Source organism: Sapajus apella, unplaced genomic scaffold (assembly GCF_009761245.1).
Source record: "Sapajus apella isolate SASKATOON/1434 unplaced genomic scaffold, GSC_monkey_1.0 scaffold69, whole genome shotgun sequence".
Taxonomy (NCBI): domain Eukaryota; kingdom Metazoa; phylum Chordata; class Mammalia; order Primates; family Cebidae; genus Sapajus; species Sapajus apella.
This window is the reverse complement of record NW_022437009.1, coordinates 634,137-706,023: the sequence shown is the minus strand read 5'-3', so window position 1 is coordinate 706,023 and position 71,887 is coordinate 634,137. Positions and strand designations below refer to the sequence as shown.

The following is a 71,887-nucleotide window of genomic DNA, read 5'->3' as shown; positions in this document are numbered from 1 at the left end:
AAAAAAATAGCCAGGTGTAGTTGTATGCACCTGTAGTTCTAGCTACTCAAGAGGTTGAGGTAAGAGGATCGCTTGAGCCCAGGAGGTCCAGGCTGCAGTGAGCCATGATCACAACCCTGCACTCCAGCCTGGGTGACAGAGCAAGAACTTGTCTCAAAAAAAAAGAAAAAAGTGCACAAATATAGACCCCAATTCTGCTTTCATCTCCTGCCCCGACGAGTGGTTCCCACCCGCCCCACATGGTTAACAGCGGTTAATTCTGGGGAATGAGATTTGAGGATAAAGATTTCCCTATTCTCACCCCTGTGGTATGAGACTTCATTACAAGTGTATTCTCAGTGAAAATCAGTTCTTGAAAAGGTGAAAACAAATCGTACTCTTTTTATGCATAAAGCCCAGAAAAAAGAACATAAACAGACACACAGCATATCTGTGGTATTGAAAGTTCAGAGGTGTAGGCCTGGCACAGTGGCTCACACCTGTAATCCTAGCACTTTGGGAGGCTGAGGTGGGAAGATCACTTGAGGCCAGGAGTTCGAGACTAGCCTGGACAACACAGCAAGACCCAATCTCTAGAAAGAATAAAAATTAAACAATTATCCAGGCATGGCAGTGTGCACCTATAGCCCAGCTTTGGTGGCTGAGGCGGGAGAATTGCTTGAGCCTGGGAGTTGGAAGCCGCAGTGAGCTGAGATGGCGCTACTGCACTCCAGCTTGAATGACAGAGCAAAAAGATCCTGTCTCTAAGATAAAAACAAACAGAAACTCCATTATATAATAATACTACCTGAGGCCAGGTGCAGTGGCTCATGCCTGTAATCCTAGCACTTTGGGAGGCTGAGGCAGGCTGTCTCCTAAAGGCAGAAGTTCAAGACCAGCCTGGCCAACATGGTAAAATCCCATATCTACTAAAAATACAAAAATTAGCTGGGCATGGTGTTGGTTAAAAATACCTTTTTAGTAGACAGGGTCTCACCACATGCAGCCTGGTCTTGAACTCCTGAGCTCAGGTGATTCTCCTGCCTTGGCCTCGCAAAGCGCCAGCATTACAGGCATGAGCCACCGCACCTGGCCTAAACCCTGGTTTTTATGCACCTGCTTGGATGTTGCCTTTAGGCTGTGTCTGAACTCCTGTGTCACAAACCAAAGCTGGGCTGTGGCAGCCTCCCCAGTAGCTGGGATTACAGGCGCCACCACCATGCTTGGCTGATTTTTTGTATTTTAAGTAGAGATGGGGTTTTACTATGTTGGCCAGGCTAGTCTTGAATTCCTGAGCTCAGGTAATCTGCCCGCCTCAGCCTCCCAAAGTGCTGGGATTACAGGCGTGAGCCACCGTGCCTAGCTGCTATCTTAGCATTCTTATGGTAGCAGTTTTGAGGTAGTGGTCCCCCCAGAGAGGGTCTTGGGGACCAGCCCCTGGGTGTCCCTGGACCACACTTTGAGAACTCCACTACACAGGTATTCTCTCCACTTGACAGAAGAGAAAATGAGACCCCAGGCAGTAATAAACCTGCCCGAGTCTGCAAAGGTGAAAGTACAGCTGAAGTATGATACAAAAGAGATACATAAACCAGGCATGGTGGTGCGTGCCTGTGCTCCCGGCTGCTTGGGAGGCTGAGGCGGGAGGACTACTTGAGTCCAGAAGTTTCATGCTGCAGTGAGTTATGATCACGCCACTGCACTCCAGCCTGGGTGACAAGGAGAGACCCCTGCCATCTCCAAAAGAAAATAATTACTTAATTAAAAAATAAAACCAGGGAAGGTTTGCTTGACTCCAAAGCTGTGTTCTTTTCATCCGTTCTAGTTCCATCTAGAGGTCCCGGGGTACATCTGACTCCTGTCATCATTTTTTTAGGTGCAAGAAATGGAAACTGATCTAACTTCCAGCTCACATCTAGAAACTGGAAAAAGTCCGGTTTCTAGAAGCATCTCTGGAAATGGAAAGTTTAAGTTTCTAGCACACAGCTCCACCAAGGGCCGATGATGAAGATGGAGAAGAGGGGAAGCCGGTGCCCCGTGCTCAGCTGGAAAAAGCCAGTGTCACCAGTCTCTACCATTTGCTTGTGGGATGGGTGCCCAGGGTTGGGGCAGAAAGGGGATATGTGCTTCTCCTGTTGTCCCTAAAATCCATGGGGCACAACTAGGTAAACCCCAGAGTGGGTAACTCCTCAATTCAGCTCAACTGCTATCTGACCGCCCTGGAGTTACCAGGGAGTGTGTTTCCCTCACCATGTGGACTCGCTCCTGCCATGGCAGGGCTGAAGCTGACTGCACATACACTGCAATATATATGTCCAGCTCCCCTCCTCTATGACGAGCTCCCCAGGGACAAGACTGCACTTTTTTTTTTGTTTGTTTTCCTGTCCCCATTGCTTGACAGCAGGAAAAGAGAGGCACCTGCAGAAACTGTAACAGAACAATGCAGTCCCCCATGTGAGATTTTTATTAAGGAAAAGAAAGGCAGTGACGGCCGGGCATGGTGGCTCATGCCTGTAATCCCATGCACGCTGGGACGCTGGGACGCTGGGACAGGAGGATCACTTGAGCCAGGAGTTTGAGACCAGCCTGAGCAACATAGCAAGATCCCGTCTCTACAAAAAATAAAAAAGAAAATTAGCCAGGTGTGGTGGTGTGAGCCTGTAGGCCCAGCTACCCATGAGGCTGACACAGGAGGCTCACTCAGAGGCTGAGGTTGCAGTGAGTTATGACTGCATCACTGCAATCCAGCCTGGGCCACTGAGCAAGGTCCTGTCTCAGAAAGAAGGAAAGAAGAGGAGAAAAGAAGGGAGGAAAGGGAAGGGGAGGGAAGGGGAAGGAAAGGGAGGGGAGGGGAGGGGTGGGGCGGGCAGGAGAAGAGAAGGCAGTGGAATCCCAGATGATCCTTAGGGCTCCTTTCAGAGTCTGCAAGCAGCACTTTGGAGGCACGCTAGGGAAGAAAGTCTGCTAGGTTCTGGAAAAGAAGCATGAGGAGCTGGGCGCTGTGCCTCACACCTGTAATCCCAGCACTTTGGGAAGCTGAGGTGGGCAGATCACCTGAGGTCAGCAGTTGGAGGCCAGCCTGGCCCATATGGTGAAACCCCGTCTCTACTAAAAATACAAAAATTAGCTGGGCCTGGTGGTAGGCACCTGTAATCCCAGCTACTCGGGAAACAGAAGGGAGAATCGCTTGAACTCGAGAGATGGAGGTTGTAGTGAGTTGAGACAGTGCCACTGCGCTCCAGCCTGGGCTACGGAGCGAGACTGTCTCAAACAGCAACAGCAGAGAAAGAAGCCCTCGGGACTGGGCTTCGGGCCACCTCCTCTGCAGGCCCCGGCTCCCCTCTACCCACCCCTGCATGCTTTCAGACAAATACAGCCCTTCTTTCATGGCAGCAGGGAGAAGCTGCCTGCAGACAGGAATGGGCTGTGCAGGAGCAGCAGGTGCTATGGCCTCTCCCGATCCGGCGGGGAAATGCTGCCGATCTGCGGCCTCGCACAGACGGATGAAGGGACGGACAGGTGGACAGACAGACAGACAGGCAGCAGGAATCCTGGGCCGGGCCCCAGAGCACGAGCCACTGTGCAATCATCACAGCAGGTGCTACCTTCCATGGTGTTCTAGGAATCTAAGTCAGTCTCATACGCTGGATGGCAAGCCAGAAGCAGACGCCAATCTCGGGCTCGGCAGAAGGCCATGCAATCCTGCACACCACCACCCTCCCTTTGCCTTCAATCAGAATTGCCTTTTATAGGCAGGTTGATGGTTAACAGCTGGATGGTGGGGTCAAAGGACGAGAGGGGGAAGCACCAGAAACACCAGGCGCAGGAGGACAGACGAGATGAGGGCTGGGTTCAAAACCCGGGGCTTTGGGGCCGGTGCTCAGTTCAGGGAAGTGGAGAGACGGGCGGGGCCGGGGGCTTTGCAAAGGTGGAAGGGGAGCCTGCTCGGGCAGGTATCGTGGAAAGCGCTTCCATAGGGAGCATATGCACCTCACTCTGCCCACGAGGGAGGATGCACTGTCCACCCTGCTCTTTCTCTCTCCTTTCTCTCTCCTTTCTTCATTCCTTCCTTTCTTTCTGTTTCTCTCTTTCTTTCTCTTTCTTTCTTTTTTCTTTCTTTCCATTCTTTCTTTCCTTCTTTCTCTGCCCAGTCTTTTCTTCTTTCTTTTTCCTTTCTTTCTCTGCCCACCCATTTCTCACTTTTTCTTTGTTCTTCCTTCTTTCTTTCTTCCTCTTTCATTCTTTGTCTTTTTCTTTCTTTCCTCTCTTTCTGTCTCTTTCTTCCTTCCTTCCTTTCTCATTTTTCTTTCCCTCCCTCCCTCCTTTCTTCTTTCCTTTCTCTCTTTCTCTTTCTTTTTTTTTTTAGACAGAGTTTCGCTCTCTCTACCCAGGCTGGAGTACAATGGCACAATTTCAGCTCACTGAAACCTCCACCTCCCTGGTTCAAGTGATTCTCCTGCCTCAGCCTCCCAAGTAGCTGGGATTACAGTTGCATGCGCCACCATGTCTGGCTAATTTTTGTATTTTTAGTAGAGATGGGGTTTCACCATGTTGGCTAGGCTGGTCTTGAACTCCTGACCTCAGGTAGTCTGCTGCCTCAGCCTCCCAAAGTGCTGGGATGACAGGTGTGAACCACGGCACCCGGTCTCTTTCTTTCTTTTAAGAGACAAGGTCTTGCTCTGTTGCCCAGGCTGGAGTGCAGTGGTGCCATTATAGTTCACTACAGTCTTGATCTCCTGGGTCTGTGCAATCCTCCCACCTCAGCCTCCCAAGTAGCTGGGATGACAGATACCCCCAGCCATATATATTTTTTTATTTTTGTAAAGACGATAGGGATCAGGGACTCACTGTGTTGCCCAGGTTGCTCTCGACCTCTTGGACTTAAGCAATGCTTTCACCTCAGCCTCCCAAAGTGTTGGGATTACAAGCATGAGACACTGTGCCAGGCTGCCCACCTTTTTATTCATTATAATTAATTATTATTACTATTTTGGGAAAGTATCTGGCTCTACCACCCAGGTTGGAGTGCAGTGGCACAATCACAGATCAGTGCAGCCTCCAGTTCCTGGGCTCCAGCAATCCTCCTGCCTCAGCCTCCTGAGTATCTGGGAACATAAGAACATGCCTGGCTAATTGTCTTTTTTTTGAGATAGAGTCTTGCCCTGTCACCCAGGCTGGAGTGCAATGGCAGAATCTTGGCTTACCACAACATCCGCCTCCCAGGTTCAACTGATTCTCCTGCCTCAGCCTCTCGAGTAGCTGGGATTATAGGCACCCACCACCATGCCCAGCTAATCTTTTGTATCTTTGGTAGAGATGAGGTTTCACCATGTTGGCCAGGTTGGTCTCGAACTCCTGACCTCATGATCCACCTGCCTAGGCCTCCAAAGTGCTGGAATTACAGGCATGAATCACCACGTCTGGCTAATTTGTTGTTGTTTTTTTTTTAATCTGTAGAGACGAAGTCTTGCCTTGTTGCCCAGGCTGGTCTTGAACTCCTTGGTTCAAGTGATCCTCCTGTCTCAGCCTCCCAAAGTGCTGGGATCACAGTCCTGAGCCACTATGACTGACTGTCCACCCTCTTATTATTTTATTTTATCCAGCTGATTTTGTATTTTTAGTAGAGATGGGGTTTCTCCATATTGGTCAGGCTGGTCTCAAACTCCTGACCTCAGGTATCCTCCTGCCTTGGCCTCCCAAAGTTCTGGGATTACAGGTGTGAGCCAGCCCTTTTCTTATTTTTAGAGGCGGGTTAACTTCTTTGCCCAGTGTCCTGTGGCACATGGCAGAGCTGGGGTCCACAGCGAGTCTCCTAGCTCTAAAGCCTGTTCTTTCTGTTCCACCAGCTGGAGAGAGGGAGCTGATGCCAGAATGAAGGGGAAACCCTGGAGCTTATGGCACGGTGGGACCACCATCAGGTGGGACCACCATGACTCTCTGGGGCTGAGAATTCCAAACAGAGCAGCCCAAGGAATCCTGCTATCCCCTAGGGTTCAGAAATGCAAATCAGGGCTGTGTATTCACAGCCTGGACTGGAGACTGACCAAAAATCTGCAGGGCTCCCCCTTGTGGGATGGAGGCTAAATCTGGGAGACCAACCTGGAGAATGCACAGACCGGGGCAGCCCCTGCAGCCACGAGGATCATCTCGGCTCATTTTTATTCACCATTCATAGATTTCCCAGTTTTTTGTAGTGTATTCAAGCTGGAAAGGATTTCAGAGTTTGTGTCACCTAGATTTATTTTACAGAGGAACTAAGCCTTTAAGGGAGAGGTGCCTGTTTTGACACACTGTCAGTTTTCTTAGCCAGGTGCAGTGTAATTTGCCCGTATTCCAGCACTTTGGGAGGCAAAGGCAGGAGGATTGCTTGAGGCCAGGAGTTTGAGACCAGCCTGGACAACATAGCAAGACCCCATCACTACAAAAAAAAATAAAAATAAATTAGCTCAATGTGGTGGCATTATGCCTGTCATCCCAGCTACTCTGGAGGCTGAAGCAGGAGGACTGCTTGAGCCAGAAGGTCGAGGTTGCAGGCTATGATTGCACCACTGCACTCCAGCCTGGGCAACAGAGCAAGACCCTGCCTCAAAAAAAAAAAAAAAAAAGAAGAAGGAGAAGAAGAGGCCAGGCACCGTGGCTCATGCCTATAATCTCAGTACTTTGGGAGGCTGAGGTGGACAGGTCATGAGGTCAGGAGTTCAAGACCAGCCTGGTCAACATGGTAAAACCGCATCTCTACTAAAAATATAAAAATTAGCCCAGCGTGGTGGCTAACGCCTATAGTCCCAGCTACTTGGGAGGCTAAGGTGGGAGAATCGCTTGAGGTTACAGTGAACCGAGATCACACCACTGCACTCCAGCCTGAGCAACAGTGAAATTCTGTCAAAACCAAAATGAAAAAGGAATGAATGAATGATAGAATGAAAGGAAGGAAGGTAGGGAGGGAGGGAGAGAAGGACGGAAGGAGGGAGGAAAGGGGAGGGGGAGGGGAGAGGGGGGATGCAGAGAAGGAAGTGAGAGAGGAGGAAAGGAGGGAGGGAAAAGAGAAAGCTTTCTGCCCTAGAGCGTGATTTTCTCACCACCCCGAGTTCAAGAGCGAAGTGTGGTTTGTGTGAATGCTTTTCCCAGACGGAGATACAGGGCAATGGTGAGAAGGAAAAATACAGGTGTGGTTTCTTCTCTCTTAGAAGTTTTAGGTCCAAGAAACCAACTGAAATCCTGGATGAATGGATTCTGTCATTAGAGTCCAAGCCCTTTTGGCCGTCAGTCCAAGTGGCTTGTGGCTGCTGTAACAAGTCACACAGATCTGGTGGCTTAAAACAGTGGCAATGATTCTCTGTGGTCCTGGAGATCAGAAAGCAAGGTGTGGGTGGGGCTGTGCTCCCTCTGGAGGCTCCAGGGGAGGATTCCTCCTGCTGCCTCCAGCTTCTGGGGTTCCAGGAATCCCCTGGCTTGAGCCCACATGGCTCCAGTCTCGGCCTCCATCTCCCCATGCCTTTCCCCATTTGTCAAATCTTGCCTTTTATTTTTTGAGGCATAGTTTCACTCTGGTTGCCAGGCTGAAGTGCAATGGCACGATCTTGGCTCACCACAACCTCTGCCTCCCAGGTTCAAGCAATTCTCATGCCTCAGCTTCCCAAGTAGCTGGTGTTACAGCTATGTGCCACCACACCTGACTAATTTTTATATTTTTCGTAGAGATGGAGTTTCACCTTGTTGGCCAGGCTGGTCTCGAACTCCTGACCCTGTGATCCACCTGCCATGGCTTTCCAAAGTGTTGGGATTACAGGTGTGAACCACCACGACCGGCCTTTTTCTTTCTTTCTTTCTTTTTTTTTTTTTTTTGAGACAGGGTCTCTCTCTGTCACCCAGGCTAGAGTGTAGTGGTGCAATCTCAGCTCACTGCAACTTCCACCTCCTGGGTTCAAGCAATTATCCTGCCTCAGCCTCCTGAGTAGCTGGAATTACAGGCACCTGCCACCACGCCCTGCTAATTTTTGTATTATTAGTAGAGATGGGGCTTCACCATGCTGGCAAAGATGGTCTCAAACTCGTGGCCTCAAGCCATCCTCCTGCCTCTGCCTTCCAAAGTGCTGGGGTTACAGGCATGAGCCACTGGGCTGGCAAACTCTCTCTAATAAAGACATTTGTGATTATGTTTAGCGTCCACCTGGAGACCCAGGATGCCCTCCCATCTCAAGATCCTTCCTGTAATCACTTCTGGAACTTCTTTCCCATATAAGGGAAAATTCACAGGTTCCACACATTTAGGAGCTGATATATCCTTGGGGCATTACTCAGACTACACACAAAGTCTCTTTTCAGGGCAAAGGTAGATGCTCACAGGAAATGCCTCCACGCACAATGACCAGGAAGCTTCCATGCCAGCAAGCCGCTTTTTATTATTATTATTTTTTGAAGATGGAGTCTTGCTCTGTTGCCAGGCTGGCGTGCAGTGGTGTGATCTCAGATCACTGCAACCTCCGCTTCCAAGGTTCAAGCGATTCTCCTGCCTCAGCCTCCCAAGGTGTGCACCACCATGCCCAGCTAATTTCTGTTTGTATTTTTAGTAGAGATGGGGTTTCATGGTGTCAGCCAGGATGGTCTCGAGCTCCTGACCTTGTAATCTGTGCGCCTCAGCCTCCCAAAGTGCTAGGATTACAGGTGTAAGCCGTTGCACCCAGTAGCAAGCTGCTTTTAAGAGTCAGGAAGAGGCTGGGGGGGCTCACACCTGTAATCCCAACACTTTGGGAGGCCGAGGTGGGAGGATGGCTTGAGCCCAGGAGTTCCCGACCAGCCTGGGAAACATAGTGAGGTGCGCCTGCAGTCCCAGCTCCTTGGCGGGGCCAAGGTGGGAGGACTGCTTGAGCCCAGGAGTTTGAGACCAGCCTGAGCAATATAGGGAGACCCATTTTCTACAAAAAAATACAAAAATTAGCTGGATGTGGTAGCACATGCCTGTGGTCCCAGCTTCTTGGGGGGCTAAGGTGGGAGAATTGCTTGAGCACAGGAGTTGGAGGCTACAGTGAGCTGAGATGGCAACACTGCACTCCAGCCTGCGTGACAGAGTTAGACCCTGTCTCAAAAATAAAAAGTCAGGATGAGGGAAGGCAGCCAAGGCAAGTAAGACCAACCACACCCTCAGGTGGGGAAGTCTCTTTGGAAGACATTTCAAAACTAAACTGGGAAGGTTCCCATTCCCGATGATGAAAAATTTCTGGAACTAGATGGATAGTGCTGGTGTTTGCACATGGTGTACATGTAATTAACACCATAGAGTTGCCAACATCTGAATAGTAAACAAGGGCCAGGCACTGTGGCTCAAGCCTGTAATCCCAGCACCTTGGGAGGCTGAAGTGGGAGGATCACTTGAGCCCAGGAGTTTGAGACCAGCCTGGGAAACATAGTGAGACCCTGTCTCTATGAAAAAATTAGAAATTAGCTGGGCATGGTCGTGTGTGTCTGCAGTCCCAGCTACTCAAAAAGCTGAGGTGGGAGGATCCCTTGAGCCCAGGAGGTCAAGGCTGCGGTGAGATGTGATTGCACCACTGCACTCCAGCCTGGGTGATAGAGCAGACCCTGTGCCAAGAAGAAAAGAAAGAATGAAGGAAAGAAAGCCGGGCGTGATGGCTCACCCGTGTAATCCCAGCACTTTGGGAGGCTGAGGCGAGCAGATCACCTGAGGTCAGGAGTTCACCAGGCCAACATTACGAAACGCTAAAATTTTTAGTCTCTACTAAAAATTCAAAAAATGAGCCAGGTGTGGTGGTGGGCACCTGTAATCCCAGCTACTTGGGAGGTTGAGGCAGGAGAATTCCTTGAACCCAGGAGGTGGAGGTTGCAGTGAGCCGAGATTGCACCACTGCACTCCAGCCTGGGCAACAGAATGAGAATCCATCTCAAAAAAAAAATGAAAGAAAGAAATACATGTTAGGGTGGGGCAAGCTAAACCACACTGTTATGTATTTTAACAACATATAAAGCCCACTTGGGGCCAGTCTGTGAGGTCCTCCCATGCCAGGCTCAGCCCCACACTGGGACACCCCCCCACCCCCTGTCACCTGCCAGTGGCATCTCTGAAGTGGTCTGTGGTGTCAGTTTGGACCAGTGGTGCTCACCCCCAACAGGGCACACAGAGGCTTTCTAGGGAGCAGTTCCCCCAGGACAGCAATACTTTCAGGTGACAGTGACACGGGGCAGCAAAACTGGTTCCCTCCTGGCAGGCAGCCAGATGCACACACGCATGCATGCAGACCACGCCATTCAGAAAGTTCACCTGGGAACTGAGACGCAGCTCTTGGAGGGAGATCAGAAGATCAGATGATATTTGAGAAAATAAAAGGGTTAAGCAAAATGAGAGGGAAGGTGGAGTGGAAAAAAACCATAAAGGTTAGCCCTGCCACCCATGACACAGAAACGTGCCATGTCGGTTTGAACACCTAAAAGTCAGAGCCACTCACAGATGGTGAAGAGGGGGTGGAGGAGAGGAGTGGGGAGGTCCGAGGAGCAGAAAAGCCAAAACACAAGAGTAAGATCTGATGCCGCAGAGGTTCCACCCACATGGGATCTGCCCCTGGGAAAAATGAAATCCCCTGAGCCCGGGCACTGCAAGGCCTGTGGGCTGCAGGGATGGGCTTTTCACACCCGTGGGATGACAAAGGTCGTCTCTATAGGTGGGTGACCCTACGGGCACATGAATGGCCTCAATGCAGCTCCCCAGCATCCCCAAATGATGCAGGTCAGTAATCCAGAGATGGGGGGCGAAGGCTCACGTGTCCCCAGATGCAGGCACCCCTGTGCTGCTTGAGTCATCTGCAGTCACGAGACCAGGAACCTGGAGGAGGTACCCTGGTGGACACCGGACACCCCAGGGCAAGGTGCCAGGTGCCTCCCGGGCAGCCCCCCTCTCCAGCAAAGGGTTTGGATGGCAAAGCCTCAAAGGCCTGCCTTCCTTCCCCAAGTGGGGCAAACACAGAGAAAACACTCCCCCGGGGCCTGCACTGAGGCTGCCAGGGAGCCTGCTGGGTTCCCCACTCTGGTTTTCAGGTAACTCCATCTGCTGACACTGAGACCCTCATCAGACATCTGCATGCCTGCCACCACAGCTGACATCAGTGTGCCTTCTCCAAAGCCATCTTCTCACCCACTCTTTTTCTTTTATTTTTTGAGACAAAGTTTTGCTCTTGTTGCCCAGGCTGGAGTACAGTGGCACTATCTCGGCTCAACACAAACTCTGCCTCCCAGGTTCAAGCGATTCTCCTACCTCAGTCTCCCGAGTAGCTGGGATTACAGGCATGCACCACCATGCCCAGCTAATTTTGTATTTTTTTTTTAAGTAGAGACAGGGTTTCTCCATGTTGATCAGGCTGGTCTTGATCTCCTGACCTCATGATATGCCTGCCTCAGCCTCCCAAAATGCTGGGACTACAGACGTGAGCCACCATGCCTAGCAGAGAGTGGATTTTCTGCACAAGGAGGGTTTAGACGTGGGTGTGGCTATGAGCCTTCTGCTGGGAGGCCAGCCCAGGGCTGGGCAGCATCCCTCTTAAGTTTTATTTTTGGAGAGCCTCACCTTGAGTCATGCCTCCTTGAAGGGCCTGTGCATGTGTGCACACACATGAACCTGCAAGGTACACATACATACACATGTGCACACACGTCAGCACACGTGCACACTGCAATGCACACCACATGTGCTCACACACAGCCATACATGCATGTATAGTCACATCCACATTAACATACCTGAAAATACATAAACATAGACACACATGTTCACACACACACACACACACACACACACACACACACACAGAGCACAGCCCTCCCAGACCTTTCTGGCAGGCCTGAGTTATTCCCCAGCCCAAAGGGAGCCTCTGTCAGGGAATTTTCTCCAAAACAGGAAAGCCAGCAAGACTCAGGCCCCGATGCTCACGTGGAAATTGTGGCGGGGGCGGTGGCTGCCCAGGGCAGTGGGGTCCTAGGGTCTGGGTGGACAATCCTGACTATGGATGCTAAATAGGACCCCCTGGCCTTCCAAGGAAAACAGGAGGGGAGGCAACCCTTTTGTTCTCTGTGTGTGCGTATTTTTAGCACTGAGCAATTTAGGTACTTTCAAGCTTTTGTGGCTGCTTTGAAGCTTTCTGGAATCAGAGCCCTGAGCAGCCACATGTGGGTCTGTCCCCAGAGCAGACAGATTGGCCTTCTCTGCCACCAAAAACTGGGGGCGGGACATCTACTGGAAACCAAGGAGGCTGGGCAGTGTCCAAGGGATTTTTTTTTAATTGATCCTTTTGTTGAGTTTGCAGTGGAGTCACATCCAGTGCTAACAAAGAATGTAGAGGAATTCTGGGTCGTTCCCCGGCTGTCCCTGGTAGTAATATTTGGTAAAGCAGTATCCTGTAGGCAGGATTGCAGCCAGTCACACCTCCCCCAGTCTCACGTGGGTTCTGCAGTATTCAGTATTGTACTCACTGGTGTGTTAGTGCGTGAGGCTCTCTGTGAGTTTATTACCATGTAGGCTTGTGGATTCATCACCATAGTTGAGGCACTAACAGGGCTCAGTTGCCCTTTTATTTACTTATTTATTCAGAGATGGGGTCTCACTGAGTTGCCCAGGCTGGCCTCATCCTCCCACCTCAGCCTCCCAAGTAGCTGGGACCACTGGACTGTGCCACCCATGCCCAGCTAATTTTTAAATTTTTCATAGAGAGGGGATCTTGCTGTGTTGCCCATGCTGGTCTCAAACTCCTGGACTCAAGTCATCCCCCATCTCAGCCTCTCAAACTGCTGCGATTACAGGCAAGAGACACCATGCCTGACTATGTTGCCCCTTTACACACAGACCTTTCTCTCTCCCAGTCCCTTCCCCTCCCTGATTCTGGCAGCCGTTAATCTGTTCTCCATTTCTAAAATTGTGTCATTGGGCTGGGTGTGATGGCTCATGCCTGTAATCCCACCACCCTGAGAGACCAAGGTGGGCAGCTCAACAGAGGTCAGGAGTTTGAGACCAGCCTGGCCAATATGGTGAAACCCCATCTTACTAAAAATAGAAAAACTAGCCTCATGTAGTGGTGCGTGCCTGTAATTCCAGCTACATGGGAGGCTGAGGCAGAATCACGTGAATCAGGGAGGCAAAGGTTGCAGTGAGTTGAGATCATGACACTGTACTCCAGCCTGGGTGACAGAGGAAGCCTCTCAAAAAAAAAAAGAAAGAAAAATGCTGACCGGGCATGGTAGCATATGCCTTTAATCCCAGCACTTTGGGAGGCTGAGATGGGTGGATCACGAGGTCAAGAGATCAAGACCATCCTGGCCAAGATGGTGAAACCCCATCTCTACTAAAAATACAAAAAATTAGCCAGGCATGTTGGCAAGCACCTGTAATCCCAGCTACTCGGGAGGCTGAGGCAGGAGAATTGCTTGAACCCAGGAGGTGGAGATTGCAGAGAGCCGAGATCATGCCACGGCGCTACAGAGTGAGACTCTTGTCTTAAAAAAAAATTGCTGCTTCCCAGCCTGGACAACAGAAATGTTGGTGTGGAGACTGAGCGTGTACATATAGATGTGTAGGAACACGGGGAGGGTGCGTGCATGAGATGAGGGAGGTGTGCATGTAGGGGAATGCGTGCACACAGGAGTGTCTGTGCCCAGGTTGTGTTATGCTCATGCATGCATGTGCTTGTATGATGCATGAATTGGTGCATTAAGCGTGTGCCCCGTGTGCAAGTGGAGTGTGTGATGTGGGTGTGAAAGCAACAGGAAATTGTGTTGATAAGTAAAGTATGGGATGACAGGTACTTACAGGTGCACAAGTGGATTTTGTGTTTCTAGAGTGTAGGTGACTGGCTTGTGTGTGTCGCTGAGTCAAGAATAAGTCACATGTGGAAACGGGAGGAGGAAGGATGGGACCCAAGGCCTGAGCCAGCATTTTGGTTTCTGGGGTGGCCCATGCCCCCACTTACCCCTCCCGAGGCCTGCTGGGTGGTGCTGGTAGCTAGCAAGACAAAGCAGAGAAGCCAGTGCCCAAACAGCACTCCAGACGACTGGACTCCCTTCCTCTCGGTGTGAATCAGGAACACCGCGAAGCTCTGGGTGGGAAAGTCAGGGCAGGCCCCTTAGGGGAGGGAGGAGGCGGGGGAGCCTCTTCTATTCCCCTTGCACTGTGACAGCAAAGCAGCAGCCAGCGGGGACCTCCTCCTCCAACTCCAACTGCTCCTCAGTCCCAGGCCACCTGCTCCTGTGTCTGCTGACCTACTGAGTTGTCTCTGAACCCTGCTGGGATGCTGTTCCTCCTGATCTCTGCCCTTCCCCAGACCTTTCACTAACACCACCCGCGCACCCACTGCCCAGCGCCGACCAGACCTGCTGCCCCTGACCATAGCCTGCCCCATCCCAGATGCCTCTGTTTCCAGCCTCATGCCTTCGGTGACCCAAAGGAGACCTGGACACGTAGATGAAGAGGGTGCTCTTGTGGTTCCTCCTGCTTAGGTGTCCCAGTCACGCAATCATGAGTGTGAGGAAATGTAGGATCTGACACAGACTCTATTTCTAAAGCTGTTTCACACGGTGGTTTCCCTAAAAGTTTTTTTGTGGGGTCATCGATGGGGATTTGGTCCTCCCTGCAGGGCAAAGACCAAAGACCTGAGTGCAGATTTCTTAAGCAGCCTAGAGAGGCTCGGGCCTCACCAGTCCACATCAAGTTCTGGGTCCTACCGGCCCTGCTTGACCCAAACACAGCAAGGTTGACAGGATTGAAACAAGAAAGTATTGACTACAAGATTGAAAAGGAAGGATTTTATGGGCCAGAGGAACACAATAAAGAACCCAGAAATGAATCCGTGCATTTATAGCCAACTCGTTCTTCAACCAAGACACCAAGAACATACCTTGGGGAACAGACGGTGTCTTGAATAAGTGGTGCTGGGAAAATGAGAAATATCTACAGGTAATGAATAAAACTAGACCCCTATGCTTCACCATATATAAAAATCAAGAAGCCTGGGCATGGTGGCTCACCCCTGTAATCCTAGCACTTTGGGAGGCCAAGACGGGTGGATCACAAGGTCAGGAGTTTTAGACCAGTCTGGCCAACATGGTGAAACCCCATCTCAACTAAAAATACAAAAAATTAGCCAGGTATGTTGGTAGGCACCTGTAATCCCAAGTACTTGGGAGGCTGAGGCATGAGAATTTCTTGAACCCGAGAGGCAGAGGTTGCAGTGAGCCAAGACCACACCACTGCACTTTAACCTGGGCAACAGAGCAAGACTTTGTCTTAAAAAGAAATCAAATCAAAATTAATTAAAAACTTACATGTAAAAAACTACAGGCCAGGCATGGTGGCTCAAACCTGTAATCCCAGCCCAGGTGGGAGTGAGGCAGGAGAATTGCTTGAACCCAAGGGTGTAGGTGGCAGTGAGCTGAGATCTGGCCACTGCACTCCAACCTGGACAACAGAGTGAGACTTCATCTCAAAAAACGAAAAAAAAAAAAAAAAAAGGAAAGTACTAAACTACTAGAAGAAAACATTGGGGAAATGCTTTCGAACACTGGTCTAGGCAAAGATTTGTTTAGTAAGACCTCAAAAGCACAGGCAACAAAAGCAAAACTTGATAAATAGGGTTACATCAAGCTAAAAAACTTCTGCACAGAAAAAAAAATTTTAATTAAAATTAAAAATAAACAAGGTGGATCAGGTGTGGTAGCTCACGCCTATAATCTCAGCCCTTTGGGAGGCCAAGGTGGGCAGATCACTTGAGGTCAGGAGTTCGAGACCAGCCTGGGCAACATAGTGAAACCCTGACTCTACTAAAATAGAAATAATAAGCCAGGGATGGTGGCGGGCGCCTGTAATCCCCAGCTACTAGGGAGCCTGAGGCAGGAGAATCACTTGAACCTGGGAGGCGAAGGTTGCAGTGAGCCAAGATCATGCCACTGCACTCCAGCCTGGGTGACAGAGTGAGACTCTGTCTAAAATGAATAAACAAATAAACAAGCAAATAGACAAACAAAATGAGACAACCCACATAATGAGAGATTTTTTCGAACTATTCATCCAACAAGGCATTAATAACCAGAATACATAAGAATATAAAAACAAAAATCCCAAATACTCCCATTAAAAAATAGGCAAAAGCCGTGGCCGCCTGGCCCCACCCCCTCCGCACACCAGCCAGCAGCGCCATGCGGCACCCAGCCCGGACCACAGGGACTCGGCCTCACCCAGCCCCACCAGCCGCCTGAGCCCCAGGACTCTGCGCACTTGCAGCTCCAGTGCAACTGTGACCCTCACCAACCACTGTTCGGGCCCAGGTGGGCTGAGGGTGGGGCCGTCATCTAGACCAAAGCCATGCCACTGTGCTGCCACGGCCACCAGCCCGCCCAGAAGCCATAGAAGAGAGGTAGGTAACCTTAGTCAGGCTGATCAGGGCAGCCCCTCTGAGCCCCCGGCCATCCCCGTCTGAGCCCTGAGCCCACCCCAGGCACCCCTAACCCTGGCGGCGGCCTCGCATGGGAGGGGGCTCCCTTCACCTCGATTCCTCAATTCCCCCAGCTGTAAAACAGAACCAGAGGCCGGGCGCGGTGGCTCACGCCTGTAATCCCAGCACTTTGGGAGGCCGAGGCGGGTGGATAACGAGGTCAAGAGATCGGGACCATCCTGGTCAACATGGTGAAACCCCGTCTCTACTAAAAATACAAAAAATCAGCTGGGCATGGTGGTGCGTACCTGTAATCCCAGCTACTCAGGAGGCTGAGGCAGGAGAATTGCCTGAACCCAGGAGGCGGAGGTTGCAGTAGCCGAGACCACGCCATTGCACTCCAGCCTGGGTAACAAGAGCAAAACTCCGTCTCAAAAAAAAAAAAAAAAAAAACAGAACCAGGCCGCCCAGTGGCCCGGAGGAGCCGCCCACCCCCGCTCCACCCTCCGGAGCTGCCCACCAACCCCCACCCCCCGCCCTCCAGGTGGCCCGCGATCCGTTGAGGATGGTTTTCTAAGTGTAATACTTGGCCCACTGGCCTCCCGCTGTCCCCATCCCGCTCAGGCAATAACTGGCTCAGCCCTAATCCACGCATCGCGTGGTGACCTCCGGGAGCAGTACCCAGGCTCCCTCCAGCACTGGCACCTAGGGCCGGGCAGTCCTGGCTGCGCAGGGTGCAGGGGCAAGGCTGGGGTCCTGCTGCAGTGATGAATGGACTAACCAGGGGAGGCAGCAGTGCCCCCACTGTGACGCCCACGCCCCACTAACCCCACACTCCCATTCTGGGCAATAAACGACAGCATTGGGGAAAAAAATTGTTTCCTGTAATCCATGTTAGAGGAAGTAAAAAAAAAAGGACAATAGATCTCAATAGATATTTTCCAAGACATAACATACAAATGGCCAACATGTAAAAGCAAACACATTTAACATCACTAATCATCACAGAAATTCACATCAAAACCACAATAAAATATCACCTAACCTCAATTAACATGCCAGTTATCAAAACGTCAGAAAACAGCAAATGCTGACAGGGACACAGAGAAACAGGAGCATTCAAATACTCTTGATGAGAATGTAAAATAGTCTATGGAAAACTACGTGGATGCTCCTCAAGAAAATAGAACTACCATATGATTCAGTGATCACACTGCCGGGTACACGCCGATGAGAAAGAAACTCAGTATATCAAACACATATCTGCACTCCCATGTTTATTGCAGCGCTATTCACAACAGCCGAAATACGAAATCAACCTAAGTATCCATCAACAGCTGAATGGACAAGAAAATGTGGTACATACACACAAAATGAAAGGATTTGTGAATATACTAAAAGCCATTGGATTGGATGCCTTAAGTGGGGAAGTTGTATGCTGTGTAAACTCTATTTCAATCAAGTTGTTTTTAAAAACATAAGGGGTTGGGTATGATGGCTCATACCTGTAACCCCAGCACTTTGGGAGGCCAAGAAGGGCAGATCACAAGATCAGGAGATAGAGACCATCCTGGCTAAAATGGTGAAACCCCATCTCTACTAAAAACACACAAAATTACCCGGTTGGGTAACATGCGCCTGTAATCCCAGCTACTCAGGAGGCTGAGGCAGGAGAATTGCTTGAACCCAGGAGGCAGAGGTTTCAGTGAGCTGAGGTCTGGTCACGATACTCCAGCCTGGTGACAAAGGGAGAGTCCATTTCAAAAAAAAAAAAAAAATTCCTTTTTTTTTTTTTAACACCTGAAACCTAAAATGAAGTCTTGCTCTGTCACTCAGGCTGGAGTGCAGTGGCATGATCTGGGCTCACTGCAACCTCTGCCTCCCAGGTTCAAACAGTTCTCCTGCCTCAGCCTCTGGAGTAGCTGGGATTACAGGCATGCACCACCACTCCTGGTTTTTTTGTATTTTTAATAGAGGCAGGGTTTCACCGTGTTAGCCAGGCTAGTCTCAAACTCCTAACCTCCAATGATCCACCTCCCAAAGTACTAGAATTACAAGCTTGAGCCACTTTATACAAGTCATTTCATAAAGAAAATCTGAAAAAGATGACTAAGTTGATTTAAAAAAAAGGAACACTATTCACCGAAAAAGCAGTATGAGCCAGGTGCAGTGGCTCATGTCTGTAATCTCAGCATGAGATTTTTGTGAGGCCAGACAGGTGGATTGCTTGAGGTCAGGAATTCGAGACCAGCCTGACCAACATGGTGAAACCCTATCTCTACTAAAAATAAAATCATTAGCCAGGCATGGTGTCAGGCACCTGTATTCCCATTTACTCGAGAGGCAGAGGTTGCAGTGATCCAAGATTGCAATATTGTACTCTAGCCTGGGCAACTGAGCCAGACTAGGTCTCAAAAACAAACACACACACAAACAAAAAAAAAAAGGCAATGTGATCAAACACATCAAAATATTCACAATGCAGAATGGTATCATGAATAACACTGACTTATAAACTCCCGCCAGATGAATGGCAGGGCAGATTTTTTCATTTTCTCATGCTAAGCTAATTTTTACTTTCTGAACCTAATTTTCTCTATGTGATATGTCATGGGTTTAGGAAAGTAAATCATTTCCTACTACTATTTTCGCTTTTTAAGAGGTCTTTTTTAAAAGTGAAAAACAATTTATTACAGCATAATTTTCATAGAATAGTATATACCCACTTGAAGTGTACAATGAGTTTTTGTCAAATGTATGTAATTGTGACACTAGCACCACAGTCAAGATACAGAATATCCCACACCCCAAAGCACTCCCCTTTATATTCTTGGGTTTGTTTCTGAACTCTCTCTTCTGTATTTTTTTTTTTTTTTTTGAGACATGCTTTCTCTCACCCAGGCTGGAGTGCAGTGGGGCAATCTCACCTCACTGCAATCTCTGCCTCCCAATCTCAACCTATCATCCCACCTCAGCCTCCCAAGTAGAAGGGACTACAGTCACATGCCACCAAGCCCAGCTAATTTTTGTCTTTTTTGCAGAGATGAAGCTTCACCATGTTGCTTTCCCAGGCTGGTCTTGAACTCCTTAGTTCAAGCAATCCACCCACCTCTGCCTCCCAAAGTTCTGGGATTACAGGAGTGAGCCGCCACACCTGGCCAAGCCACCATGCCTGGCCTCCTTTTTTTTTGTGAGATGGAGTCTCACTCTGTTGCCCAGGCTGGAGTGGTGTAGAGTGATATGATCTCATCTCACTGCAACCTCTATCTCCTGGGCTCAAATGAGTCTCCTGTGTCAGCTTCCCGAGCTGGGATTCCACGTGCATGCTACCATGGCTGGCTAATATTTGTATTTTAGTAAAGATGGGGTTTCACCATGTTGACCAGGCTGGTCTTGAACTCCTGAACTCAGCTGATCCGCCCATCTCAGCCTCCCAGAGTGCAGGGGTTACAGGCTTCAGCCACCGTGTATGGCCAGGACATGCTTCTGTGGCTTGACACACCCACTCTTGGAACACTCTTTCCTAACCCACTTGTGAGGCCCAACAGAACATAGGAGGAGCCAGAGAGTGTTTACATTTGACCCCAACCCCTCTGAAGGTCCTTCAGTGGAGCCTGAATAAAGGTGAGAACAAAAATCTTGGGTGTCTCCTTTTTTCTACTGGCTATAGGGCAGTTGTAGGATCCTGAGAAGGAAGAATGTCTTCTACATGTGGCTCAGGTCATCTTTATTAAACAAAAGGAAAACATCTAAACTCCTTTTTGTTTTCTCCTGTTATAACAGATCCCACACACTGGGCGATTTATAAAGAATAAAAGTGTAAGGCCAAGAGCAGTGGCTCATGCCTGTAATACCAGCACTTTGGGAGGCCGAGGTGGGCGGACCACGCGGTCAGAAGTTCAAGAAAGCCTGACCAACACAGTGAAACCCCGTCTCTATTAAAAATACAATAACTAGCTCGGTGTGCTGGAGTATACCTGTAAGCCGAGCTACTCAGGAGTATGAGGCAGGAGAACTGCTTGAAGCCAGGAGGTGGAGGTTGCAGTGAGCCAAGATCCCTCCACTGCCCTCCAGCCTGAGTGACAGAGTGAGATTTCGCCCAAAAATAAAGGAAAAGAGAAAAAAGAATAGAAGTTTATTTGGCTCACAGTTCTGGAGGCTGAGGAGTCTAAGATCAAGGGGCCACAACTTGTGAGAGCCTTCTTGCAGTGCCATACCATAGCAGAGGGGCAAGTGTGCACAGGACACAAGAGGGGATGGAAACTGAACTTGCCCTTTTATCTGAAGCCCACTCCCTGGATCACCCAAACTTCATTCATGAGGGCAGAGGCCTCACAACCTAATCAGCTCTTAAAGACCCTAACTCTTCTTTTCTTTTCTTTTCGACAGAGTTTTACTCTTGTTGCCCAGGCTGGAGTGCAATGGAGCGATCTCGGCTAACTGCAAACTCCACCTCCAGGATTCAAGTGATTTTGCTGCCTCAGCCACCCAAGTAGCTGGGATTACAGGTGCCTGAGACCACGCCTGGCTATTTTTTGTGTTTTTAGCAGAGATAGGGTTTCACCATGTTGGCCAGCTGTTCTTGAATTCCTGACCTCAGGTGATCCACCCACCTCGACCTTCCAAAGTGCTGGAATTACAGACATGAGCCACTGTGCCCGGCCAGGTCTCACCCCTTAATGCCATCACAACGGCAAATTTCAACATGAATTTTGGAGGAGGCTTTCAAACCACAGCACTTACCTTGCCTTCTTCTTCCTGAATCTCTTGGGATGTCTTCCCAAAGTGTTCCATTTCTTCACGGAAGGGGTAAAAGCAAATAGTTGTGCTTTATCATCAAACATCGGAATTCAGAATGATTGCTTTCCTTTGTCTCTCTTTGTTTTTTGTCAAGAGGGTTACTGCTTACTGAAACCTGAACTGATTTCACAGAACTCAGACTAACTCTAAACTAACCTAGGATTTAATTTGTTCAACTTTTCCTTTATCTTCCCTTTCCTTTCATCAACGCTTGACACACCCACTCTTGAAACAGTCTTTCCTAACCCACCTGTGAGGCCCAACAGAGTGTAGGAGGAGGCAGAGAGTGTTTATATTTGACCCCAACACCTCAGAAGGCGCAATCTTGGCTCACTGCAACCTCCACCTCCCCAGTTGAAGCAATTCTCCTGTCTCAGCCCCCTGAGTAGCTGGGATTACAGGTGTGTGCCACCACACCCAGCCAATTTTTGTATTTTTGGTAGAGATGTGGTTTCACCATGTTGGTCAGGTTGGTCTCGAACTCCTGACCTTGTGATCAACCTGCCTTGGCCTCCCAAACTGTTGGGATTACAGGCATGAGCCACCTCGCCCGGCCCTCTATTAATCTAAACATTTTAAATAAATAAAAGAAAACATTGTTAGGTATATAGTAGCTAACACAAAGGTATCCAAACATAAAATTAAGAAACAGCATATTGAATCCAGAAGTATATTTAAAAACACAAAATAAAGCAGCAAAGTGGCCAGGCCCCCCTGGGTTGGGGGACTGGGTCTGTGATGGGTTCCCTCCTCATCAATAAGATCCGGGAGGAGTACCCAGACAGGATCATGAACACATTCACTGTGGTGCCCTCACCCAAGGTGTCAGACACGGTGGTGGAGCCCTACAATACCACCCTCTCCATCTATCCGCTCATAGGAAACACAGATGAGACCTAATTTTCGATAATGAAGCTCTCTATGACATCTGCTTCAGAACCCTAAGGCTGCTATGCCTACCTACGGTGACCCGAACCACCTGGTGTCCGCCACCATGAGTGGGGTCACTACCTGCCTATGCTTCCCAGGCCAGCTCAATTCTGACCTGCAGAAGCTGGCCATGAATATGGTCCCATTCCCCCACCGGCACGTTTTCATGCCCAGCTTTGCCCTACTGACCAGCCAGGTAAGCCAGCTGTCCTGGGCCCTGACAGTGTGCGAGCTCACCCAGCATATGTTGGGTGCCAAGAACATGATGAGAGCCTGCGACCCCCTCCATGGCCGCTACCTGATGGTGGCCATCATGTCCAGTGGCCACATGGCCATGAAGGAGGTGGACACAAAAGCTTAACGTCCAAAATGAGAACAGCAGCTACTTTGTCGAGTGGATCCCCAACAATGAGAAAACGGCTGTCTGTGACATCCTGCCCGGAGGGCTAAAAATGTCTGCCACCTTCATTGGCAACAGCAGGGCCATCCAGGAGCTGTCCTAGTGCATTTCGGAGCAGTTGACAGCCACGTTTCCGCACAAGACCTTCCTGCACTGCTATATGGGCGAGGGCCTGGACTAGATGGAGTTCACCAAGGCCAAGAGCAACATGAATGACCTGGTGTTCGAATAACAACAGTACCAGGATACCACAGCAGAGGAGGAGGGCGAGTTCGAGGAGGAGGTGGCCTACAGCCTCCAGTCACCGGAGAAAGCAGGGAAGCAGTGTGAACTCTTTATTCACTCCCAGCCTGCCTTCTGGCCTGTGCCTCTGTGTGTGCACTTGCTGTTTTCCCTGTCTGTGTCCCATGCTGTACAGACAATATTATTAAAGCATTTTTATAGTGAAAACGAATTTCTTTTGGTTTATTTCCCTGTGATCTTTTTTTGCCCAATATACATTTTGTCTTCTATAAAATACCTGAACACCTACTGAATACTTCTGTGTGTGGCTGCATATGTCATGAATAATAATTATCTACAGATCACAGATATCTATCAGGGTTTAACTGTGTATGCATTCCTATAATCTCTTCATCTCATAAGAATCTGAGGCTATTCCTTATCTTTTGAAACAGAGATTGGCAATCCTGGGTTCTGAGCTGTTACACCCTAAGCTTAGCAAACATCAGTGAACATCTTATGCTGATCTTCTGAGTGTAAATAGTTTCATGTAACTGGTGGGAGGGATGAGGTTCTCCTATTTGGCAGCTATTTTGCAAGATGCTTTCCTTATGGGCTTGGTCTCCTTTTCCTCACCATGACCTCATAACCACATCAGTCCCAGCTCATTTCTGAAAAAGCTGGGGCTCTGAGCCCCACTGAGAATTGGTGTCTGGGCTCAGGCAGCAGGGACACAGTGAAGGGGGAGGATTTTGCAGGCCAAGGTTGGGAGATGCAAAGCTGGGAGTTGCAGGGGAGAGAGAGGTTGCTGGGGATAGGATGATGCCAGAACAGCTCAGGATTGGCCTTGAGTTCCCCACCAGAGTTGACCTGATTCTGAAGACCAAGACCACAGCTCCAGTAAACCACATCCATCCTCATTGTTAGTCTCCTGGGGGACATAAAATCTAGGGGAGACAGCGTCCCCTGACAGAACAAAGTTAAATTTCCCAGAGGTCTAGGCAGTCATTCACCCTGATCCAGAGCCTTCACACATCCAGGGAAAGAATTGTCATTCCTACAGATAATGGACTAAGGCCATAATTCCCTGTGCACACCCAGACATCTGAGCTCTTTCACGGTGGCTCTGTGGGGCCCTCATGCAGCTTCCATGTTCCTGCTCACACTGCTTGGCCAGCCAGGAGCCTTGCAGCTCCACCTGAGTTACACAAACCCCTGAGTGACACCAACCCACTCCAGCCTTCTCTTCCACAGCCTCCTGTTTATTTCCAGGAGATTCGGTCTCTTTCTTTTGCACCCTGAGTCCCTTCACTTGTGCTTCCACTGTGGGTGGTCACAAGCTCTGTGCCCTTTGGTGTGGATCTGTCTGCTGGAGGACACAGGACACCCTGCAAGTCAGGGACTGGTGTCATGTTTTACAGAGATGGCCAAACAGCCCAGGTTCTATACACACCTGCAAAACTGCTATTTCTGGCTTCTATACACAATCTCTGGCTGGGAATTGCAGCACTTTGGAAGGCATAAGTTGGCAGATGACATGAGTCTGGGAGTTTGAGACTAGCCTGGGCAACATGGTGAAACACGGTCTCTACAAAATGTTAAAGAGAGAGAGAGAGAGAGAGAGAGAGACAGGCATGGTTGCTCACACTTGTAATCTGAGCACTTTGGGAGGCTGGGGTGGGTGGATCACCTGAGGTCAGGAGTTCGAGACCAGCCTGGCCAATGTGGTGAAACCCTGTCTCTACTAAAAATACCAAAATTAGCCAGGTGTGGTGGTACACACCTGTAGTCTCACCTACTCAGGAAGCTGAGGCAGAAGAATCACTTGAACCTGGGAGGCAGAGGTTGCAGTGAACTAAGATCTGAGATCACACCACTGCACTCCAGCCTGGGTGACAAAGTGAGACTCCATCTCAAAAGAAAAAAGAAAGAAAGAAAGGCTGGGCAGTGTGGCTCATGTGTGTAATCCCAGCACTTTCGGAGTCCAAGGCAAGCAGATCATGAGTCAATCAATAGATCAAGACTGTCCTGGACAACATGATGAAACCATGTCCCTACTAAAAATACAAAAAAATTAGTTGGGCATGGTGACATGGACCAGTAGTCCCAGCTACTTGGGAGGCTGAGGCAGGAGAATTGCTTGAACCTAAGAGTCAGAGGTTGCAGTCAGCCAAGATGACACCACTGCATTACAGCCTGACAACAGAGTAAGACTTTGTCTCAAAAAACATAAAGATAAAAATAAAAAAGTGCCAAATGTGGTGGTGTGTGACTGTAGCCCCAGCCACTCCTCTGGAGGCTAAGGTGGGAGGATCACCTGAACCCCGGAGGTGGAGGTTGCACTGAGCCAGGATTGCACCACTGCACTCCAGCCTGGGTGATGCAGTGAGGCTCTGTCCCCACAAAAAATAAAAAATCTGTCTTTATCTACAGGAGATATCTGCTGTTAAACTCATGATGAGGAAATAATGCAACCGACTGAGTACTCTCAGAAACTTGAGAAAAGTGACCAAGATCTCCGCCAGTGTTACCTTGTACTGCAAAGCCCTGCAGTACCATCTGCGACATTTCTTTCTATTCACTCGAAAAAAGAAGAGATTGATTTTTTTTTACAAATTACTTTATACCATTCAAATCAACACATCAAGTGGTGCATTTAGAGGTGTTGGTCGAGGTGTCAGAGGCCACGTGACTTGAGGAGGGGGTGAAGTGTGAGGCCAAGTCAAGTAAAGGCGGAGTGTCAGCCGAGACAGCAGGTCAGCCAAGTGAAGGAGGTGGCTGAAGTACTAGAGAAGGCCTAGGGGAAGGAGGTGGCTGAGGGCTGAGAGGTCGTGAGGAGATACTTTAGGTACTAGAGGAGACTCATTTGAAGGTGATAGCTAAGGGAGCCTACCAAGGTAGAGAAGGTGGCCGAGGTGCCAGTGGCCACTAAGTGGACAAGTAGGCTGAGGACCCAGATGCCACACTGCTGGAGGAAGAAGATAAGGTCCAAGAGGAAATACAGCTGGATGAGGTGGATGGGGTCCCCCAGGTAAGACAGATGGATGAGGTGAATGGGGTCCCCAAGGAAAGATAGATGGATGAGGTGGATGGGGTCCCCCAGGACACACAGGGTGATGAGGTGGATGGGGTCCCCCAGGAAACACAGTGCAATGAGGTGGATGGGGTAACCCAGGACACACAGGATGATGAGGTGGATGAGGTCCCCCAGGACACACAGAGGGATGAGGTGGATGGGGTTCCCCAGGACACTCAGGGCAATGAGGTGGATGGGGTCCCCCAGGACACACAGGGCAATGAGGTGGATGAGGTCCCCCAGGACACACAGGGGAATGAAGTGGATTGGGTCCCCCAGGACACACAGAGGGATGAGGTGGATGGGGTTCCCCAGGACAGATAGGATCAGGTGGCTGAGGTACAGCAGGACAGACAGGTGGATGAGGTGGATAAAGTCCCATAGGAGATGCAGCTCGAGGAGATGGTGGAGATCCCACAAAACAAACAGCTGGAAGACATGAAGGAGGTCCCAAAGGACACTCAATTGCTGGAAGTGTCTGTGGTTTCAGAAGATCACCAGCTGGAGAAGATGATGGAGGTACCAGAGAGCACTTGACTGGAGGAGGTGACTGTGGTCTCAGAGAATCTTCACTTGGAGAAGATGATTGAAGTGGCACAGGACATTCAAGTGAAGTAGGTGGTTGAAGTCCCAGAGGACACATGAGTGAAATAGGAGGTTGAGGTTCCAGAAAACACTCAAGTGGTGGAGTTGCCTGTGGCCTCAGAAAATCATTAGCTGAAGAAGGTGGTACAGGTAACAGATTACACTTGGGTGGAGGTGTGTGTGGTCTCAGAAAATCTTCAGCTTGAGATGGTGGTAGAGGTAACAGAGTACACTCGGGTGGAGAGGTGTGTGGTCTCAGAAAGTCTTCAACTTGAGATAGTGGTAGAGATATCAGAGAACACTCAAGTGGACGTGTGTGAGGTCTTAGAACATCTTCAGCTGGCGACGGTGGTAGAGATACCAGAAGACACTCAGATTGAGGTGAGTTGGGTCTTGGAAAATCTTCAGCTGAATACAGAGGTAGAGGTACTAGAGTACACTCAGGTAGAGGTGTCTGTGGTCTCAGAAAATCATCAAGAAGGTGAAGAGATACCAGAAGATACTCTATTGAAATAGGTAGTTGAGGCTGGAGAGGACACTCAAATGGTGGCGCTACCTGTAATCTCAAAAAATTATCAGTTAGAGAAAGTGGTTGAGGACCCAGAGAACACTGGATGGATGGTGTATGTGGTTTCAGAAAATCGTCAGCTGGAGACGATGGTATATGTAGCAGAAGACACTGGAACAGTGGGGTCAGTGGTCTCCAAAGACTATCATCTAGAGAATGTGGTAGAGGTGCCAGAAGACACTCCAGTGGTGGGGTTCATGGTCTCCAACGGTTATCATCTGGAGAAAGTGGTAGAGGTGCCAGAAGACACTCGAATGGTGGTGTCCGTGGTCTCCAAAGATTATCATCTGGAGAAGGTGGTAGAGGCGCCAGAAGACACTCGAATGGTGGTGTCTTTGGTCTCCAATGACTATCATCTGGAGACGGTGGTAGAGGTGCCAGAAGACACTCGAATGGTGGTGTCTGTGATCTCCAAAGATTATCATCTACAGAAGGTGGTAGAGGTGCCCAAAGACAGTCGGGTGGAGCTGTGTATGGACTCAGAAAATCATTGGCTAAGGGAAGTAGAGGGAACAGAAGACCCTCATGTGTAGGTGTCTGTGGTTTCTAAAACTCATCATCTGTAGATGGTGGTAGAGGTGTCAGAAGACACTCAGGTGGAGTTGTGTATGGACTCAGAAAATCATTAGCTAAGAGCGGTAGAGGTAACAGAACACCGTCATATGTAGGTGTCTGTGGTCTCGAAAACTCATCATCTGTAGACGGTGGTAGAGGTGTCAGAAGACACTCAGGTGGAGTTGTGTATGGACTCAGAAAATCATTGGCTAAGGATGGTAGAGGTAACAAAACACCCTCATATGTAGGTGTCTGCAGTCTCAAAAACTCATCATCTGTAGGTGGTGGTAGAGGTGTCAGAAGACACTCGGGTGGAGTTGTGTATGGGCTCAGAAAATCGTGGCCTGCAGAAGGTGGGAGAGATGCCAGAAAACATTCATGTGTAGGTGTCTGTGGTCCCCAAAAATTATCAGTTGGAGAAGGTGGCTGAGGTCCTAGAGGACACTGGAGTTGAGGATTTGTCAGAGGTCCCAGAACACCTTTAGCTGATGGAAATGGTTGAGCTCCCAGGTGACACCCAGATGGAGGAGGTGGCTGGCAAGCCATCAGTGGCTTTGAAGGATCAGCCATGAGGTAGGGGGAGTAGGGCAATCCTGAGCAATGACGATGCTGTGCTGCAGCCATGTTAACCTGCAGACAGAAGGAAGAAGTGTTTTGAAATGTATTAATTTGATGGACAGAACCACCATCAACAACACAGGCTGAACCTTATGTTGCTGTTAGTTTTTTGCACCTTTGCATCCTCCGGGTTTCAAAATAGCACATCAGTATCATAAAGTCACTCTTCCACTAAGTACCACCGACAGCTGGGGAGTGAGGAAAAGTAATTGGGACAAACTGTTTTCTCCACATGCCACTATGCCTGTCTGCAAATGTAGGCAGGCTGGGGACCTGCCCCAGGGGAGACAGAGTCATAGCGCAGTAAGGAAGAAGCACGTTTCCAACACGGGAGTGCCTATGTCTATCCTCATTCCTCCCTCACCGCCGTCACCAGAGCATGCTCCTTGCATCAGATAAACAGCGAGTAAGAGAGGCATGAAAAGCCCATTGTCCACACATGTGTTGCAGCTTCTTTTTGGAGAATGTCCCCCAGGCCTTTTATGTTCTGTCTCTGATTCTCAGAACTCTGCAAGTCAGTGTGACCACCTGCTCCAAATCTAAGAAAACAGAGGCTCCCCGAGGAAGGAGAGCATGTGCCCAGGGTCACACAGCTTGCAGGAGGCACAGTGGGAGTTGATTCCAGCTTTGCCTGCAGGACCCTCTCATTTCCCCTCTGCTTCCCTTCTTGACAAAAGGTCTTGTTCATTCTGGGGGTTCCCCCCATGAGCACAAATGGCTCTAGGGAAATGTGGGTTCCTGAAGACATTCAGGGGAACTGGAAGAAAGTTTTCTGATGGAACAATCCGACATACAGAAGTCAGTTAGGCACAGCTAGAATATTTCTTTGAATTCCCAGGCTATACAAATTTTAAGTGCATTATGACATAAATAATACTTTTGTACATGGGAAAATGAGGTATGAATTCTGAAAAAAGCAAGCTTTAGAAATGCGTTCAATTTCAAGTGTACAGTTCCCATCATGTGTAATCATAAGCCTCAGCAGCTATTGTAAGTACAGAGGCCACACGAGAACGAGCATAACTGAGCATCAATTAAAGCCTTCATTGGGAATCGTCGCTGTGGGTAATCGGTTACATTCACTTTCACTAACTCACAGTCAAGACATACTGTATTTTCTATTACAAGTACATAAACTCTGACACTTAGAATATTAGATCAGGGCACCACTGAAGCGGGGTGAAGGCGGGTTTTTACACAACACAGTTTACAACAGGAATGGGACTGTGATTAACTATGGAATTGACCTTGTTGAAGGGCACTCAAAACTGCACAAAGCACATATGAATATTGGATTAATGAGTTTTCACTTTCATCACTTCTGGGCATACAGCAGTTATTTCAAATGTTAATCACCTACCTTATAGAAGAAAACAAACAAAATCACAGCAAAATAACACCCCACATGTTTCTGAAATAGATCCCACAACACCTTGAGTAAAAGAGATCAGTCAGAGTTCACTGGGCCATGAGGCCTACAGAGGGGGAGGTCGGTGACATTCCTCATGTTATTTCTGGAAACAGAACAGTAAAAGCCCTTCAGCCCTCAGTCCCTAAGCATTGACGGCTTCTGGAGGCGCCACCCAAGATGACTAGCTGGGAATGGAGAAGCCAGAAAGCTTATGGGGAAGATGTTGCTTCTGAAAAAGTCCAGACAGAAAACATATCACAGAACCCACAGAGCAGAGGCCAGGCCAGGAGAGAGTGATGGAGAAAAAGAATACAGTGTCCTGATACAGGCAGAGTGAAAATGACCCCAGCATTTACCTTTGTCTTCTCTGTGTTTTCAGTTGGGACGCAGCTGCTGTTCCTCATGGGAACCGAATGAGGTCCTGAATCTGCTAAGGGCCAGAGAAGGGAATGGCGCTAAATCTGGCTTCCATGTTCTGTGCCGAATAAGAAACCCTCCACGCCCTCCGCTGCCATCTCACTCTCTTTGCCACACTCATGTCCCTTACCAGAGGCACAGGGTTTATTGGCAGATGCCTCAGAGGACTCTGGAGCCCTCTGGGCCTCAGCCCTGAGGAAGACACTGCAGATCCCTGGTCCTGGGGTATTCTTAACTCTCAACAGGCTGTGGACAGGTCAGGCTCTAACCAGCTGGAAATGAGCTTGAAATCAGGGGTTCCCAGTACACATCAAAGGAAATCACCCATCATGTGATCGCAGACTCCAAATTAAAATAGAAACAGCCATAGATGGGAAGAACATTTATAGGCCCAGGACAGCAGCAGCACTGCTGCTTTTCTTCAAGCTATAGGGGCATTTAAAATTCTGTGGATTCGTAGTGAATCTATCCTCCATATCTCACCAGGCATTGTCAATATTTATGAAGAGAAATGAATATAAAGAGACTAATACTCATGAGAAAAGGTCAGATTTACAGAAATTAAATGGAGGCTGGGTGTGGTGGCTCACACTCGTAATCCCAGCACTTTGGAGGGCCAAGGTGGGCAGATGACTTGAGGTCAAGAATTAGAGGCAAGCCTGGCCAACATGGTGAAACTCTGTCTCTACTAAAAATACAAAATGAAAAAATTTGCCAGGCATAGTGGCAGGCGCATGTAGTCCCAGTTACTTGGGAGGCTGAGGCAGGAGAATTGCTTAAACCTGGGAGGCGGTTGTTGCAGTGAGCAAGAATCGCACCACTGTACTCCAGCCTGGGTGACAGAGCAAGGTTTTCCAAACAAAAAGAAAAGAAAGAAATTAACTGGAAAGTTTTAGGGTCACACTTTAAATGTTAGAGGAGTAAGATTACACAGATATTTAGCTTACTAAAGGAGTTATATAATTCACAATAAACAATTTAAACCAGCAAAAAGAATGGAGTTCCGAAAAGTGCAAATAAATGATTCTTAAAGCAGACCTCATGATACTGCCTTATTGATCCATGAAGACATTGCCCAAAAATCTCTGTTCTTATCAGCACTTACAGCTCCCATTTAAAATGTTATTGTTGGATTTTTCTCAAATGAAAGAAAAATAAAGCCTTCACACTGACTCAAGGTGGGAAGGGGAGCTGGCCCATTTGCCTTGCAGGCTTGTCTTCGCAGTTAAAAGTAACCAAGACGTCAGGGTGGGGCAATGTTCACAGTCAGTGGAGGGGCCTGAACTGTACCACTCACAGGGGACCAGCCAAGAGCCATTCAGCTAAGACGCCTGAGAAAAATGGGGCCCTGTCACCCAATGGGACAACTCTTTTCTTCATAAGTGCTTGAACTGTTTCCAGGAAATATGACAATTACCCCACCCGAGCCCTCACCCCCAAAAGGGAGAGGCGGGGTGTGTAGATTTTGCAGCAGAAATTAAGCAGCTGTCTTCATGGGAGCTCCTACCTCTCCAGAAAGCGTTCTCCAGGCACAGGCGTTTCTGGACTGGCTCCTCACTCATGTGTCTCTTTGGCACTCTCTGCTTTCTCTTCCTTTCCCATTTAGAAAACAGAGAAAGAATTGACTTGAAGAAGAATTAAAACACCATGTTCTTTACTAGACACTCAAAGCTTCATCTTAAAACAAAAACATCCTTAAAAGTGACCGTCACAACTGGGCACGGTGGCTCACGCCTGCAATCCCAGCACTTTGGGAGGCTGAGGTGGGCAGATCACCTGAGGTCGGGAGTTTGAGACCAGCCTGACCAACATGTAGAAACTCTGTCTCTACCAAAATTACAAAATTAGTCAGGTGTAGTGGTTCATGCTTGTAATCCCAGCTACTCGGGAGGCTGAGGCAGAGAATTGCTTGAACCCAGGAATTGGAGGTTGCAGTGAGCTGAGACTGCACCACTGCACTCCAGTCTGAGAGAAAGAGCGAGATTCTGACTCAAAAAGAAAAAAAAATCCTTTACAATGACCTACCTGTGCTTCTTGTAGGCAGGCTTCCTCTCAGCCGTCTTCCTCTCGAAGGCTTGAGCACAGAGCTGTGGAAAGAAAAATACATCCACGTCCTGACCCGGCAGACTATGTCCAAAAGCAAGGAAAACAAACAAACAAAACTTACCCAGTTGTCAAACTTACCCTTTCTTGCAAAGAGACGATCTGAAAAAGCCACCACGCCCAGCCTGAAAGAACATCTTTCAAGTTCTTTGTAGAATTTGTTTTTTCTGATTTTAACTCCCAGAAATTTGTATTACCTGGGAGTTAAAATCAGAACCGACACTTTAAAAAATATCCCCACCCCAGGCATGGTGGCTCACGCTTGTAATCCCAGCACTTTGAGAGGCCGAGGTGGGTGGATCACTTGAGATTGGGAGTTTCAGACCAGCCTGGCAAACACGGTGAGACCCCATCTCTACTAAAAATACAAAAATTAGCTGGATGTGGTGGCAACTGCCTGTCGTTCCAGCTGCTCATGGAGGCTGAGGCAGGAGAATCACTTAAATCCAGGAGGTAGAGGTTGCAGTGAACCAAGATCACACCATTATACTCCAATCTGGGTGACAGAGCCAGATTCTGTCAAAAAAAAGAAAACTTCCCCCAATTTATATCGACAATTCTCTGTTCAGGACTAAGTGGGGTAGAGACTGTAAAATGCGGCAGGGCATGGTGGCTCACACCTGTAATCCCAGAACTTTTGGAGGCTGATGCAGGTGGATCACCTGAGTTCACAGTTCAAGACCTGCCTGGCAAAAATAGTGAAATCCCATCTCTACCAAAAATACAAAAATTACCCGGAAATAATGGTGCACTATAATTCCAGCTACTTGGGAGGCTGGGGCAGGAAAGTCACTGGAACCTGGAAGGCAGAGGTTGCAGTGACCTGAGATTATGCCACTGCACTCCAGCCTTGGCCAGAGAGTGAGGCTTCGTTTCCAAAAAAAAAAGGAGAGACTGTTAAATGTGCCTAGATATCTTCATAACTCATCTATTTTGTTTTCTACGTATCATGAAAGGCAGTCCCAAAGGGTAGGTAATTATCTAGAATGTAAAAATAAAACGTACTTCCTCTTCCCTTGAATATAAAACAGCATTGTGGGATTAGTGAGTGCTTTTTCCTTGGATCATTGTTCAGAAGGAGGGTCAGCCCCCAGACAACCACATTTTTTACTGTCATGAAAGGCAAGAGAAAATATAGAGCTCAATTTACCCAATGGACAAAAAAGCTCAAATGATGGCACAACTTAGCAGCCAAATTCCTATCAAGTACAGACTTTGGACATACTGATCCCTCTCCACCTGCAACCGGGAACATGCACTTTGATGACGTCATTCAAAATGACCCTGCCCAGACACACTTTTCACTGATTCTCTGAAGGGCAGTTCCAACAGATTCTCTGGGGCTTTCTCTGCATCATGAGATGCCGTGCAGCTCTGCCCTTCACCTTCCTGCAGTTTGTCGCCTTGTCCCTATGATCTCAGAGGAACTTTGTCTCAGGCCAACTGTTTGATCCTTGGACTCTTTCATTTCCTTTAAAATTCATTTGCTGCCCCTCTAAATTGCCTCCACCTCCATCTATCTCCCTCGCCCCTGAAAAGAGGGTGCTTTTTAACCATCTGACCCTTCTTACAGTCTCATTTTTTGCCTGGCTCCCATGTTTATGCCTGTCCTATGCTTTTCTTCTCCTGTTAAGCTGTCTGTTGTTAGTTCACTTCTGCAGTGAACCATTAGAGAGGACAGTGAAAGCTTTCCTTCCAGCTACACAATAGAATTATAAAGCAGAAAAGTTTAGACAGAATTTCCTACTTAAATGCCAAAACTTCGTACTCCATTTCTGATAAAGAGCACAAAGATTTAAAAAAAAAAAAACTTATGTTTGACCCAAAGCTCTGTTGACATTCTATTAAACAAACATCAACCTATTTAATTTTCATAATGTAAATGGCAGATATTTTTATAATTCTTATGCTAATAAATCATTTCCCTGATGTTTTTGGTAAAACTGAATATACATAATAAAGTCCAGAATCATGAATTGTTTTAAATAATTTCTTCTTTGTGATTACAAGTATACCTTTACAGGAAGTTAGTATACTCACACAGAAGATAATTTTTTGGAGGAAAAGGCCAACTGTAGAAACTCCCAGAAACACAGTAGTGAAAAGCATCCACCGAATGCCAAGAAAGTCATGTCCAGGATACAAATAATCAAGTAGAAACCTGATCGCCTGGAATAATAATAGTTCAAATAATTAAAAGGTGAATGACATTTATAATATTTCAGTAAATAATAATAATCTTTAGAAACCATCAACCTCCTCCAAGAGGAAACGACACCCCTCAGATATCACCAGGGGATTCCACTGCTTCAAAACGGATTGGAAGTTATGAGTCTCATGGTTTTTGCATGGCTGGTAGTGTTTTTAGGCATTCCAAATGTAGAGTGTGTTTTTTTCTTGATGTAAAGCAGGGATATCCAATTTTATGGCTTCCTTGGGCAATATTAAAAGAAGAAAAGTTGTCTTAGGCCACACATAAAATACATTAATACTAATAATAGCTGATGATCTAAAAAAAATCAGAAAAAGGCCAGGCACAGTGGCCCACGCCTGTAATCCTAGCACTGTGAGAATGCTGAAACCGGCGGATCACCTGAGTTCAGGAGTTCCAGACCAGCCTGGCCAAGATGGCGAAACCTTGTCTCAACTAAAAATACAAAAATTAGCCAGGTGTGGTGGCAAGGGCCTGGAATCCCAGCTACTCAGGAGGCTGAGGCAGCAGAATCACTTGAACAAGGGAGGCAGAGGTTTCAATGAGCTGAGATCGCACCATTGCACTCCAGCCCAGGAGACAAGAGGGAAACTGTGTCTCAAAAAAAGAAAAACTACCAACCAAAAAAAAAAAATTTTTTTTTTTTGCGACAGTGTCCCACTCAGTTGGCCAGGCTGGAGTGCAATGGCACAATCTCGGCTCGCTACAACCTCTGACGCCTGGGTTCAAGCCATTCTCCTGCCTCAGCCTTTAGAGTAGCTGGGATTACAGGTGCCTGCCACTATGCCCAGCTAATTTCTATATTTTTAGTAGAGACAGGGTTTCACCATGTTAGTCAGGCTGGTCTGGAACTCCTGACCTCAACTAATCCACCAGCCTCAGCCTCTCAATTATAGGAGTGAGCCACTACACCAGGCCCATCATTTCTTTATGTTTGGATAACACAAGGACTTGAAGACCCTTTCTTCTTTGGGTCAATCAATGACCTACACCATACACACTTTACAAAACAAAGGACAATACAGTCATTCACATCCTGGTCCTGTCAGTCCTAGTGACTCCCGCATTGCAAACCTCCCAGCAGGTGCAGCCCTTTCCTCTCCATCTGATGGGCTTCTCAGCTCCCATCACACTGACTGGACACAGACTCCCTAGAGGCAGCCCCCAAGAGCAGAAGACAGGGATGACACAGAATTTCCTAAAAAGTCATCAAACCAGATGACACAAAACTCAGATGACATTTCACTTTGTTTTGGTTCATTTTGTTTGAGACAAGAGTGCAGTGGGCGATCTCGGCTCACTGCAACCTCCAACTCCTGGGCCCAAGTGATCCTCCCACCTCAGGCTCTCCAGTAGCTGAGACTACAGCCATGAGACACCAGGCCTGACTCATCATTTTTGGAATCTTTTGTTAAGGATGGGGTTTGGCTATGATGCCCAGGCTAGTCTTGAACTTCTGGACTCAGGTGATCTGCCTACCTTAACCCCCCAAAGCGCTGAAATTACAGGCCTGCACTGTGTAATGTGCCACATGACACAGCCCAATAACAAGGAAGAAACTAGGGTCCAGTGTCTACTCACAAGGGTGGAGTGATGGCTGAGAAACTCCAGCAGGAGGAGCCAAAAGAGCAGCCGCCACACCCACATCTCCTCGTCTTCTCAGGGTGCCCTGAGGCGGCCAGGACAGAGATGGCAGCGGCTTAGGGCTAGGGGAAGGAAGGGGGTGGGGATGGGAGGGAAGGGGAGGGAGGGGAAAGGGAATGTTGGGCACCCGGTGGAGGGGGAGGACAACAGTCCGGGAAAGGATCTGGTTTAAACTAAGTCTTCAAGGGAGAGTGGGAGGTTCAGCTACAAGTCAGGGAGAAAGTCTATCAGGGAAGCAACAGGATATGCGGGGCAAGAAAGCAGGAGGCTCAGGAGCAATTAGACGGAGACCAGGGCTCTGGTTTCCACCAAACCTTCTCCTGTTTGGGCGCTGCCTAAGCAACCCTGGGGCTTTATACTGCCTCTCCACCAATCACAGGCCTCGGAACATAATACCTCACAGTGGACATTCCACAGAGCACCTGTGTCCTCCAATGCCCCTCCCCCATCTCAGGCCCCCTACTTGACTTCCAAGGACAGGTCCTCTCTGGAACCTTCACAGACCTCACTTCTGGTCTTTCCCACCAGCTCCCTGTCCCTGCTTCTGAGCGGCTCCTTCCTTCCTGAGCTCCCAGGGTTTCTCACAGTCAGTCTTGGCTGCAAAACATAAGAAACAAATGATGGCAGGATGGCAGGAAGAACCCCACACACAAGCAGAGTAGGAGCTCCACAGCCCCCTCTCAGCCATTCATATTCTAAGCAACAAAACATCAGAAGGATACAGAAGGTCCCAATAATAAAGCATCTCCATCACATCCATGGAGCCATCGTCCATCATCCTGTATCTCGGATGACGGCAGATGAGGGGATGTGGAGCAACATTCATTTTAAGCATGCATGCATGGTACATTTACAAAAATTAAACGCAATTATCTTGTTCATCAAGCAAATCTCAGCATATTTCAGAGAAATCCAATCACGCAGCATGTTTCTGATCATAGAATTGTGCTAGAAGTCAATGATTAAAAGCTATCCAAAAATTATTATATGCTTGGCAATTCAAAGCATACAAACATAAGAAACATAAACATAAACATTCTTTCTTATGTTTATAAGAATCCAAAATGAAACAAGACTGCTTTTATACTCAGTGATAAGATCATAACATGACAATCAAATGTCTCCCTCTAGCCCAGGAATTCCACTTTGTGGCACAAGGTTGTGTGGTCTCAAATCACCCCTAACCCACTTAGCCATGTTAACATCTGAAACAGGGTGATGTTGTCACTTATCTATATTATCTTACTGCCTGTGAAGGTGGACTTTTAATTCTGAACCCTAATGAGGAGGAGAAAACCAAGTTGACTCTCATGGTTGACTTCCCAGGGATGGCCACGGAATCTGTGCATTTCAAGAGACAAAGTTCATGAGCCTCTCTCCTGGGGGATTTGGCCACAATACCCAGAGGATTTAGCAGATCATGAGCGATGGGTGGGGAGTGCCAGGCAGGTGGGCAGGACTCAGAGGTTTGGTGACCAGATCAGACCCCCACTGTCCATCATCTTTCCTAGCCCCGTCCTCAGCTACACTTCCCAAAGGCCTGCTTCTGCCTGATCACACAGTGTGCTCAAACTCACTCAGGCCTCTCGCAGCTGAAAATCACTGCTTTCAGTGTCTTTACAGTTTACTATGATATAAAGTTACTGTAAACTGCAAATATTCTATTCTTGCTACAAATGCCTTTATAGAAAAACAACCCTGAGACACAAGCAAAATGAAACAGTGATATGGCATTCAATTCTATTCGTATGCTGTCACCTGCATAAAGAGCCCCAGATTTGGGTTGTCTTGGTTGTGAAAGGAGAGACCAAGTAAGTGGGTGTTGAAGTCAGATTAGCCCAAAAGTGAATGGCAGAGAGTACCATGACGTCCATGAAGGGTTGCTGGGGTCACTTTGATTATAGCCCAAGCAGAGACAGGGCAAGGAAGGAGATGTGAGCAGAGTTTGGGGAGGTAATTCATGTAGCCCAGGAAAGGCTACCCAAAGCCAGGGTCAACCTCCCTTGCAGGCAGGTCCCTCGTGGAGGCACAGCCACACACCTTAGATTTGGGACCAGCTGTGTGACGCTGGGCTGGTTTCCTTCCACACAATGGGAGTGTCAATGCCTGTGTCAAAGGCTGTGTGAGGAGAGGGGGAAGCAACGTGCTGAGCACCCATGTACTGGGTGTCATCACATCACAAGGACACCTTTCCTTCCAGAGCTGGCACCTGGGAAGGCCCTTGGCACTAAAGGCAGTGATGATCATAACAGCAGCAAATCATCATTTATGGCTGATGATGGAGAGCCACAGGTTAGGGGTCCTAGGTCCTTGATATCAATGAGGGTCTGGGGACTCCTGGGGACAGCTGAGTGAGTCCTGTAGGTCTCCTGGGTCCCCAGGGGCCAGGTCTGTCTTCAGTGGCATTAGGCCTAGGCTGGGATGCTGAGACAGCCACTGGACCATCGGCAGGACAAACAGGCACAGAGGCAGTGGATCCATCAGAGATGGCAGGTGTGGGATCATCTGTCCACCAAGTAGAGTCACCAGTCCTGGCTGACCACTGCTTCCACAGACGATGCCCTGTCCCTTGCCTCACACTTTGGCAGGGCAGTGGCTAGCACCTGGGGCCTCACAGAGCATCCCTCTAAGACCTCTGTGTCCTGGTCATTGAATGGGCACTTGAATGTTCCAGGGCCACTGGAACAAGGAGGAAGAATCAGGCCCCACGATGTTCTGGGACAGTGCTTAGCACAGGAAAGTGCACAGAATGCATGCACGACACAGGGGAACTGTTGGTGTGGGAGCCAATATTTCATGACCTCCAGCCCTAATCTGAGCACTCTCACCTGTAAAATCTGAAACAGGGGACTTACAGGAAAGATAGCACCTGATTTAACTTAAAGGAAATAAAATGCTGAATGTTCCCACTCCTGATAGCCTTACAAATCAACTCTTGCAATGCTCCCATCTTCACCACTATCATATGGGGTAACTGAGGCAATCAGAGATTTACTGACGCAATGCCACTCAGCTGATTCTGAGTTCACTGCTGATCACAACTGAACAAACTCCTTTTTCTGAGGTTTACCCTGTTTGATCATGCTGCTGCTGATTTTGTGCAGCTCTGGGACAAACTCCACCTGGCTGAGGATAAAGCAAATCAGAGGTGACTCAGTCCTGCTGTCATTTCCTATCAATTCTCCACTCTCCTCCTCTGCCCCTCCACAGTCCCCCACACAGGCTGACACTGTATGGTAGCCCTAGCGGAGTCCACTGAGTATTTCAGGTTCTCCTCTGGGCCCCTTGAAGGTGGAGGTAGTTATGGGATTTGCTTTGACTCAGGAGATGTGAGTGGAAGTGAAGTGTGTCACCTCGAGTCAAAAGAGCTGGAAGCCATTCAGACTGGCCACCCTTTCCTTCATATATTAGAGCCGCTGATAGGTCCCATATAGAGGCTGCTCCTTTATTCGGGTGGCAGATGAGGGGATGTGGAGCACAGGGCCCAGGAGCGCCATGGAGGATGTGCAGCGTGAGTGGGAAAAGAGTCTTCAGTGTTGTACATTTCCATGTTGGGGGCCTGTTTATTGCCTACAGTGATACCTGGTCCATCCTAGCAGGCACACACTATCTACTCCATGCTCTGTGAAGCAGGCTAGCCTACCATCAGAACATAAACTGGTTGTAGGACACACATAAGCTTCAGTTCCAGCTCTGCCTCTTATTAACTGCAACCTCAGGCATTTAACTTTCATTCTCTGAGCCTCCGTTTCAATTCTGTAAAATGAGTTGGTTATACTACTTCAGGTTGTGGACAGAATGAAATGAAATAAAAATGCATGTAGAGCACTGAGCCCAGGGTCTGGCGCACACAGTGAGTACTTTATATCAGCCATGTAACTTCATAATGCACAGTGATTGTCAATATTCAGACAATGCAGCAAATTATTACCAGAAAAGTAAACTTACTTGCATATGTATTCTTTCAATCTTTATTTTTAAACAGATAGGAGAAAACTATGAATACTCTTTCATATCTAGTGTTTTTCTCTTAATAGCATATTGTTAAAAATTTTTTATCTTGGCCTGTCACGATGGGTCATGCTTGTATTCCCAGAACTTTGGGAGGCCAAGGCGGGTGGATCATGAAATCAGGAGGTTGAGACCAGCCTGGTCAATATGGTGAAACCCCCGTCTCTACTAAAAATACAAAAATTAGCCAGGTGTGGTGGCATGCACCTCTAGTTCCAGCTACTTGGGAGGCTGAGGCAGAAGAATCACTTGAACCTGGGAGGCGGGGATTGCAGTGAGCCAAGATCATGCCACTACACTCCAGCCTGGGTGACAGAGCAAGACACTCTTTCAAAAGGAAAAAAATATACATACATATATATTTTTATATATATAAATATATATGTAAATATATATATATTTATATATATGTAAACATATATATATGTAAATATATGTACATACATATATACACACATATAATGTCAAAAACAAAAGATCATTTATAAAATCATTTTAAATGACAAGATAATGTTTAATTTAATGAATAATTTAATTATTACTATTGGACTTTCTGTAGATGGCACAGAGCATTCAAAACAAATGAAGCAGAATTTAAAAAGTATTACTTGTAAAATAAATGTGATATTATTAATTATTTGATTCAAAAATATAGAACTATATATGTAATATAAAATGTTCTTCTAATTACGAATCATATTAAAAATAATTTAGAAGCTGCTGATTTTGATTTCTGTTTCAAATTTTGCAAAATAATTTTTTTTTTTTTAAAGACAGACTCTCCCTCTGTCACCCAGGCTGGAGTGCTGTGGTGCAATCTTGGCTCACTTCAACCTCCGACTCCCAGGTCCAAGCGATTCTCCTGCCTCAGCCTCCCGAGTAGCTGAGACTACAGCCACATGCCACCATACCCGGCTAAATTTGTGTTTTTAGTAGAGGCAAGGTTTCTCCATGTTGGTCAGGCTGGTTCTGAACTCCTGACCTCAGGTGATTCACTTGACTCAGCCTCCTGAAGTGCTGGGATTACAGGCATGAGCCACAACTCCCTGCCTAAATGTTGCAGGATAATAAATGGCCTTTTGAAGTACTGCTGGACACTTATCTGGTTGTTTTTCTTTAGGTTAACATGCCAGCAATGATTCTTTTTGACTTCCTGACCAATACAGTGGTTTTTACCCAAATAATTCAACTACTCTACTCCATCCCTAAGCTACTTGCATGGAAGGAAAAAGGAGGAAAAAGCCAGTACTGTGACTGCCTACGCTCCCCCCAGCATGGCCCCCTGTGAGACGTGGGGCAGCCGAGACCAGGAACTGTTCCAGGGCGCCAGGCCCCGTCTGTCTGCACTCACTCACCTTCCTCAGGTACTTGCATGAGGGATGGCACTGACTTTACATGCTGCTGCAGCTCCTTGGTGAGTTGGCCCTGGTCATGGGACAGGAATTGTGGGGTCAGAACAATAGAGGGCTTCACCACCTGCAGAATGGGAACAGAAGCTCATGATGAGGGCCAACCCATTAGATAATTAAATTTTTAAAAAGTTTCTTGAATGAGTGGAAAAACAAGGTGATGCTTGAGTCTATAGTTGTCAAGAGCATGGGGGCCACAGAAAAGGTCAGAACCAAGTTCAAATTCTTGTACTTTGAATTTCTACTTCATGCTATGCCAAATTAATTTACCCGTCTTCACCTGAATTTTCTTTTGTGTGAAATGGAAACTATTTCATTCCTCATTCAGTTTCTGTCAAGGATTCTAAAACACCCAACTCATTTATATGTATCGTCATTTCTGTCATTTCTGTGGAATCAATTTCACTATTATTGGACACACAGTTCTGTGCCTAAAACCTACAAAAAAGAAAATCTTACATCTAAAAAGTGTCAGTGATTTGTCATTGTTATATTATTAATCATAACTGTGTTTAATCCACAAGGCCCTGTGCATGGCAGGTGCTCAACAAACACTTGTTCAATCAGTGCATGTGGCCTCTGCAGCCACACTGTTTGGGTTCTATTCGGCCTCTACCACTCATTAGCTGAGTGATGTGAGCAAGATAATTCATGTCTTTATGTCTTCATGTCCTTCTCTATAAAAAATATATAATAAGAGTCCCCAGCTCCTTAGGTTGTTGCCAGGGGTGAGTAATTTGGCAAATAGTAGGGGCTTGTTAAATATTAGCTGTGATAAACTCCTTCCAAATCGTCCTTTTCAGAGCCACAGACAAGGTCACAGTGCCACCTGGCGACCCTAGAGTATAAGTACACATGATCACCAATATGCTCTCTCTCCACCACAGGTCCAAAACTGAGTAGTTACCTCCTGGAGGTTTCTGCTGCATCTGCCTTCTCAGTGCTCACGTAAAGACTTTTGTATTTTCTTCCTCGCATTCCTGCAGATGGGGTTCACGTTGCCCAACACAGCTGGGTGATCCACACAGGGCAGTGACCACCTGTGCCAGCCCTGTGACGTCGCTGGAGGACCACTGTTCCTTCCTTCTCATGTTCTGGGTAGATGCCAGGGCTGGGATGACCCATACCCTCAAGTTTCTTGCTTTGGAAAGTCACATTTTCTTTTGGCAAGGAAGGCAAAGGTCACAGAAAGCCAGAGACCCGTGATCTCTCTGTGTCGCAGGTTCAAACTACAAAGGCCTGAACACTCTATGCTAAAAGCCCAAGGCTCGGGTGCTCCCCAGGGCTTCTCACCTCACGACCTCTGCTGAGGGAGGATGAATACTATGTCCTTCCAGGGCTTTGGGAGCTTGTAGCAAGCAGCCTTCCCAGCACAAAATCTTTTGGAAACCTCAAACTGTGTCTAAAACACTCCTGCACATTTTGAATCCTATTTCCCATATCTCAGCATGTTTTAACAAAAAAAAGAAAAACTCAATTTCCTAAATATGCAAGAGCAATGGATATTGTAGGACAATGTGACTTTTAAAAACATGTTATTTAGAACGGGCACGGTGGCTAATGCTTGTAATCTCAGCACTTTGGGAGGCTAAGGTGGGTGGATCACCTGAGGTCAGGAGTTAGAGACCAGCCTGACCAACAAGGAGAAACCCCATCTCTACTAAAAATACAAAATTGGCCAGGCATGGTGGCACATCACTGTAATTCCAGCTATTCAAGAGGCTGAGGCAGGAGAATCACTTAAACCTGGGAGGCGGAGGTTGCAGTGAACTATCATGCCATTGCACTCCAGCCTGGGCAACAAGAGCAAAACTCCATTTCAAGAAACAAACAAACAAAAAAACTGAGTCTCAGAATGATGAAGCACTTTGTCCGATGTGACTCAGCTAGTAAGTTTTGAGACCTTGCATCCAATCAAAGCCCATCTCATTCTAAAGGCCATGCTATGTATTCTCTGGCCCATGGAGAATAATTTTAACACAATCAGTGCCATTTCTACACAACAACGTTCTTGTCTCAAGTCCAAGAGTGCCTCCTATACCTTCTATAACACTGGCTTTCTGGTCACTAAAGATGCCATTCTAATGTATAATCATGTGGCCAATGGAGATATGACCAATGTCATCATGTGTGTACACCCATAAGCTGTACACACTCCTCCTTTGTCTGATGAAATTCAAGTACCCTTTTTGATTACTTAGCAAAACTGAGCTTTAAAAGAGTTAAGGTTTTGCTGGGTGTGGTGGCTCATGCCTGTAATCCCAGCACTTTGGGAGGCTGAAGTGGGTGGATCACGAGGTCAAGAGATTGAGACCATCCTGGCCAACATGGTGAAACCCCATCTCTACTAAAGGTACAAAAATTAGCTGGGTGTGGTGGTGCTCGTCTGTGGTCCTGACTACTCAGGAGGCTGAGGAAGGAGAATTGCTTGAACCATGGATGCAGAGGTTGCAGTGAGCTGAGGTTATCCCACTGCACTCCAGCCTGGTGACAGAGCAAGACTCTGTGCATATATATGTATGTATGTATGTATATGTGTGTGTGTGTGTGTGTGTGTGTGTGTGTGTGTGATATGTATATAAAGGGCTAAGGTTTTTGTATCCATGGAACTTTCTGTATTGCTTTTGAAGTCTCTAGGTAAATGAATATTCTTCTAATAGTGACCTGTGTCATGGATGAACCTGGAAACTATCATTCTCAGCAAACTGACACAAGAACAAAAAATCAAACACCACATGTTCTCACTCATAGGCGGGTGTTGAACAATGAGAACACATGGACACAGGGAGGGGAGCATCACACACTAGGGTCTGTCGAGAGGGGGAAATAGGGGAGGGACAGCGGGGGATGGGGAGTTGGGGAGAGAGAGCATGGGGAGGAATGCCAGATATAGGTGATGGGGAGGAAGGCAGCACACCACACTGCCATGTGTGTACCTATGCAACAATCTTGCATGTTCTTCACATGTACCCCAAAACCTAAAATGCAATAAAAAAATAAAATTAAAAAAAAAAGTGACCTGTGATTTTGTTTTGATCAAGTGTTTTCAAATTTGTCATCTTTGAGGGGTTTCTACAGCATCAAACTCCTAAATTGAGTCTTTTTGGCTTAAAATTAACCTTGGGATTTTTCAGCTGGGTCCCTCAGGGAGTCTAAAGAATGTGTCTCTCATCTCGTTAAGACATTAAATGATTCAATTTAGTTGGTAGATTGTATGGGTGGGCATGGTCAAATGTGGTGATACTGCGTGGGAGGGAATCGTCTAATGAGGTGACATTAGATCTCATCTCAGTTATATTAATGGGTGTGTTGTTGATACACATGTTCCAAAAATTTTATACATTTATACAAATTGAATATGTTATGATTTACAAGTTTGATTGTTATGCTAAATATCTGCTAAAGTTCTATTTGTATGAACATGTTATTGATGTCTGGGCATGGTCACTCACTCCTGTAATCCCAGCATGCTGAGAGATGAAGACAGGTAGATCAACTGAGATCAGGAGTTCAAGACCAGCCTGACCAACACGGTGAAACCCCATCTCTACTAACAATACAAAAATTAGCCGGGCGTGGTGTCAGGCACCTGTAATCCCAGCTACTTGGGAAGTTGAAACAGGAGAATCACTTGATCCCAAGAGGCGGAGTTTGCAGTGGTCTGAGATCATGCCCATTGCACTCCAGCTTGGGCAACAAGAGTGAAACTCCATCACAAAAACAAAAAGAGTACAAAAATTAGCCTGGCATGGTGGCATATGCCTGTAGTCCCAGCTACTTGGGAGGCTGAGACAGGAGAACTTCTTGAACCCAGGAGGTGGAGGTTGCAGTAAGCTGAGATGCTGTCATTGCACTCCACCCTGGGCAACAGAGCAAGACTCCATCTCAAAAAAGAACAACAAAATAAGTTATTAATGTATTCGGAGGATTATATGAAATTTATAAAAGTCTGGTGGTCCTGATGTGATGCCGTCAGTCAGGATTCTGGTTACTCTCTTAAAATGCTGCACATAAGACTAGTAACTACATTTCCTTGTGAATCGGGAATGTTCAGCAGATTTTCATCATAACTATTGATTCCATCATCCACATTTACTGTTTTGAATTCGTCTCTAAAAATATCTGTAATCAGCAACAGTCCAAATTCAGATTTTCTTTTTTTTTTTTTTTAAGATGGAATCTCACTCTGTCACCTAAGCTGGAGTGCAGTGGCGCCATCTCTGCTCACTGCATCCTCTGTATCCTGGGTTCAAGTGATTTTCCTGCCTCAGCCTCCCAAGTAGCTGGGACTAAAGGTGCCCACCACCATGCCCAGCTAATTAGTGGCAGTTGAGACAGGGTTTCACCATGTTGGCCAAGCTGGTCTCCAACTCATGACCTCATGATCTGCCATCCACCTCAGCCTCCCAAAGCGCTGGGATTACAGCTGTGAGCCACCATGCCTAGCTCCCAAATTTGCTTTTCATGGAAAAAACCCTACCAAGTCCTCTTGAACACAGGTTTCTGATTACTCATAACAATGAACTACCCAGGCTTCACCACTATGTGATATAGGCATGGTAGAAACTCACACATGCACCCCCTCAATACATTAAAAATAAATTTAAAAAAAAAAATCAAAGGCCCAGGTCCAGTGGCTCATGCCTGTAATCCCAGCACTTTGGGAGGCCAAGGCAGGCAGATCACTATGGTCAGGGGTTCGAGACAAGCCTGGCCGACACGGTGAAACCCCAAGTCTACTAAAAATATGAAAATTAGCCAGGCATGGTGGTGCATGCCTGCAATCCCAGCTACCAGGGAGGCCGAGGCATGACAATTGCTTGAACCGGGAGCAAGAGTTTGCAGTGAGCCAAAATTATACCACTGCACTCTAGCCTGGGTGACAAAGTGAGACACTATCTCAAAAATAAAAATAAAAATAAGTAAACTAAAAATTTTCTAGAACTCTAATAAGGAAACTTAAGTGTTCAAAAAACTGCTAAGCGAGATGAAGCAAAACAAAATATCCATAAAATTAAGATAATGTCTTTATAACGATAACGTGTAGTTAAAACACTGTTGATTTATTACTTTTTATTTTATTTTATTTTATTTTGAGATGGAGTCTCACTCTGTCAACCAGGCTGGAGTCCAGTGGCGCAACCTCCACCTCCTGAGTTAAAGCGATTCTCCTGCCTCAGCCTTCCAAGTAGCTGGGACTGCAGGCACTCACCACCACACCGAGGTAATTTTTGTATTTTTAGTAGAGATGGGGTTTCACCTTGTCGGCCAGGCTGGTTGAAGGCTTCTGATTTCAGGTGATCCCCTCCCCACGCCGGGGACTCCCATAGTGCTGGGGTCACAGGCATGAGCCACCGCGCCCACCCTCCTTGTTTTGTTTTCTAGATTTAAGAAACGTTTTTTTCATAAGTTATGTATAACTTACACCGATTGGGTAAAGCACACTCTTGTGAACAGAGGTGGGTGGATGCGTTTGTTTTTCCTCCCTACTTGATCCCTCCTAAGTTTGGAACGGGTTCATAAATATTCTCGTTTTCCGTATCGTTCTTATGTTCTCATTACCAGCGGGCGACAATCCGTAAGAGTGGTTCCGTTGAGCGAAGCCTCCTGTTTAAGAATACGGAAAACGCCTGGCCCCGAGTGTGCAGACACAGTGAGGAGGAGTGCCCCTGCCTGCAGGCCCGAGAGCCTTAGAGCTTTACGGCAGCAGCACGGCAGGGAGCGACCCGCAGCTGCTCGCGGGCAGGAAACGTGGCGCAGCCCCGGGCGGCCCTCCTGCCGGCGGGGCCTTCTGCTTCCTGGGGTCTTTCTCCTCCGCCCCGCCGGCTGCTGGGGGATTGGCGGCTGCCCTGAGCCTGGAAGTCGCTCCATCGCCTCCTCCCGCAGCGGGAAGGGAGAGGCTGCGTCGGCTGGAGAGAGGTGGGCGGCCTGAGGCGAGAGCCAGGCTAGCCCCCGCGGGGAACACAGCGACCTGGGCAGCAGAGGCCTCGGCGGCTGCTCCGCAAACTTCCAGAGAATCAAAGGCGCCTCGCGAGAAGATGCAGCCAGTGGAACGCCGCCCCGCAGCCCCGGGAGGGGGCAGCAGCGAGGCAGCCAGGAAGCCCGGGGCAGGGCGCTGGGCACCTTAACCTTCGCTCCAGCCTCCAGGGGGCGCCGCACCAGCCTCCGGGCGGCACACACACCAACCTCCATGGGGCGCCGCACCAACCTCCAGGGGGCACCCACACCAGCCTCCAGGGGGCACCCACACCAGCCTCCAGGGGGCACGAACACCAGCCTCCAGGGGACGCCCACACCAGCCTCCAGGGGGCACGAACACCAGCCTCTGGGCGGCAGGCACACCAGCCTCCAAGGGGCGCCACACCAACCTCCGGGGAGAACCCACACCAGCCTCCAGGGGGCGCCCACACCAGCCTCCAGGGGGCACGAACACCAGCCTCCGGGCAGAACCCACACCAGCCTCCAGGGGGCACTGCACCAACCTCCGGGCAGAACCCACACCAGCCTCCAGGGGGCACCCACACCAGCCTCCGGGCAGCACCTACACCAGCCTCCGAGGGGCGCCGCACCAGCCTCCAGTGGGCACGAACACCAGCCTCTGGGGGGCGCCGCACCAGCCTCCGGGGGGCACCCACACCAGCCTACCAGGCTTCACCCGCCGACACCACACTGGGGCGGGAACTGCACTGTCGGCCCCGCCACACTGACCCGGGCGGCCCAGGCCCCAGCAGCCAGAGGACAAGCCCATGCCCACTGCCCCCGGCTGACGAGGAGACGGATGGCACCCTAGAAAAGGGCAAGAGCTCAGAGCTCGGCCCGTGCCAGGAAAGGCCAGGAGCAGAAGACGGAGAGATGGAGATGGAGAAACAGCAGCGGGAAGGAGCGCGCTTCACGGGCGGGTCCCCATCGCTGGCGGGGTTGCCATCCGCTGGCGGGGTTCCCATCCGCTGGCGGGGTTCTCATCCGCTGGCGGGGTTCCCATCCGCTGGCGCGGTTAGCGCATGAAGAGGATGAGGCAGCAGAAAGCAGAAACGAGAAGGTGCAATGACACAGCGGAGCACAATGCAGAATCCAGTCCCAGGACTCCAGTCAAGGCTGGCTTTAATTCCAGCTCACACCCACCCCAATCAGAGAGGATCAGGGGAGAGGGGGGACCCAAGGAACACTGGAACCTGAAGCGCTGGGAATCTGAGGCCGGGACTGATTGCGGGAAAGAGAGGGCATCAGGAAAGGAGAAAGTGAGGCAGAATGGAGGGCGCAGGATTGGAGCAGTGAGCTGGGTTAGGAAGGATTAGAAATCAGAAGCTTAGGAAGGATCCAGAAAGAAACTGTCCATAAGAAGGTGCATGCTGCGGCCACGTGGCACAGTGGCTCACACCTGTAATCCCAGCACTTTGGGAGGCCCAGGTGCGTAGATCACCTGAGGTCAGGAGTTGGAGAACAGCCTGGCCAACATGGAGCATCCCTGTCTCTACTAAAAATACAAAAATTAGTCTGGCGTGGTGGTGTGCGCCACTAATCCCAGCTACTCGGGAGGCCGAAGTGAGAAAATTGCTTGAACCTGGGAGGTGAAGGTTGCAGTGAGTTGAGATTGCACCACTGCACTCTAGCCTGGGCAACAAGAGGGAAACTTGGTCTCAAAAAAAATTATTGATTAACTAATTAATGAGGAAATGTCTTGGAAACCGTTGTTCTTACAGTTTTGGGGGTTTTGTTTGCTGTTGCTGCTCTATGTAGGGGCATATTTTTTTTCCTTTTATGACAGAGTCTTACTCTGTCACCCAGACGGGAGTGCAGCAGTGTCATCTCGGCTCACTGCAACCTCCACCTCCTGGGTTCAAGCGATTCTCCTGCCTCAGCCTCCCAAGCAGCTGGGATTACAGGGGCAGGCCATCAAGCCCAGCCTTTATTTTCTTATTATTATTTTTCTTTTTTGATATGGAGTCTCACTCTGTTGCCCAGGCTGGAGTGCAGTGGGACCGTGTCGGCTCAATGCAACTTCCATCTCCTGGGTTCAAGCAATTCTGCCTCAGCCTCCTGAGTAGCTGAGATTACAGGCACCCACCACCATGCCCAGCTAATTTTAGATTTTTAGTAGAGATAGGGTTTCACCATGTTGACCAGCCTGGTCTTGAACTTCTGACTTCAGGTGACCTGCCCACCTCAGCCTCCTAAAGTGCTGGGATTACAGGCATTATTGCAGGAGCAGCCGCGGGAAACAGATCTCTCGGACACCGAATATTGGAGGAAGGAGTTTATTCGGCCAGGAGCCAGGTGGCATATTTGCCTAATATCCAAGCTCGCCTAACAAAGGAAGGTTCCTTCTTTATATAGACTTATACTTTAGATGTTACACGTGGAAGAATCTTAGGTTTATAGCTTAATATATGAAAAGGGTCTCTGTTTAGTCTTAGGAATTACATATGAAAACAGTTTCAGTTTACAATCTTAGGTTTTACATATCAAAAGGGTTTCAGTTTATAGTCTTAGGAATTAACATATGAAAAGGGCTTCAGTTTACAGTCTTAGGAATGAAAAGGGGAAGTTGATCTGAGATGCCTGGGTCTCCCTCTTCAGCATGAGCCACAGAAAATATTTTTAAAATTGCAGCTGGTACACACCTGTAGTTCCAGCTACTTCAGAGTCCTAGGCAGCAGGATCACTCAAGCCCAGGAGGTCAAGGCTGCAGTGAGCCATGTTCACACCACTGCACTCCACCCTGAGTGACAGAGTGAGACCCTCTGTTAAAACAAAGACCTCAATGGGTCTCCATTGCATATGCAGTCACCCATGTAGCCAAGATCTAGAGAAATGTTGTCTTTCACAAATGCAGATGTACAAAAAGGACATCTCTTTGTTTATTGAGGAAGTTTCAATGTTTTTTATGTACACACACAATGCTTACATACAAACTGAACATTGGGAGGTTGGGTGTGGTGGCTCATTCCTGTAATCCCAGCACTGTAGGAGGCCAAGGTGGCAGGAGGAGGAGGGCAGATCACTTAAGTTCAGTAGTTTGAGACGAGCCTGGCCAATGTGGAGAAACCCCATCTCTACTAAACATACAAAAATGAGCCAGGCGTGGTGGCAGGCACCTGTAATCCCAGCTACTCAGGAGGCTGAGGCAGGAGAATCGCTTGAGTCCAGGAGGGGGAGGTTGCAGTGAGCCTAGATCGTGCCACTGTACTCCAGCCTGAGTGACAGAGTGAGACTCCCTTTCAAAAAACAAACAAAGCTGACATTGTGATAATGCACTTTTGTGGAGTCACATTTCTGATGTCCAAGGCAGTGGGGGGAACGTGTGCCCCAGCTCTAGGAGAGACTGGTCTGCCTTCTGGATTTGATCTGTCTGGGTCCCTGGCTGATAGAGGATGCCTGCCAACTTGAGGGCAGATCTTCCCTCCCTAGTCCACTCAAACTCACACAGTCATCTCCTCGGGAAACACCCTCCCAGACACACCCCAAATCACCTTTTACCAGGTTTCCACGTGTCCTTTCATTCAGTCAACATGACACCTACAATTTTGGGGGGGATTTTTGGAAAGGGTCTCGCTTTATTACCCAGGCTGGAGTTCAGTGGCTGGAACACACCTCACTGCAGCCTCCAACCACCCAAGCTCAAGTGATCCTTCTGCCTCAGCCTCCAGAGTAGCTGGGATTACAGGTACACACCACCACACCCAGCTAATTTTTGTAGAGACGGGGTTTCAACATGTTGACCAGGCTGGTCGTGAACTTTTGGACTCAAGCAATCTGCCTGCCTTGGGTTCTCAAAGTTCTGGGACTTCAGGATTTCAGGCATGAGCCACCTTGCCTGATTGACAAGTAAAATTAAGTCCCCAAGCCCATCCGTTGTCAACAAGGCACCCTTCTCTATCTCCTTACCCCATGCTTAATTTATAAATAAATAACAAGGTAATCGTTCACCTGTCATGATTCAACTAACATGATGCAACTTCTGGCGTACGACCGAAAGCACACTCATCCCTTCCCCAGAATTCATCTCTCAGGATTTCAACATTACAGATTTAAATTTTGGGGGATTCTAATTTTTGAGATTTTAAATGAGGTCTTTCGGGATTTAATCTATTTTACAACTGAGCACACTGAGCCACAGAGAGGGGATGTGAACTGCCCAGGGTCTCACAGGTGGTGAGGGTTTGTAGCTGGAACTTGAACCAGGGTCTACCTTGGAAAGAGATTTCATACTGAGCCTCTTCCTGAGAAGCCTGCTCTCTGGGGTTTGAAGGAAATTCATGGTCAGTAAACTGTGTCTCAGGAAATTGTTTCTCTATTGCATAAATCAGGATAAACAAGATTATGATGCAGTAACAAGCAGCCTCCATTCTCTCCTTTTTCTGTTTGTTTTTTTGTTTTTTATAGATGGAGTCTCGCTCTGTCGCCCAGGCTGGAGTGCAGTGGTGCGACATTGGCTCACTGCAACCTCCACCTCCCAGTTCAAGTAAGTTTCCTGCCTCAGTCTCCTGAGTAGCTGGGATTACAGGCACGCCTCACCACACCCAGGTAATTTTTGTATTTTTAGTAGAGGGAGAGTTTCATCATGTTAGCCAGGCTGGTCTTGAACTCTTGGTCTCAAATGATCCTCCAGCCTTGGCCTCCCAAAGTGCTGGGATTACAGGCATGAGCCACTACCCCTGGCACAACCCCCATTCTCAATGGCTTACAACAAAGTTTGGTTTCTGTCCCATATGACATATCCACAGCAGCCTAACGGATTCATCTGCATTGGAAACATCCAGAGTCCCGTGGCAAAAAGAAAAGAGACTCCTGGCCACTTGCTGACTCTGAAAGTTTCTGGTAAAAAGTGACACAGATGGCCAGGCACCATGGCTCACACCTGTAATCCCAGCACTTTGGGAGGCTGAGGCCTGCAGATCACCTGAGGTCAGGAGTTTGAGACCAGCCTGGCCAATATGGTGAAACCCCATCTCTACTAAAAATACAAAAATTAGCTGGGTGTGGCATGCACCTATAATCCCAGCTACTTGGGAGGCTGAGGCAGGAGAACTGCTTGAACCTGAGAGGCGGAGGTTGCGGTGAACTGAAATCATGCCACTGCACTCCAGCCTGGGTGACACAGTGAGACTTTGTCTCAAAAAAAAAAAGTGACACAGATTCCTCCCAGCCACATCACTGACCTAAGCAAGACATCAGCAAATATTGTAAACGCCAGTACAAGCCAGACAGCTGAAAGTTTTTGTTTCCTTTTGCTTCTTTTTCCTACCAAGATTCACTCTCCACCTTTATTTCCTCTTTCAATAACCAGTCCATGGTTTCACTTTCTTTACTATAAGCAACTGCTGGCCAGGAGCGGTGACTCATGCCTGTAATCCCAGCACTTTGGGAAGCCGAGGCGGGTGGATCACTTCAGGTCAGGAGTTCAAGACCAGCCTGACCAACATGGTTAAACCCCATGTCTAGTAAAAAAAAAAAAAATTAGCCAGGCAAGGTTGGGCACGCCTGTAATCGCAGCTACTAGGGAGGCTAAGGCAAGAGAATTGCTTGAACCCAGGAGGTGGGGGTTGTGGTGAGCTGAGATCTCGCCATTGCACTTCAGACTGGGCAACAGGAGCAAATCTCAATCTCAAAAAACAAAAAAAAAAAAAAGGAAAAGGAAAGGAAAAGAAAATGCTTTCTTCCATCTGACACAAGCCAGAAGAAAAAAATGTCATTTATTTTCCTGATAGGAGATTAATGCCCAGATTGTCCACGAGGTGGAGTCCTGCACCAGCTCTCTCTGACATCTCCTACTGTTCTAGGAATCTTCTCTTGCACACTTCTCTTGCAGTCTTTCCTGTCTCTTGGACTTTGCCTGCGGAGGTTTCTGCCTAACACGCCTTCTCTCCACGTCTCACTGTTATCCCCCTGCTTTATTTATTTGTTTTGTTGTTTGAGAAAGGGTCTTTGTCACCCAGGCTGGAGTGCAGTGGTACAGTCAATTTGAGTGAGTCTCAAATTCCTGGGCTCAAGCAATCCTCCTGTCTCAGCGTCCCAAGTAGGTAGGCATTGCCGCACCTGGCTGCATTTTGAATTTGTGTGTGGAGGGGGGTGGGGGGTAGAGACAGGGTCTCCTTATGTTGCCCAGGCTGATCTCAAACTCCTGGGCTCCAGCAATCGTCCCACCTAAGCCTCCCAAAGTGCTGAGATTACAGGTATGAGCCACCACACACACCCAGCCTCTCCATCTACTTATTTTATTTTATTTTATTTTATTTTATTTTATTTTATTTATTTTATTTTATTTTGAGATGGAGCCTCTCTGTGTCGCCCCGGCTGGAGTGCAGTGGTGTGATCCAGCTAACTGCAACCTCTGTCTCCCAGATTCAAGCAATACTCTCCCTCAGCCTCGCGAGTAGCTGGGATTACAGGTGCCCACCACCATGCCTGTCTAATTTTTTGTATTTTTAGTAGAGATGGGGTTTCACCATCTTGGCCAGGCTGGTCTTGAACCCCTGACCTCGTGATCCACCAGCCTCTGCCTCCCAAAGTGCTGGACTTACAAGCGTAAGGCCACAGCACCCAGGCTACTTTATTTTATTTTATTTATTTATTTATGAAACAGTCGCCCCCCCATCCCCCAGGCTGCAGTGCAGTGGTGCCATCTTGGGTTCACTGCAGTCTCCACCTCCCATTTCAAGCTATTCTCCTGCTCCAGCCTCCCGAGTAGCTGGGATTACAGGCGTGCACCACCACACCCGGCTAATTTTTCTATTTTTAGTAGAGACAGGGTTTTGCCATGTTGGCCAAGCAATTCTAAAACTCCTGACTTCAAGGCATGCACCCAACTCAGCCTTCCAAAGTGCTGGGATCACAGGCCTGAGCCACCATGCCTCGCCCCATCCACTTCAGAAGGTTCAGCTGAGACATCTAGTCTGCAGCATTTTCCTTAACCCCACTGCCACCTCTGACCTGGCTGGGGAAGAGGCTGGTCAGTTTCTGTCTTCTGCCTCACATGGTCTCAGCCTCGGATCAGATTCCAGCCACAGCCCTGGCAAACAGTCCAGGCAGGCTTTGACCTGATTCATGCTTCCCTCATGTACTGCCCTACTCCAAAAGAAACCCTCAGTGAATGGGAGACAGGAAACTGGGTCTAAGTGATTCTCCCATTCATTGCTCAGCCAGACAATTACGATACAATTTCTTTTTGTTTTTTTAATATAGAGCTGGGGTGTCTATGTTGCCTAGGCTGGTCTCAAACTTCTGGCCTCAAGTGATCCTCCTGACTCGGCCTCTCAAAGTTCTGGGATTACAGGTGTGAGCCACCACACCTGGCCTATAATACATTTCTGGATGAGTCCCTGGGAATCCTGAAATTGCCACTGCAAAATTAAAACTGAGACCATGAAAGAGATTTGATGTAACTGACTCCATCATGTTTCTAACCTCCAAGCTGTCCTTGTTCATTCCTGGGCGTAGGCCGATCTAACTTTGGGAAGAGCTTAGTTAATAGTTTATAATTTGAAACAAAGATGCTAACAGCCCTCTCCCAAAACAAACCACCTTATTGCCTGGGGACTAGACTGCCTTTGTAGGACTAACAAATCAGCCAAAAGATTAGAAACTGTGGTTTCTAATGGGGTCATGCAGCTGAAGGCTACAAGATTCTCGCCCTCCCCAAATTGCTCCTGGGGATAACATCACTATTGTAAAATGTAAAATCAGTGCCTGAGCTATTTTGCAGACCCTGCAGCTGGCACCACCCAGATCTATAAACTGGCACATCTGATTTTGTGGGCCCCACCCAGGAACTGACGCAATGCAAGAGGAGAGCTTCCATTCCCTATGACTTCATCTCCTACCTAACAATCAGCACTCCGGACTCACTGGCCCCCTCCACTCACCAAATCATCTTTTAAAACTCTGATCCCTGAATCTTCTGCTCTAGGAGACTGACTTGAGTAATAATCAAACTCCAGGCTGGCACAGTGGCTCACACCTATAATCCCAGCACTTAGGGAGGCCCAGGAGGGTGGATCACCTGCTATCAGGAGTTCAAGACTACCCTGACCAACAAGGAGAAACCCTGTCTCTACTAAAAATACAAAATTAGCCAGGCGTGGTGGCCCATGCCTGTAATCCAGCTACTCAGGAGACTGAGGCAGGAGAATCGCTTGAACCCGGGAGGCAGAGGTTGCACTGAGCAGAGATCATGCCGCTGCACACCAGCCTGGGTGACAAAGTACAACTTAAACTCAAAACAAACTCCAGTCTCCCACGTAACTGACTCTGCATGAATTACTCTTCCATTGCAAGTCCCGTGTCCTGATGAGTCGGCTCTGTCTAGGCAGCAGGCAAGGTGAACCTGTTGGGCAGTTACAGTAGCACCCCCCCCCCCCCGTTCTTGCTCTTCTTTCTCCTCATTTACCCTCACAGGCCCTCAATTGGCTCCCTGGATCCACTTCCCCAAAGAGTCCCCCTGCTCAAAAGGCCTGACCCCAGGCCCTGCTTTTAAGGGTGGTAGGTGGTATCCAGGCTCAGGCCATGAGGCCTCATTCTGGGCTCCCACACCCTAGTGCCGCTGCCCGGGGCATATCTTCTTGTCCCTCAGTGCTTTCAGGCCTGTCCCTCCAGCCTACCATGAGCTCCCTGAGGCAGGAGCTGGGCCTGATTCCCTGCTGTTCCCCCATCGTAGGGCTATCCCTGAGGGCATAATCAGTCCATGCTGGGGACTAAGTGATGAATGAATGAAGGAGTGAAAAAACACTGCATTAATAGCTTTGCCTTTTTCACACGAGTCAATTTCTTGGTCTGTTTCTACCCTGAGCCCAGTTTTTTCATTTGTCAAAATGGGCACCCCCTTCTCCTCCTTAGGCTTCAGTTTCTAGGCAAATATTTTTTTCTTTTTTTTTTTGAGATAGAGTCTTGTTCTGCCACCCAGGATGGAGTGCAGTGGCACGATACCAGCTCACTGTAGCCGCAAACTCCTGGAGTCAAGCAATGCTCCCACCTCAGCTTCTTGGCTACTTTTTAAATATTTTGTAGAGATGGGGTCACACTATGTTGCCCCAGCAGGTCTTGAACTCCTGGCCTCAAACTATTCTCCCACCTCAGCCTCTCAAAGTGCTGGGATTACAGATCCAACAGTGGCTGGCACCACTGAACCCAGCTACTCAAGGCAAATATTGAGTCAACGTACATGGCCATCCAAGGTTCTACCCTGGGTAGGGGAGCTGTGAGCGCTGGCAAGGGAGCACAGTTTCTCGGCTGAACTCTTGGATAGACCCATTTCCCAATGGGCAGAGCGTTCCAAGGCTTCTCACTCACACATTCTACAACTCCAAGTCTTGGGATGCCTCTAACCCATACTCTACATGGACAAGCCTTCATTGAGCAGCTAGTGTGGGACAGACAGGCCAAGGAGGACACGCAAGAGGAAGGAGACCCAGACTTTGCCTTAAGGAGATCACATTCAAGCAGGGACAGAATTACTCCAGAGTGTGGCAGACAAAGGGACCAAAGCCTCTGATTTTCTTTCTCTTTCTTTCTTTCTTCCTTCCTTCCTTCCTTCCTTTCTTTTATTTCTTTTCTTTCTTTCTTTTTCTTTCTCTTTCTTTCTTCTTATTTTTCTCTTTCTCTCTTCTTCTTTCTTTCCATTCCTTCCCTCCTTCCCTCCTCTCCCTCCCTCCCTCCCTCCCTCCTTCCTTCCTTCCTTCCTCTTTCCTTTTTTAAGACAGAGTTTCACTCTTGTTGACTAGGCTGGAGTGCAATGGCCTCAGGTGATCCATCTGCCTAGACCTGCCAAACTGATGGGATTATAGGTGTGAGCCACCGCACCTGGCCACATCCAATCTTCACAGAAGGAGGCACAAAGAGGTTTGGCACCCAACAGAAATGAGTTCAAATACCGGTGTCCCTAGTTCTTGGCTCAAGCTTCTCTGGTGCTCAGTGACTTCCTATGACAGGGAATGACAGGGGTATGTGGTGACAAAATCATGCTTCTAGTGCCAGGCAAAGTGACACTCACCTGTAATCTCAGCAACTCAGGAGGCTGAGGTGGGAGGATCCCATGAGGGCCTACCTGGGAAACATAGGGAGACCCCATCTCAAAAAAAAAAAAAGGCCAGACATGGTGGCTCATGCCTGTCATCCTAGCACTTTGGGAGCTCAAGTCAGGGGATCACTGGAGGTCGGGAGTTCAAGACCATCCTGGCCAATTCTAAGATAAGGAATTATGGAGATCAGAGTTCTTGTTACGCAGAGGAAGTCTTCAGATACTATGCTGCAGAAAGAATCGACTGCAAATGTTTCCTATCAGACTTAAGGGTGTGTTGATGTTACTGCAGGAGGCTCTAATGAGGCATGTCCAACCCCCACTTCCCATCATGGCCTGAGCCAGTCTCTCCGGTTAAATTTTAAGAGTGCCCTGGCTTAGAAGGAATTCAATTCAGATAATTGGGGACCCTTAGAATTTTATTTCTGGTTTGCATTCCACACTCAATTTTACTGAAAACAAAAAAGATGTCAAATGATAAGGTCATTGTATTAACACTGAATAGGTCTAATTTCTTTCATTGCTGGTTTGCCATGCCCGTGAAATAAGAAAGTGGATCTCAGATTGTGTTTGGCAGTGCTGGTGTCAGACCCTGGGCGGTGACCTCCTACCTGGCCTGGAGACACTGAGCACCCTGTAGAAGCGGCTGAACAGAGGTCCTGAGCAGAAGCTGGGCTAGCCTCTGTGCAGAGGTACAGACACGGCCTCCTCTGCACTGAAAGTAGCACAGCCCTTGTGTGGGTCTTGGGGGCCGAGGCTGTCTGGCTGCTGGGTCAGCATGCCCTGGATGTGGCTGTTTAGACAGAAAAGACACTGAGTGCTGCCCACCGGCCTCTCAGACGCCCTGGCAGGACACTCCTCCCGGTGCCTTCCAGACGGGACCTCTTCCTGCCTCACAGTTACTGAACCCCTTCCTTTTCTCCAAACTGACACGCTGCCAAACCCCCAGGCTCTCCCATACCCATCATTTCATTTCTCTACATTTCTCCTCCTTTGTAGAAAAGTTTGACTTTTCCCCAGAAGGTTTGATAATTTGAGATATATTAACAGAAAAAAAATGCAGACAAACTTTATCATGGGCATATACATGCACAAGAATCACATAAAATGGACAGATGGTTGGGGCCTTTATACCATTTTGGGCATACAGAAAGAATGGGGGCTCGGAGCATGGCCAAAAATAGGTATGTTGGCAGGACAGGTTAATGGGATACGTAAAGAGAAGTCATGGCTGGAAGAGGTGTCTGGTTGTATAGTTGAAGCCTCACAGGTAGGCAGTCCTCAGAGAAAACAGTACATGTATCTTTAAGACCTTAAAGGTGTGAGACTCACAGTTCGTCTTTTCTGCATCCCTGCAAGTTCCTTAGAGAAAGCCTGACTGCCTCTGCTGCTTACTTCACTTTATCCCTCTGTGGATGCAGCTCTCCCCCACACACAGCAGGTGTGCAGGACTCTTCTGCCTGCAGGCCTCTCCACGGCCAAATCAACGTACTTGCTTTCCTTCTCCTCCTTGCCCTTTGTCTGCCTGTGGAACGCCTCCTAATTACTGGAGCTCACTGTCTCATGAGACTCCCTCAGCATCCCAGGAGATGTGACCCGCAGCCACTCTGTGCTTCACTGTGGTGCCAGCCCCCTCCCTTAATCCTCTGGCTCTAACCTCACCGTCATCCATGTATTCACGTGCTTTACCTCCTAATCTGCCAGGACTTTGCGGGCAGGGTCTGCGTCCTGTTAGTGTCTGTGTCCTTAGCTCCATGTGGAGGCCGGCTCAGAGCAGGTGCCTGGCTGAGTGACTGAGCAAACGAGAGCGCTGGAGGGACCAATATTGAGAGAGAATTGCAGATCCCAGGCCTTGGAGGATCCTGAGGGCCCTCACCTGTGGTGTGGGAAGATGTGGAGCTGGTTCGAGAATAGCCCCAAGAATATTGCCTTCCAATGGCATCCTTGCTCCTGGGGAAAGGCTGTCCACCCTGTTTTCAGGTCTCGCCACCACTAGTTCTGCCACCATGGATGGACGATGGCCAAGGTGGGCTGGGTCCTTCTGGAAGGAGACAGGGCAGCTGTCAGAGGGTGTGCTGTCTCAGTGCAGAGCCAGCCTTTGTCGTTGGATGGGACTTGACTGGCAAGGTCTCCACCTGTCCTCTTTCTGCTAAAGCTGTCAGGAGAGGATGTGTAGGGGGCAGTGGAGGGGTTTTGTCTGGGACATAGGCCATCTGGGCCAACCTTCTCTGGGCCTCAGTCACCATGTCTGTAAATTGACAGGGCTGAACTCTGTGCTTTTTAAGGGTGTCCCTGCTTGAAGGGTCACTCCCTCCCCAGTGTCCTGGGGTGGAGGGAAGAGTCCCAGTGTGGGGAAGGCAGCAACAATGAGGATGATATTTGTTGGACATTTGCAGTATACCTGACACTGCTGAGCAGTCATTATTTAATCCTCACCACAATCTAATAGGAAAGGCACTGTTGTTTTTTGAGACAGTCTTGCTCTGTGGCTCAGGCTGGAGTGCAGTGACACCATCTAAGCTCACTGCAACCTCTACCTCCCAGGTTCAAGTGATTCTTCCTCCTCAGCCTCCCTAGTAGCTGAGATTACAGGCACCTGCCACCATGCCGGCTAATTTTTTGTATTTTTAGTAGAGATGGGGTTTCACCATGTTGGCCAGGCTGGTCTCAAATTCCTGGCCTCAGGTCATCCACCTGCCTCGGCCTCCCAAAGTGCTGGGATTAAAGCTGTGGGTCACTGAGCCCTGCTGGAAAGCACTGTTTTTCATCACTATTTTACAGATGGATTCTCTTAATTTTGCAAAAGTTATGTATATTATTCAAAGTTGTATTTCTAGAAGTGGTGGCTGGGCAGGATTTGGATTTCTGGGTTGTTAGACCACAAAGCACACATTGCTAGCCTCTGCGTTGTGCTTTCCAGCAGGACAAGCAGTACCTGCGAGCTCCTGAGAACACCTGAGCTGAGAGCACTGAGGAGCACCTGGACCCAGTAACTTCTCTGAATCTCATGTGGGGGGAAGATGCGCCCCTGCCATGGAGCTGTGTTCTATGGCAGCCAATCACTGGTCAATAAAAAAGTAATCAGACAATGTCAAGTGTATATATAGTTGATATGAAAATACACATTTGAAAATTTGGAAATCCTTTTTTAAACAAAATTTTTTTTCAAATGAAACTTAGAATTTATTAATGTATTTACATAACTGATAACCTTTAAGCGATGGCCTCATAAATATAGACTACAACTTTACATATGCTAAGCAACAGATATTTGTTTTTCCCCACCAAAATACTTGGGTTAAAAAAAATTGACAGCATTTACACCAACTTCTTTACTTCCTCTCTTCTTCCTTTTTAAACAACTGCTAGTCAATTAGAACACATGAAATTCAATTTATTCCAGGCGGCTTCTCTACCATCAGCATCTTGATCATGAGAGCTTATTTTAAAAAGGTGCCAATAACATGTTTGGTGGCACACACATGACAAGGTCAGAAGCAAACCCAGGGTGAGCTACGGATCTGCTGCTATCATTGTTAATTTACTGTACGCATCCTAGGCTAACATAGTCAATGAAAAGTGCTTTAGAGATGGCAGAGATGAAGTCATTTCCATCAGTCCTATAAATGACCCATTTTAGCTTCAGATCATAATTGTCCTGTCCCCATTTAGACTATCCTACTGTATTTTAAATGATACAACTCCCTCTGACAGTGGTAACAGAAACCAAGGAAATGATAATCTCCACAAGGTCTTCCTTTCCTTTGAGAACCACAAAAGTGTTAATTTTTCCTTTACAAATGTTACATAATATCTTGATCACAAAACTACTCAACAATTTAATCTTACCACCCATGCAATTACATGTTCCTTTTCAGCAAGGTCAAAAGCCAATGATGTAGTCCTGTTGTACACTAGAGATTCTTTACATAATAGAAGTCCACAGACTGAAATATCATTGCTGCAGTCTTTGGAGAAGAGATTAGTCAATATCTATGAATACTTTGTGCACAGAGAAGACTCAAGACCAGCTAGGTGGAAACTGGTGGCAGGGTCCCAGCCCTCCTGTTAACTTTCAGGAACACCTACTTCATCATCAAGTATGAGAGGCTGAGGTTCGGTCAGCAGCAGCTCTGCTTTGGCTCTGAAGGCTGCCTTCGGAGTTTGAAGCCCTTACCGCCAGATGGCGGTTGGCGTCAGTGAATGTAATTCTTCGACTAATTTCTATAAAGAGTTCATTTATGTTTATCGCTTTTTTTGCGCTGGTCTCTACAAAAATTGCATGAATAGAGTTGGCATAGTCTTTTCCATCTCTCTCCATGACTTCTCTTACATCAATAAGATCACACATTTCCTGCAATGGCAACTATAATATTAGGTGGGCTGTGCTGTCGATGCTCTTTCACCCAATCCTTTAATGTTGAAAATGTCTCTTCTTCTGTGATACCATAAACGATTACAGCTGCGGCCGACCCTCGATAGTACGTTGGTGCTAAGGCATGACATCGTTCTTATACAGCTGTAACCCAGATTAGGAATTTATGTAGCTCATTTTGGTACAGGACAGTCTTGGTCATAAAAGATGCCCCTTGGCTGGGCATGGTGGCTCACCCTTGTAATCTCAGCACTTTGGGAGGCCGAGGCAGGCGGATCACCTGAGGTCAGGAGTTCAAGACCAGCCTGGCCAACATGGTGAAACACTTTTTTTATTTTTTTATTTTTTATTTTTTTTCTGAAATATCAAAATATTTATTGAACAAAAGAATAAACATAAGCCCCAAAGAAAATATGACAAACTTTATACTTCAAATGTTAATTTTCCCCTAATTAATATAATTGCTTTCTGTTCGTGGTTTACAAAATGATTGATGTTTCCTTTCTATTCCTTTGTACCTATGTTTATCTAGCAGAAATGTTCTTAGCTCTGGCTACAGGCACACAGAAACTTGCTATGGATGATCATGTTCAAATGTTTATTTCCTTTCCCCAGAATAAACTGGGGGACTGGCACTGTATGGATTGATCACAGGACAGATGCTGAGGAAGCTCTGATCATCTTGAGTTTCACGTTTATGAGAAAAAAATGGACGCAGAGGCTCTATAACAGGAATGTCGTTGAATGTGTAGATACTGCACCCATCACTAACATTATAAAATGAAATGGACCTCATACCTACATCCAGGTAAACCCCCACTCTGTGCAACTGGGGACTCACCCAGAGAAAAGTCAAAGGCATAGTGCTAGCGGCAAAGATCTGTCCTTTTCTGGAACCCACAGTCCAGAAGCCGAGTTCTAAAGAAAGTACAACGTCCCCCTGTCCGTTCACAGATTCCTTGCAAATGCCCACATCCCATATTTTGTTGGTGCCCACATCCACCTCCCAGCAATGGCGGCCAGAAGTGAGGCGAGCGGTCCCCAGGACTCACCGCGCGGAGCTGAACCTTTCAGCCTGCCCCCTCCTGCTCCGTCTGAAATCCCCACGCCGGACGCTCCTCGGGTCTTCAGAAATGGTAAGACAGTTGCTGGCTGTGTCCACGTCCGAGGTCATATCCACCTGAAACTTCCTCATCCTTGGGTTCAACCTTACAGTAGATTTCCGCATGGGCTCTCGTTCCTTGGTGATGGCAATCGGTGCCCTCAGCTCGTACTTGGGCTTGATGTCATTCTTCTGAGAGGCCACAGGGCATAAGGGGCACAGCACACCTTCCCCATGGGGCTCCTTCTGCAGCGAACTGACGCGTTGGAGGCAGCAGGCATATCCACATTTCAGTTGCACCAGTTCTTCAAGATCATTCAGACAAACTGGACATCTAATTCTTTGACGTGTTCAGCCACAGCGAATGTCTTCCCGAGTTTCCTTCCCTGGCCTCCAGCTGCTTCTGCTGACAGCTCAGGTCTCCCTTTTTTAAAAAAATAAAAATAATAAATAATAATAATAATAAATAAAATAATAATAATAAATAAAATTTTAAAAATAAAAAAATAAAGAAAAGATGCCCCTATTGTTGGGTTGATGTTTGGATCAAAACTGTCCTCCACAAACCGCCGCTCAATACTCGATTTACCTACACCTGGATCCCCCAGCAGACACACTTTGAGCTCCCACAGCGCTGTGGCCCGGAAGCCGCCCTAAGTTGAGGAGGGAGAGGCGGGCCCAGCAAGAGCATCCCCTGGCGCCCCCGCCGCCGCACGGCCCAGGCCGGGTCCGCGCAGAGTCCGCTGCTGCGCGTCCCCCAGCCCTGGGTCCGACCCGTCCGCTGCCAGCCGCGTGGGGCCCGCCTTAGCAGCCCGGACGCCGCCGCCGTCTTGGGACGCCGGCCGCAAACGAAATTTTTAAATTTCATTTTTAATATATTTAGGGAGTCTAAGTGCAGGATTCTCCGTGCATATATTGCAGAGCGTTGGAGCCTAGGCTTAGAGTGTACTCATCACCTGAACAGTAAACATTGTACCCGAAGGCTGTTTTTCTTCCTCTCCCCTCTCCCACCGTCCCAGCTTTTGTAGTCTCCAAAGTCCATTATTCCATCTTATGTCCGTGTGTACTCACTGTTCAGCTCCCACGCATGCATGAGAACATGTGGCATTTGACTTTCTGTTACCGAATTATTTCTCTGAGGATAATGGCCTCCAGTGTCATCCACATTCCTGAAAAGACATAATTTTTCATTCTTTTTTATGTCTGAGTAGTATTACATTATACATATATTTATATATAAATATATATGTATGTATATATTTGTATATATACATACATATATGTATGTTATATATATACATGTATATATGTTATATATACATAACATATATGTTATGTATATATAACATATATATAATGTTTAACATATATGTGTAACATATATATAATGTTAAACATATATGTTATGTATATATGTTATATATACACGTAACAAATATATGTTATGTATACACGTAATATATGTTATGTATACACGTAACAAATATGTATGTTATGTATACACATAACATATGTATATGTTCTGTATACACGTAACATATATGTATATGTTCTGTATACACGTAACATATATGTATATGTTATGTATATATAACATACATATATAATGTTTCTTTATCCAGTCCTCCATTGATGGACACTTAGGTTAATTCCCTATCGTTGCTATTGGGAATAGTGCTTCAGTAAACACACACGAGCAGGTACATTTTTGATATAATAAATTATTTCCCTTTGAGTGTCTACCCAATAGTGGGATTGCTGGATCAAATTGTGGTTCTAAATCCCAGCACTTTGGGAGGCCAAGGTGGGTGGATCACGAGGTCAAGAGATTGAGACCATACTGGTCAATATGATGAAACCCCGTCTCTACTAAAAATACAAAAATATCAACTGGGCATGGTGGCACACACCTGTAGTCCCAACTACTTGGGAGGCTGAGGCAGGAGAATTGCTTGAACCCAGGAAGTGGAGGCTGCAGCGAGCCGAGATCGCACCATTGCACTCCAGCCTGGGCAACAAGAGGAAACCCCCGTCTCAAAAAAAAAAAAAAAAAAAAAATTGTGGTTCTATTTTTAGTTCTTGGAGAGACCTCCACTCTCTTTTCCATAGAGGTTGTACTAATTTACATCTACCATATATAAGTACGTATAAGTGTTCCCTTTTCTCTGTATCCTTGCCAATATCTATTGTTTTTAAACTTTTTAATAATAGGCATTCTGATTGGTGAAAGATGGTATCTTATTGTGGTTTCCATTTGCATTTCTCTAATGATTAGTGATGTTGAGCATTCTTTCATATGTTTCTTGGCAACTTGTATGTCTTCCTTTGAAAAATATCTGTTCATGTCCTTTTCCACTTTTTAGTTGGTTTTTTTTTTCATTGAACTGTTTTTCTTATAGATTCTTGATATTAGCCCTTTGACTGATAGATAGTTTGCAAATATATATATTTTTCCATACTGTAGGTTGTCTGTTTACTCTGTTGATTATTTTGCTGTGCAGAAGATTTTTGGTTTAATTAGGTTCCATTCGTCTCATTTTGGTTTTGTTACACTTGTTTTTAGGACTTAGTCATACATTTTTTGCCAAGGCCAACATCCAAAAGAGTTGTTCCTAGATTTTTTTCTGAGATTTTTATATTTTGAGGTTTTATCTTTAGGTCTTTAATCCATCTTGAGTTGATTCTTATATGTGGTGAGAGGTATGGGTCCAATTTCTTTCTTCTGCACCAGGCAATCCAATTTTCCCAGAGCCATCAAGTGAATATGGTGTCTTTCTCCAGTGTATATGTATATTTGACTTTGTCAAAGATCATTTGGTTGTATATATGTGGCTTTATTTATGGGTTTGCTATTCTGTTTCATTGGTTTACGGGTTTATTTTCATAACATTACCATGTTGTCTTGGTTATTGCAGCTTTGGAATATAGTTTGAAGTCAGGTAATGCGATGCCTCCACCTTTGTTCATTGTGCACATGATTGCTTTGGTTATTCAGGCTCTTTTTTGGTTTCATATGATTTTATGATTTCAGGATTTTTTTTTCCAATTCTGTGAAAAATGAGTTAGTAATTTTACAGGAATTACACTGTACTTCTGGGTTGCTTTGGGCAGTATGGCCACTTTAACAATATTAATTCTTCCAATCCATGAGGGTGGGAAGTTTGTCCATTTGTTTGTGTGATCAGCGATTTCTTTCATCTGTGTTTTGTAATTCTCCTAATAGAGATATTTCATTTCTTTGTTTACATTTATTTCTAGGTATTTTATTTTTAAAGCTACTGTAAAGGGAGTTGCCTTCTCAGTTTGATCCTCAGCTAGGCTGTTACTGGTGTATAAAAATGTTACTGAATTCTGTACACTAATTTTGTATTATGAACTGTTACTGAATTCATTTATGAAATCTAAGAGTTTATTGGTAGAGTACTTAGAGTTTTCTACATATAGATCATAGTATCAGTGAACAGGAATAAGTTGGCTTTCTTTTTCTAGTTTGAATGCCTTTGTTTTTCTTTTGTCTAATTCCTGTGGCAAGGACTTTCAGTACTATACTGAGTAAGAGTGATGAAGGCGAACATCCTTGTTTTGTTTTAGTTCTTAGAGGAATGCTTCTAACTATCCCCTGTTAAGCGTGATTTTGGCGTGAGCTTGTGGTATATGGCATTTATTATGATGAGCTGATTTCTTCTATGCCTAGTTTTCTGAGGATTTTTATCATGAAAGGATGCTGAATTTTATTAAAGTATTTTTGTGCCTTTTGAGATAATTATATGGGTTTTGCCCTTAATTCTGTTTATGTGATGTATCATGTTTATTGACTATGGACTTCTGTATGTTGAACTATCCTTGCATCCCTGAAATAAATCCCACGTGATAATGGTGCCGTATCTTTTTGATGTGCTGTTGGGTTCAATGTGCTAGTGTTTTTGTTGAGGATGTTGTGTCTGTGTTCATCAGAAGGATTGGTATGTAGTTTTCTTCTTTTATTGTGTCCTTTTCTGGTTTAAGTGCCAGGGTGATGCTGGCCTTGTAGAATGAAATAGGAAGAATTCTCTCCTTCTTGATTTTTTAGAACAGTTTCAGAAGGATTGGAATCAGTTCTTTGTGAATTTGGTAGAATTCAGCTGTGAGCCCAGCTGGTCCAGGGCCTCTACTTTTTGGCAGTTTATTATTATTATTACTGATTCCATAGACCTGCTCATCGTTGGTCTGTTTGGGATTTCTACTTCTGCCTGGTCTAATTTCAGGATGTTGTGTGAAAACTTGAAAATCTATAATCCAAACTTGTGTGATGCATGAAAGAAAAGCAAAGGATTGAGCAGAGTACTGGGAGCTTTGTGTAGTGGTCTGTTTTTATTTTTTTCAGCTTTATCCAAATGTTTGCAATCATGAAAACTCCGGGTCCAAGCCTCTGGGCTCACAGGTTCCCTGCCTGTGACAGACCCAGTGTGAGGCGGGCAGGGCAAGACCCATTTTATTAATGCATTTGTTTGGCTACATTGCAGGCTCTTTTGACAGGGCAGATTTCTTGTACATCCATGTGGAAGCTGTGGCCCTTTGATGGACTGTTTAGACTAAGTACCAATTAAAGCTTTCAGTAAGCCCAGCACTGGCAGCCTACAGCCTCTTAGTTACCTGGGGTGAGCTGTTAAATAAAGGATTGCTGCCGAAGTGCCATGCTGACAACCATTCACAGTGGCTGGCCAGTCCCTGTCCTGCCCGGCCATCTGTGCACCTAAGGGCCAGAAAGCTGGACACGCTACCCAGAAAGAGGTTTGGTCTAAAGAGAATTGTAACTACAGTTGAGGGAATTTTATGAGTTTCCAATCTCAGGCTGCAAATTCAGGGAATTATTTTTCCGGGTACTCAAAATATATTAAGATATTTTATTATAACTTTTTACTAGATATTAACAATTCAAACTCTCTCATTTAGAGTGTAATCTTCATCAGGACAGGATCTATGCCATTTAGGAGCAATATTTGACATCAATTTGGGGCTTATATGCCAAGCCCTTACAAAATGCCACACACACACACACACACACACACCCCTTCCCAAAGCCTGAGAACTATCTATATCCACATTTTATAGTTTTTAACAATGACTATAAAGAAGCATTGGGCCTGTCTGGAGTCATTCAGATGCTAAGTGATGGGGTAAGACTTTGGCCAAGGTCCCTCGGACTGCAGATTCTCTGGGATGTGTTTTCCATGTGGTTTACTCTCCCTCTCACAGTGTCCTGTTGGTAAAAGTGAAAATTAACATCTATAATGTTTACTATGAGTTGGATGCTATCCTATGTGTTTAGGGGAATGTGCTGTTAATATTTTTCCCCTTTCACAGTTGAGAAAGTTGAGGTGTATTTACATACCCCATTTGGACTAACTTGTCCAAAATACTGACGCTTGTGTCACAGACAGGATTTGAACCAGAAACCTAGTACCAGAGGCCATCCTCATAACTGCCCTGCTGCCACAGCTCTTCAGGGATGTTGCGAATGTCTGTGAAGCTTATATTTTAGCACAGAAATGGTTGATTGGTCCAGAAATTCACATGGCAATTATCATCGGTAAGCTTCCTCTGTCCCTCCATGTTTATAAGCAGACCTACCACACAGATTTACGTAAAGATGCTTTGTTCCATGGCCTAGTTGATTGTAGATTCCTGAATTATGAGTAAGTTACCTCTGGGAGGTTCACAGGCTTTGAGTATTGGAGCCTTTGATTTGTGTGAGGGTCAGCTGCTCCTGCTACTGACCAGGTAGCTTGCTCTAACTGTTATTGAGTATTATTGATCTGAGGGTCAGATTTCTCAAACACCTCAGAGCTCTGAAAACAGGGCCCTTGCTTCTGGACAGTAAAGAGAACTGATGGAAAGGTTGTGTGTTAGACCAAGTAGACAGTCAGCACTTTCAGAAATTCTGGAAGAGTCTGACGACTGTTTGGGCAAGAATTGTGGTGGAGACAGAGAGAAACACATAAATATAAGGGTTGTTTAATAAGAGCTTAGTCATGGATTGACTTATGGGGCAAAGGAAATGAGGAAATAAAGGTTCTGAGTTTCTAGCTTGTATTACTAGATGAAAAGTCATTTATTTTAATTTGTTAGGAAACAGTACAGAAAGTGAACTCATTTCAGAATAAGACGGGGAAGATTGTACACTCTACTGGGGGCTTGTGTTTTAAGTCTTTTGAAACGTCCAGGAAGAGACACCAAGGAGGCCATTGGACACAGGGGCCTGAAGCTCAGAAGAGAGGTCTGGGCTGGAGACAGCATTAGTGTGTCATCTAAGTGCGGAGGTGATGGGATCCACAGGCCTGTGTGACACACTCTAGGAAATATGTTGAGTGAGAAGAAAAACAGGCTTGGAATCCAGTTGTAAAGGGTCCAACAAAGCATGGTCAGGTAGAGGAGAATGAGCCTACCAAATAAACAGCAACAGTAATCATCCCATTCCGTCTCCAGGGCTCAGCTGAGCTCCCTCCTCCCCACCTATCTCATCAAGTTAGCCCTGAGTAGACATGGAGTTGGGGAGGGAGCTGAGCCTCTTCATAAGAACGAGGCAAGGAAGAGAGCAAACAGCACCAGACAGGTGGCCTGATGTGAAAGGCGAGCCTTGGTAATTTGTGTCTGAAGGTCACTAGACTATCCTACCAACGTGGCTGTTTTTCCTATACAGAAAATGGTTCTTCCTTCTAGAACATGATTCTTCCTCTACCACTCTAACAAGGTAGCTGAAGTAAAAATAAGCATATTTATTTTTTTTTATTTCCACAGCAGGTCCTTGACCCAGCCTAGGCCAGGCAGAGACCTTCTGGGGTTTCCTTATTTTTTCCACAAGCCCTATGAGAGCCCATCTCTGCTTCAGGGCCCAGTGTGAGGTGAGGGCTGGGGCATTGCCGAGCAGATGCTGTCTGAGAGATGAAGGTCATTCTCCATGGAGCGGAGAAAATGCCTAGTGTCCTCTTCCACCAAGCCACTGAGTCAAGTCACTCCCGAGACTCAGCTGTATTCTAGACATTCATGGAATTTGATGACTCACAATAAATGCTGGGTTTTTTTACCCTGATACTCTCCTGTGTTAGATTTCAGGCACATATAAAGTGTCCTGATGTATAGCTACAGTAGGGCCTCTGTAGCCATAGGTTCTACATACACACATCAAAAATATTCAGAAAAGCAATAACATATAACAATAAAAATTATTGGAATAAAAACCATGGTATAACAAGTATTTACATAGCATTTGTATTGTATTAGGTATTATAAGTAGTCTAAAGATGACTTAAAGCTTTTGGAAGAATGTGTGAAGGTTATCTGCAAACACCACAGCATTTTATATTAGAAACTGGAGCATCTGCAGATTTTGGTATCTGGAGGTTCTTGGCATCAATGCCTCATGGATACAGAAGACTGGTTGTATGTACTGAGTAAAGTGGTCATGCTCTTGGCTAAGGTGCTGCTGTGTGTCACAGCAAGCCCTGATGGTGACTGTAAAGTGGCTAAAGGGGGTGAGCACAGGTCCCCAGGAGGCCCCCAGCAGTTCTGGCTGCAGGTATCCTCTCCAGGAAGTGTGATCTGCCCTGGGGTGGGTGGCAGGAGTCCTGTCAGGGAGGGAGCAGATGTGTGTGTTTCTCCTATGAATGGCCACAGGTTATGTTTCGTGAATCTGCATATGGAGGTCCCATTGTCTCTTACCAAGTACTGAGCCTTGAGGAAGATACCACTTTACAGAATATGCTGAGTTCTGTTGAATCATTGGAGTAAGTTGCTCAAGTCACTCAGATAGAGGGCGAGAGGGAGATGCCTCCAGCTGGAGGAAGAGCAGATGCACAGCCAGGGGCCGCCCTCTGACCCTGGATTCCCCGCTGGGAGCCACACTGTGCACACAGGGGAGCAGAACGTGATGGAGAGAGTGTATGTATGTGTGTGGTGGGCAGGAGAGGTTGTGATATAAAAGCAGAGTAATTCAGAACAAAACTTCTTATTAAAATATTTTTCTCTTAATTATCTGAGCTTACTGCAAACTGAGTTATACGAATGCAGTTGACCTACTAAATAGGTTATGTGAAGGCAGACAAGAATGAGAGCTAACAGGCATTTTATTGCCAACTGTGTACCCTGGAGTGTCACTTGGCCCTGGCCTATATGTCCTTAGTGTTCCCAATGATCCTGCAAAGTGAGCACTGTCATTCCCACTCTGTAGCTGAAAACAGGCTCCGAGGAGCCAGTGACACGGCCGAAGTCCCCACAAGAAAGAGGCAGAACCAGGCCTTACTTAAATGTCAGTCATCTGTCTCCAAATCTGGAAATTCCACTGTTTCCGCACTGGCCGCCTAACCCTGCCGGGGGCTTCTCTGAGCTGAGAAACACACAGAGGGTGTGAGGTGACTGTGTGAAGCCGGTCCCCCCTCTGCCAGCTGACACTCCATCCTCAGGCTTCAGCTGGACTCTCTCCCTCTGGCTGCGTCCCCACGCCCCTGTGCCTACTGCAAGCTGTCATGCGTGACGTTCTCCATCTCCCACGCAGCTATTTCTTCTCTGTCACCTTTTTCCCTTTTCTCTCACTGGAACACTTGAGTCTTGGTCTTTATCTTTCCTGCTCTCCCACAGTCTCCCCCACATGCACAGAAACCTCTCCGTTGTTCTCTTTCCTTTCTCTCTCTCCCCCACTGGCATGTTCCCTCTGTTGTCATTTTCCTGTCCCCTCAGCTTCCTCTTCCATCTTTTGCCTCCTGCCTAACTCCACCCCTCTCTCTCTCCACCCTCAGTCCCAGGTTTCCCTCTTCCTGCCTGCAGCCAGGGGGTCTGGCCAGGCAATCACCTGGGCACCAGCACTTTCGGCAGGTCCTTAAGGAGTCGCCAGACTGTCCTGGTTGGTAAATCAGGTTGGGGAGAAAAAGGAGAGGGATTTATTCAGAGTCAAGGTTGGGCAGTTTCACACAGCAGAATCCCTCAGGGCTTTGGCCCAGGCCTGCTGTACACCTGAACAGCAGGTGTACCTGTCTGGGCCCGTGTAACTAATGTCCTCAGGGAT

At 47.3% G+C, this 71,887-nt stretch overlaps 1 protein-coding gene and 3 pseudogenes across 2 annotated transcripts; 1 reads left to right on the top strand and 3 right to left on the bottom strand.

Moving 5' to 3' along the window:
• The first annotated feature begins 21,755 nt into the window (after nt 1-21,755).
• LOC116530996 lies at nt 21,756-23,502 on the top strand (annotated as a pseudogene).
• A 3,650-nt stretch (nt 23,503-27,152) lies between these two features.
• LOC116531200 lies at nt 27,153-48,305 on the bottom strand. Its single transcript, XM_032249922.1, is given in 8 exon segments — nt 27,153-28,166; nt 29,922-29,995; nt 31,490-31,575; nt 32,008-32,069; nt 41,164-41,328; nt 41,330-41,448; nt 47,064-47,638; nt 48,007-48,305. Coding segments are annotated over 8 exon segments (2,019 nt in total). The 3' UTR covers nt 27,153-27,527.
• Nucleotides 48,306-60,531: 12,226 nt separating this feature from the next.
• Nucleotides 60,532-63,494, bottom strand: LOC116530994 (annotated as a pseudogene). The gene is made up of 2 exons (XR_004260212.1): nt 63,374-63,494; nt 60,532-61,961 (listed from the first exon to the last, which is right to left on the bottom strand). The product of XR_004260212.1 is annotated as a ras-related protein Rab-22A pseudogene (transcript).
• LOC116530995 lies at nt 62,344-63,183 on the bottom strand (annotated as a pseudogene).
• Nucleotides 63,495-71,887: the final 8,393 nt, after the last annotated feature.